This window comes from Lygodium microphyllum, chromosome 16, assembly GCF_053477565.2.
Source record: "Lygodium microphyllum isolate KBCC chromosome 16, Lygodium_microphyllum_v1.1.10, whole genome shotgun sequence".
NCBI lineage: Eukaryota > Viridiplantae > Streptophyta > Polypodiopsida > Schizaeales > Lygodiaceae > Lygodium > Lygodium microphyllum.
In genome coordinates, this window is record NC_141150.1 from 108,709,156 (window position 1) to 108,781,244 (window position 72,089).

The 72,089-nt window shown below is 40.1% G+C and overlaps 1 protein-coding gene across 2 annotated transcripts; it reads left to right on the plus strand.

The window, feature by feature from the left end:
* The first annotated feature begins 10,106 nt into the window (after positions 1-10,106).
* On the plus strand, positions 10,107-45,208 carry LOC148023222 (ABC transporter C family member 14-like). 2 transcript variants are annotated; one of them, XM_087696237.1, is made up of 12 exons: positions 10,131-10,511; positions 10,603-12,299; positions 12,629-12,949; positions 13,228-13,314; positions 40,129-40,818; positions 40,908-41,072; positions 41,160-41,454; positions 42,552-42,766; positions 42,884-43,189; positions 43,372-43,435; positions 43,558-43,797; positions 43,933-45,207. In XM_087696237.1, the coding sequence occupies exons 1-12, from the start codon at positions 10,292-10,294 to the stop codon at positions 44,031-44,033; spliced, it is 4,401 nt and encodes a 1,466-aa protein (XP_087552363.1). In that variant the 5' UTR covers positions 10,131-10,291; the 3' UTR covers positions 44,034-45,207. The 2 variants fall into 2 exon arrangements, with proteins under 2 accessions (XP_087552362.1, XP_087552363.1); XM_087696236.1 differs by having other exon boundaries at positions 10,107-12,299; positions 43,933-45,208.
* Positions 45,209-72,089: the final 26,881 nt, after the last annotated feature.

Genomic DNA, 72,089 nt, shown 5'->3' on the forward strand with positions numbered 1-72,089 from the left:
AATTTTTTCCTAAAGAAGAACTAGAGGGAATAACAATCCTACCATTGAGCTAAATAAGCCATTCTTAAGCTAAAGATGTGAGGCTTTGGCCATTAGTACACTTACTATAACTTTTGAAATGTATGGTTGAGTTATTGATCCAAAAGATAGGCTTCTTGTAGCTCTTCAACCCAACCACTATGTAGCTTAGCATGGCTAAAACTATACTTACCCATATCCTTGAAAGAGAATCAACCACTATTTTATCCTTGCCATGTATATGTGTAATGTCAAAATCATAATTTTGTAGGGTAGCCACCAACCTATGCTGCTTAGGAGTGAGGTTTGACTGGGTAAGGAAGTACTTTAGAACCCTAAGATCACTCTTAACTCTAAACTAGCTATTGTATAAACAATGGTGCCACTTCTTAATCACATGAAGAATAGCCAACATCTCTTGGCCATACACATTCATAGCCATCTCTTTATCCATGAGCTTGTGACTCTCAAAGGCGATGACATCATACTCCTCTAACAATACAACCCTTATCCTTTTGCCACCACTGGTATCACACTTTATGGTAAACTCCCTAGAGGAGTCAAGACATACTAAAATAGGAGCAAAAGTGAGGAGTTTCTTTAATGGATTGAAGCTTCTATTTGCCAAAGTATCCCAAAAGAAAACTTCTTTCTTTAACCTATTAGTCAAATTATCTACCATAGTTGCCTAGTGCTTTATGAACTCGTAGTAGAATGATGATAAACCAAGAAATCCTCTAAGAGAAGTAGTAGTGGTAGGTGTTGGCCAATCTTTAATACACTACACCTTCTTGGGGTCAACCTAAATCCTTTTCTCATTGACAATGTGACCTAAGTATTCCATCACTATTTGCATGAGTGAGCACTTTGTCTCATTAGCAAAGAGTTTGTAATGTCTTAACACATTAAAAGCCTTCCTCATATGCGACAAACGGTTCTCCAATGTCTTGTTGTAAATTAGTATGCCATTGAAGAACGCTAAAACAAACCTGAAGAGAAAAGACTGCAATATCTTGTTCATCAGACTTTGGAAGGTAGCTGGTTGATTAGCCCAAATGGCATCACCAAGAAATTGTATAACCCATAATCAATCCTAAAGGTAGTTTTAACCTCATTGTCCTCTTGCACATGGTTTTGATAATATCCTAATCTCAAGTCAATATTGGTAAAGAACTTAGCCCCCTTGAACTCATCAAGAAAATTATCCACTCTAGGAATCGAGTACTTGTTCTTCACTGTGGTATTGTTAAAATCCCTATAGTCTATACACATCCTAAAGAATCAATCTTTCTTCTTCATTAGCAAGACCAGTGTGGCATACGGTGAAGAAATAGACTTAATAAAACCCATCTCTAAAATCTCTTTGATTGGCTTGAAGTGAGGTTCCAAATCTATAGAGTGATCCACTGCTCTCTTGGGAGTCAAAAGTTAATGTTGGATTATTAACAGAATCCTTGGACTAAGCTTTGACCTCTTTATTCAAGTGTAAAACAAAAATCTTAGGGTGCTTCTCATTCTCCTTCTTGAGCTACTTAATAGTGATAATCTAAAAAAATTGACTTACTATGGATCCCCTATAGATGGATAGGTTGCCCATCAATGGCAAAATCCATGTATAACTATGAAAAATCCATAGCAATCCTCCCTAAAGTTATCAACCAATCACACCTAAGTACTACATCTATGGTTCCCATTTCCAAGATAATTAAGTTCACCTTTGCTTCATAGTTTCCAACCAACTGTATATGAACCTATGGATATATTTGTGTGTTGATCTCCTCCTCATCATTGGCTATTTGGACTCTTATGGATTGCAATAAATCCATGGAAAGACAATTTAGCCTATCAATAAGTAGCTTATTTACAAAACTATGTCTATTGCCATTGTCTATCAAGAAAAATACATCATTCCCATGAATGGTACCCTTCATATCAAGGATATTAGGGCTTCTAGAACCATTCTAGCTATCTATGGAGATAGAACAAAGAGTAGTGGCAATAATATGCAAATCTATCCCACCTAGATCAAATGGAACATGTCTACTGGGATCAAATGAAAATCCATCTGCTAGGCCATAAGATTGATCATGCTCAAGATCCTCATCCATGACCTTCAAATCTAGCTTGTGCATCCACAATTGGTTTCTCAATTACTTTCTTATCAATATCCTCAAGTATAATCATGTTATCGCTCTTAGCTTTGGCATTCTTATAAGTGCACTTGAATGCATTCTTATAAGTGCACTCTTATAAGTGCATTCTTATAAGTGCACTCTTATAAATGCATTCTTATGATTGCACTTGAATGCATGGTTAGCCATGCATTTTTTGCCATATTTGAAACATGGACCCTTCTCTTTGCATTCTTTAAAAAGATCCACATGTATAAATTATCCACCATTTGTTGAATTATTATTGGATCTAGTATCAACCTATTTAGGCTCAATTTTATGGCTAATCGTTTGCCTTGAAGAACTTTGCTACCTCGAAGCATTAAATGTGGAATACATAGTGACTTTGGGGCAGCCAAATAAAGTACTAGATTTGCCATAATACCATCAAAGTTACCTTGTCTATTAATAGCCTTTACTGTCCAAAACAAGCTTGCATAGAGATATCATTCCTGTACTTATGATTATACCTCTCAGCTAACTCAATAACTTGGAATAGTATGGCAAGTTTCTAGGCCATAATATAAGTTGACAATTTAGGCTCCAAACCATATATGTATTTATGCAAATTTGCATCATTCATCACACTCTCAACATATATGGTAAGGTTTAAGAATTCATTGGTATACTCTCTAACATGTACGCTTCTTTGGTCCAACATATACTATCTCCGAGCTAAATTCTCTTTCTCTATGGGAGATATAAATACTCAAGTCATCTTTGCTTTGAAATCCTTCCAACTGTCAACTTATTAGTTCTCTTCTTTTATGTACCTCCACTCCACCATGTATGAGCAAAGCCCTCAAGGTGAAGCATAGCAAAGTGGATCTTTTGATCATCAGACCTATGTTAGATGTCAGAGAAAGACTCTAATTTTGAAGTCCACTCCTCCAAATCTGCTAGTGGAGATGAATGGCCACTATGTTTAGTCATCACTATCTTATCATGGAGTCCCCTCTTTCTAAAAAGCCTTGTTGCCCATTTGATGCTTGGGGATTCATGTCCGTAAAGCGACCAATGGGAACTAAAAGATTAGAAGCACTCACGTATTAATTAATTTGAAGTCTTCCAAGAGGAATAGGTGGTTGCTGACTTATAGATCATGGAGGAGAGTTAGATACATGAATGCTCAAAATTGGCTCAACAAACCCAAAAGATATCTCCCTAATATCATAAGTGGTATGTGGTATAGCCTTCTTTCCAATGATACTGGGTGATGGATTAGGATTCAAAGGCTGAAATGGTTGCTTATCTCTACTTTCTTCATTTGCCATTTATGCTACCATGTGCATGGATATCTGAGCACTAAGCTTATCCAAAGATTATTTAGTTGAAGAAGCAAATTTCTCCAAGGAGTCCTCAGTAGAGTGGGCCATCTACTCCATGACTTTCTTGGTTTTGGCATTCGACTAGACCATCTACTCAACCACTTGATCTAAATTTACAACAAGATCATTATGTTTGATGGAATGCCTAGTCTTGTGTTGATAAAATGTGGTATTTAACATACTATATGTAACCATATTCAGGTGATTTCTCCTCATCATAATGTGGCATAGGTATCATTTCATATCCTTCTTTGATTTGTTGTTAGACCTCCTCATCGGCTTTGTTCTTTCCCTTATTTTTGGCAATTTCACCTCACTATCAAAGTGTAGTCCAAGTAGACCTCGTGTCACAAAAATGGCTATAACTTTTCACCATGATATCAAAGCGATAATTTTTTTATTTCAAAATGAAGCTAACAAATACCTCTTCAAGATGATCTATCATGCTTCACTTTAAGATTAAATCTAAATATTTTGAGAATATTATATTTGTGGTATACAAAATAGTCTACCACCCTGTAAGCTCATTGTTTTAGCCTCTCAAGTACTTGTAGGTCCAAAATAAGGTCTCTAAACTCTATAGCAACCTAGATAAGACCCATAGGCATCGAGTATAACCTACAATAACTGGTATAAGCCCTGTTTAAGCTCTGAAATATCCTATAGCACATGTAGTTAAGTGAACAATGCCCCCAAAATGGCTCATAGTATCCTATTTCTCTATAATACCACACGTAGCAACTTGTATGTGACCCAGAATAACCTGCAACATCTATAAATGGTTGAAAATATAGCCTAATAAATACTCAAGTCTTATTACTCATGCAAGTACCTATACCTTGCAAATAAAAGCCAAAAGGACCTACGATCAGTCTGTAATCCCTATAATCTGATTGATAAAGGCCTTGTTTGAGTGCTCTTTAGTTCAGATATTCAAGTCTTCAATTACTTTACTTACAATATCTCTATGAGGGATAAAATGGTAGGAGGGACCTATACACAGGTTCTGAATCATTGAGAGGTGGGCAAAGTTTCCCCCGAGTTGGTTGGTTGCACCCCTTTGGGATCTCGATAGTGAGGAAGGCAACCTCTCTTTTGTCCCACTATCTCCCTTAGTATCCACCTTTTTCCTTGGTGGATATATCCATGGTAGGAGCATTATACTCTATAAAAACATGGATGAAATGCATTAATGAAATAATTCTTTCAACCTTTGATGATATGCATGGATTAGTCGATCAAAAGGGAATTAAAAATGAGGACTAGCTAAGGGTCTTACCATTGAAAATTAGTGACTTTACTAATTGCAATATTTACCCTTTACAATTTATTTATTGGATACAAGAGAATCAAAATAACAAATTAGGGTTATGCATTAAAGCATGCAAATTTGGGATCATGATTGAAAATGAAATGTAATCAATGTTGAAAATTTATTTAGAATCTTTGATTATCTCTCATCAACAAGTGGATAAGCTTGAGTGAGTGGATTGAGAGATATTTCAGAGATTAAAAGAAGATGAATTACCTCTTTAAAGCTTGAAGAAGATACAATATTCAAAGGGAATCAAGTTTCAACCCCATTAATTGAAGAAGAATGCCCCATTCAATCCATAATGCTCCATGCTCTACAATCCTCATGAATTAACACATACTTTGCTTGAAGGCCATAAAGCCTTTAAAATATAAGTGCATTGAGCATCCTTGAATGGTTTGTTGAGAAATGTGCAATAAGATCCACCATAGCCTCTTTGTATGGGACAAACAAGGCAAAGAAACAAACTGCAAATAAAGCCTTAGACTAGGTCATGTATGCATGGTTTATTAAAACCACGGTTGTTGAATACCATGGTCCCTTTTCACCTACCTTCACCTACCAATACCACCCACTGTAAGCTTATAAAAGGCACTCATCCCCACACTCATCCTATCAGTCATTATCAATCAGTTGTACTTGCATTATGCTTGGATAATATTAGTTGTTCTTCCTTGTCAATGCTTCTACCTCATTATGATCGTCTATTTTCTCATCAGTGATCCTCCGTAGCATGCATTCTCAGTATTTTAACATGGTTGAAGACAAGAAACTCAAGATATTGGATCAAAATACCAAAAATATGGCCCCATTATACTTGATATGCTGAAATCTTCTTCAATATCTTCAGTGTTGATGGTATTCCTCCTCAATATCCTCTTGAATTGTATTTTAGACATGTGGGAACTAATAGAAATAAGTCTTACTAATAACTAAATATTCTAGCCAAACCTAAATTGAATGCATCAAGTTTCCTCAAACACATCTCACAAAAAGTTATCCTTTCTACACAAGAACTCATTCTAAATCTTCTAAAAACTTTGTGAGCTTTAGGAGGTGAAAATTCCTCCACCTTTGCAATTAGTTGATGTCTCCTTTATATACGTGGAAACACCCCTTTGAGGAGAAACCATGGGCAAACACCTCCTTGAATGTTCAAATAAACAATCCTTTTGAAGGCCCAGGAAACCATCATACAAGCCACGTGGTAAAGCCCTTGAAGGGTAAATGCCAATCTTTATTTTTAAAACCATACCAAGGAATAAAGGTATTCTAAGACCAAACAAGGCTCGATTTAAGGATCAAACAACTTTTCCAACGAGACCCAAAAAATTGTCATTCTTGGAGGGGCCATCATGTATGTAAACCTAAACTTTAGGAGTAATCCGACCTTTGAAATGTTAGGTCCTGAAACAAGGCAAGCAAACCCTATAACAACTAAGTATCTCCCAATTCATGCTTATGACCAAAATGACAACAAAGAAACAAGTAGAATTAATGCTAGCAATACTTGCCAATAAGTAATGCCATATAATGAATAAGAGGATTGCATGTTCATTAGATTATGGGATTGCACTATCTTGAAAGTTGAATAAATGCCTTGAAAGCACTAGTTTCTACATTTTGAACCCATTGTTACTTGAATCCTACTAGGTCCAAAAATTATGGACATGCTGAATGAGGGTGGGTTGTATGTTAGTGGATCCATCCCAAATTTGCTAACCATGCCATCAGTAAGGCAATGATAAACCTCAAAAGGGCACTACTCCAGACAATGACTAATGACTAAGTGGTGATGAACCTAAGCATGAGCAATATATTCATCCTTATCGTGCATGGGAATCCAATGGGGAGCTAGCTAGTAATTCCCATGGTCCTACCAAAGAATAGGAAGTGAAGAGTACAAGCCTACTCTATGTAGGGTTAAAGAACCTAATTAAGGGTTATTTGCTCCAAGATAATGCTATATTGGAAAATGATTTTATGACTTACAAAGGACTACTTAAATGATTTTTGTGTTACATACTTAAAGAACATGCCAAGGAATCCTAACATGTTTTTTGAATGTGTCAAATAGTGTGCTAGCATGCTATGTGCTAAGAAAATTAAAGATTGACTCATAATCATCCAGTGAAGAGTGGGTGGCTGCATCTTTGACAAGCATACCCTATGGACAAATAGACCCAATGAGTTGGGTAGCTTTTTAAGTTCTCAAGAATGCTACTCAATAAGTCAGGTTATGATAAAACCTTGATCAACTCATTTTAGGGGAATCATGTGGTAGAGTACTGGCCTTAGTAATCATGGAAGCAACTACCACTCTCTATGAACCAAGTGTAGGTTGATCATTTTGTGTGACTACTCTTTGACCTGAGGATATAACATTCTCAAAACTAGCCAACCTTGGAATCAACCTAAATTGAACATCAGGTTCGATTTAAGACAACCATCGCTATAAGATAATTTTGATGTCCCCTTGATGATCAAACTAATTAAGACCAACAAACCTCCCTTTCCAAGCCTACTCGCAATTGGTCCCATTATATATGGTATCAAAGGAGAGTAAATTACTAAATAAAAAATATAGGGATCTCAATTTAAAGTATATTTGTAAGTAAAGATTAATAAAAACTTTGAAGTAATCCTATGGTCAAATATCCCAACTTATTTAAAGTCTCTTAAAAAATATGTATTGCAAGTCTAAGTTGAAATTATGGCCCCAACTATTAGGTATCCCCTACAATAACATCAATGCTAACCTTTGAGAAAATAAATTCCTCCTAATGCAAATCGAGCCACCATATTTTAATGGTGAATGTACTAATGTTGGAGGAATGTTGAAATTTGGATTAAAATGATGGAAGTTTACTTTTTCAATGGAAGAAGGAGTGCTACAAATCAAACAATGAGAGCTCACCTACACCTTAGGGGTGAAGCTTGTCTTTGGTGGAAGCATTGGTGTTGTGACAATGTAGTAATTGAAGGTTCGTAGATGAAGAAACAAATAAATGAAGTGGTGTACAAAAAATATATCCCACCATCTTTTGGATAAATAAAGATGAATGATTTCTTTGGTCTAATGTAGTTGGACTTAACCTTAGAAGCGTACTATTCTCAATTTCTAATGCGTAAAAAAAATGCACCTGATATTTTTAAAATTTTTAAATATTGCTCAACAAGTTGCTAGGTATCATCACCCTTGGATACACATCTTGAATCCATGAGACTGACAACCTTGGAAGATACCCTTATATGGCTAAGCCTTAAATAAGAGAGATTGATAGGACTAGCAAAAGAAATGGAGTCTAATTCAATTTTGATGAGGATGGGTATACCCCATTGAGGACCATGATAAACTACCATGGTGTTAAAGCCAAAGTGGTCAAGATAACCATCAATGCTTTGAATGCAATGAGTTGGAAGTGTAATGTCCTACGCTTGCTTAAGAAGAAAGAAATTGAACTAACAAAAGAAGTTGTAGAAATCGTATGCATATTGTAGGCCATACAATAGGAGCATGAGTCTATGCATGGAGAATGGAAGGCAAACGCAACTTTTGAAGATGAAATACAAATTATCACAAGACATTACAAATTCTTGAAGTTTAAAAATCACATGTATCCACAGCCCTAGTCATGCATTGTATGATGAGCAAATTGTAATAGCCACTAAAGATACATCGTATAGAAGTTTCATGACTATAATGTGGATGTGCAGTTTTTGAAAGTGGGCATGGACATGGCTGCAAAACCTTTATACACCAAAATAACACACATTGCAAAAAGTGAAAAAATAACAAACATATGATTATTTATTTATTTATTTGGTTTGGTTGCACATGCAAATACTTACTGAATAAAAGACTTGGGTCACTCATAAACATATATATGTACCATGTGGGTTCACTATAAGGGATTGTTTGAATACCATTTTTTATACATTTTCTACATATAAAAGGGTGTTGTAAAAATGGTTTATTTATAGATAGAATAGAAAAAATGTGTATTTCATTCAAGGAAAATTCACAGAAAGTATTTATAAATATACCTTAAATGCATATGCTATACAATATTATACATATAATGAACTTCATGAGATAAAGTGCACCCTTGTACACTGCTTTGTAAAGTGGGCATAGGAAACTCCTCTTCCAAAAATGGGAGGGGAGTTTAGCAAGTCATGTTCTCTCTAATGTGCAAAGGAGAGTGGATGTTCAACCCCTGAATAAACACTTTGATGGTCATGCTCATGCTTTAGGGGAAGTGGGGTTATCTAACCACCCACTCACCTTATAAACACACTGCCAAAAGGGTGTGCTGGGAGCACATGAAAGCACCCTCACGGTGTGATCGGTCACGTTTCAAATATGAGCATGAAGAATTTCTATATGGTCGAATTGGTTTGTTTGCTTTCTTGCATTAAAAGCACAATTGTAGACTCCCTTTCTTGCATTATCAGCGTGAGACAATGGAATACACAAACTATTGAGAGATGCTTACCCTTGCAAGTGTGGGTGCGACTTGGCTCTAATGACTTGCAAAGTGGGTGTCTATCACTTGGTGTTAGCCAACCTAAGTAGTCACCCAGAAGATGGGTATCGGCAAATCTTGGTAGAGGGCCCATTTAATGTGTTGGTTGCAGGTCATTCTAAGCGGTGAAAAGAACAAAAATTCGAAAGGTCCCCTTATTAAGATTGTTGGTCCCACCTTGCCCACCTCATGCTAGAATTGAACTTGAGACTTGCTAATTCTAAGCTCTGGTCTCATTGTCATGTTGCAAATGAGGGAATTACAAATTTTTGTTTTATCATTAAAACACTTTAAAACAGGCTTGGGATAGATTGTAGGAACTACAGTGCTTCTATTGATTTGTTTCATGGATATTAAGGGGCCATGTTGGGCCAGGCTCCACATAGATCCATCCTCAGCCCACATGGTTGGCGCGTGCAACCCACAGATTGTTGTGAGCGACTGAGGCTAAGGCAAGAGCAGATGTATGGAATGTTTCTCAGAACAATCCATAGGGCTATCGTCCACCCGGTTGCGTGTGAACAAGGGGGCAAGCAGATGTGATATTTTCCCTCCAAAACAAGTGGATCGGTAGGCCTTGGGAATCTAGATCTAGTGTGAGGAGGCCGTGGGGCCCGGCGGCCTGATGGGGGGACCGACACGCGCCGGGGGTGAGAAGCATGCCGGTAAAAGGTAGCCGCGGAGTGAAGGCACCGGCGGCCTTTTTGTAAGCCGTGACCGGCCGATTGGCGCGCTCAAAAGGAAGGATTCTCTCTCTCTCTGTGTTTCTCTCTCTCTCTGGCATGCTGTCATGAGTCTGGGATGAATCCTGAGACGGGGTCGAAGCCAATGAGCTAACGCCGACGCCCCTCCCTCCGCCATGGCCTGGCTCCTCTCCCTCTCCTGCTCGGGCCCCGGCCCGCTCTCCTCTCAGCAGATCCCCACCCTGGAATGGATCATCTACCTCCTCTTCTCCCCCTGCTCCCACCACATCCTCCAGGCCGGCCTCCACGTCTTCTTCCTCTCCACCATCGCCATCTCCTCCCTCTCCGATCGCTCCAGCTGGCTCCGTGGCCCGCGGCATCCTCACGATCGCCACAGTTGCCTTCTCAGCCTGAAGCTCGCCGCATTCGGACCTCGTTTCGCTGCCGCCTTTGCTCTCTCCTCTCTGGTAAGCTTGTTGACCCTAGCCTCTTGCGCCTGGCATGTCTGGTACGCCATTGCTGAGTCTGATGGTTCGGTGCATCCGAGTGCGGAGGCAGTCTTCTCCGCCATCCAGGCCCTCGCTTGGATCTCCTTCATCTTGCTTCTCGCGGACGAGCTACGCCGTAATTCGATCAAGTATCGGCAATCCCTTCGAGCTTGGTGGTTCTTAACCTCCATCCTGTCTACATTGCAGCTTTTGTCCGCAATTTTCCGCCTTTCAAGCTATGGATTTAGCTATTCTCTCTTGCTCAAAGTAGAAGACATTGTTAATGTGATCGTTTTCCCAGCCTCCATTTTTCTCCTCGTGATATCTGTTCACGGCACAACAGGCTTCAGCAGAAGCCATGAGAACGGCTGTGCAGAGCCTTTGCTTAATGGAGGTAGATCACATGAGAAGAAGCAGGTTAACACCACTGGTTATCACACAGCAGGATTGTTCAGTAAGACATTCTGGCTGTGGCTCAATCCCTTACTTAAGAAAGGCGCCAAAACAACCCTACAGATTGATGATGTTCCAGAGCTATCCCCTGATGACAAGGCGGAGACCTTATTCACCCTATTTCAATCAAATTGGCCAAAGAACAGGATTGATCACCCAGTTAGAGCAGCACTCTTCAAATCCTTTCGGGGACAATTGGCATTCACCGCCTGCCTTGCATTTAGCAAGGCGATTTCCATGTTTGTTGGACCTCTGCTTATTCAGAGTTTTGTCACATTCCTGAACAGCAGTCCACGATACAACAGTGAGGGTTATGTGCTTGTGTTCATTCTCCTACTTGGAAAGTTTGTTGAAGTGCTTTCAACTCACCAGTACCAGTTTTTATCTCAGAAACTTGGTATGATGATCCGCTCTTGTCTGATCACCACTATTTATAGGAAAGGCCTCAGTTTATCAAGCTCTTCAAGACAGGCTCACGGTACTGGTCAGATCGTTAACTACATGACAGTTGATGTGCAACAGATCAATGATTCTATTGTTCAACTGCACAATATTTGGATGCTACCTTTTCAGATTGTACTTGCCGTTCTCATAATATACCGCGAGATTGGGATTGCATTATTGGCAGGCATGCTAGCCATGCTCATTTTGGGACTAGTCGTTCTGAATAACAGCAGGCTTCTCCGCAAATACTCATTCCAGGTTATGACCAAGAAGGACCTGAGGATGAAAGCAACTACAGAGGTTCTGAACTACATGAGAAACATCAAGCTGCAAGCGTGGGAAGAGTACTTTCGTAAGCGCGTTGAAGATTGTCGGAAAGCAGAGTACAACTGTTTAACGAAGTTTCAGTATGCTCTTGCGTCCAATATAACAGTCTTGACAACAGCTACTTCTGTGGTATCTTTGGTAGTTTTCAGTACTTGTTTGTTACTTAATACTACATTGACATCAGCTAAGGTTTTCACAGTAATTTCAACATTCAATATTCTTTCCGAACCCATTCGCACATTTCCTCAAGCAATTATTTGTGTATCCCAAGCCTTGATATCACTTGAACGAATTGATAAATATATGCTTAGCAAGGAGCTGGAAGGATATGTTACAAGAGAGATCCCCAGTCAGTTTGATTATGCTATCATTGTTGAGGATGGCCAGTTTACTTGGGATGAGGTTGGAAACAGACCTGTCCTCTGTAACATCAATTTCAAGATTCCCCATGGACACTTGGTTGCTATTGTTGGAACAGTTGGAGCAGGCAAATCTTCAATTTTAGAAGCATTACTTGGAGAAATGCCAAAACTTGCTGGCACTGTAAGGTCTTTTCCATCCATAAACTTGTAGCAGGATGGCTTGAAGGCACAAGTTTGTTCTTTGCGACAGGCACTTTGCACTAAAAGTCTTTTTAATCTTTTTGTTTCTTGAAGTCATATGTACATAAGTGTTGACAAGATATTAACTTTCAGATCCCCTTGGGAGTTAATGATTGCACTGGGTTTGCTGTGTGAAAGCATGTGCACAATTCTGGATGGGCTTGCAGAATATTAGTGCTTTAAGTTTTTGAATGAAAATCTTAAACTGCACAATTGCCTTGTTGATTGGACTACCTTTTCATTCATTGCATGCTTTCTGCCTATTTACAGGTTCAAGTTTATGGTAGCACTGCTTATGTCCCACAAACAGCATGGATTCAGAGTGGCACTGTTGAAGAGAATATTTTGTTTGGTCGGCCCATGGACAGATCCAGATATATAAGAACTATAAGAGCATGCTCTCTTGAGCAAGATATGGCCCTTTTTGAGTTTGGGGATCAGACAGAGATAGGAGAGCGGGGCATCAATCTTAGTGGTGGACAAAAGCAAAGGGTTCAGCTAGCAAGAGCTGTGTACCAGGACTCGGATATATATTTTCTGGATGACATATTCAGTGCAGTTGACGCCCACACTGGCTCTGCTATTTTTAAGGTACTTTTCTTGCTCCACATATGATACTTCAGATACTCTTTTAAACATACTTTCTTTACTACACATTGTTTCCCTTGGGAAAGTGTACACATTGTTTTGTGGATGCTTGTACCTTACCACAGCCTATTTGTTTGTTATTTGTGCACCAATGGTGTGGGGATCATGGCTTGATTTGACTGGAATTTTGAAGTTATGGATGCTATACAAGAAGAAGTTGTGATGGCACTTGCATACAGTTAGTTTCCACATGTCTCATTGCTTAGTTCTCATGCTTTCAGGATTGTCTGCTTGGAGTTCTGAAAAAGAAGACAAGGATTCTTGTAACACATCAAGTTGAATTCCTACACAAAGCTGACCTTATTTTGGTACACAAACTCACTCACTCACTCACTCTCTCTCTCTCTCTCTCTCTCTCTCTCTCTCTCTCTCTGTCCTCTTCTGTCTGTATGTATGTCTGTCTTCCCCTTTCTCTTTCATTTTCTCACTGACATCATGTATGTTGTTTAGCATAATGATGGATGTTTCAGAAGTAGGATCCTTGTTATATTGTGATGTTGCCTCACCCAGCACCATTGTCAGTATAACTGTGGAACCACAATGGACTAGGGCATTCGATAGCTGGGTTACGAGTTGTGCAGTTTAACAAGGCATGCAAGCAGCAAGACAATCATTGGCCAATTTAGAGGTAGTTGGCCACTTGAATGTGTCTGACCAGCTGAAAAGACCAGGCTGGATCTACCTTATACGTCATCATCACCTGACGATTGAAAAATTCAACCTACATGAGGCACTTGAGTTGCAGCATTTCTGTAACCTTCAGTAACGCAATATGTTAGTGACGACTGCCAGGCAGTGGTTCACACATGCATTGCAGTTGGTCTGTTTATTCAGTTTTGACAAGATCAAACCAGGTTGGTCTCATTATCAGCTTTGACATTTTGCAATTTTTATTTGTGAACTGATTTTCATTAAACCAGGTTCACTTTATGCCTTTTGCCTTACTCTATTCCAGTCCTGTGTCTCTATCTCTACTCCTATCAGATATCATCAAGGCTGAGAGTCAAATGGTGAGAATATGTATGAGCTCATATCTTAGGCAGGGTAAGCCCTTCAAGTCACATGTTCTTCCATGAAGGTGATCCCATAGTGAGCCAGGGCTGTTGCCAAGGTCTGATGTGTCAAGCATATAACCACAATGAAAAGACATTGAGCTTGGGAATCTACATACATGAAATTTTCTGAAAAAAATAATCGAACATTTTAGGTTGGGTTGAACCCCTTCTTAGGTTTATGAGTATGGATCAATGCAAAATGTGAAAACATGTTTGTGGGACCACAGATAGAGTGGGTCAGTGCGATAGCTGGCAGACCTCCCAGCAGGCAGGCAAGTTGATCAGACATGCAGGTGACAAGACATCAGTTAGCTAACTTCGTGGTACTTTGGCTGCCTGCACCTTGTTGACAGCTACATCGTCTTCCTTTTTATGTTTTGCACTTTTGTCTGAGATCACTGCATTTAGTCACGTTTGTACATTTCTGTGTTTTCTTTGTGCAAACCCTAATATATGTTCACATGATATTAGAGCTGATACTTTTCTAAAGAGTATGTTGCACAACTATCATGAAAAGCTTGGTTTGTATGAGTTACATGAGCAACATGCAAGCAAATCACAATGTCTCAGCCATATCTTTCTTGAGACCTTATGGTGTCTTCTTAGGCCTCTCCTTCATTGGAGGCCCTGAGGTGGCACCATGCTCTCAATGAGGAGGACAATGTATCCTCTCATCTTCCTTCAGTTTGCCAAATGCTGATTGCATGTCGGAGGTGGAGTTTACAAAATACTTGCATAGAGGGTGGCCTGATCATATTCCTCAATCTCCCCTCTTCACCCGTGAAGAGCTATGCATCAATTAGAGCATCCAGCTGGTGAGGCTGACCTCCTATCCACTTATGAAGGAGACCACTTTTGGGACAATTGGCAATTTGTTGTCTTCATCTCAACTAGGCATGATGTCTGGCTCGTAATCCATTTGATTGGAATGAGTCAAAACCCCTCTTGTATTATGCATGATTTGGTTGTAAGTCATATGAAGACCATGATGGGTATCAATATGTTAATGTTGATAGAGGAGGCTCTAAAGGTAGAAACATGTCTCTATACACTCATGTTCTATTACCTTTTGTTTCATAGGAGCATGTTGTTGGTGCTAATCATTCTCAATTCCCTCCTATCCCTTATTCTTCACATGATTATTTAGGGCCGCTCATGTATGCTTTCAATAGCTTAGGCCTAGACTTCACAGTCGTATCATCTTAGGGTCTACTCCTTCTATGTCTAACACATTAGGGTTAGGGTCCTTTTTACCTTTTCAAAGTTTATTTTCATTTTCCCAAGTTAGCTTAGATCATTAACATCCAAGTGTTAGGTTTCCATTATGACTTCCATGATCCGTCTCACCCATAGGTGTATGCCACTTGCACCCTGGTACTCCATTGAGAATGCCACCCATGCACATAGTATCTCCCATCAATGGGCAAGTGAACACGCCTGCCTATCTTGCTATGGCTATGTTGGGTATCCCCCTTACACTCCTTAGATCTCTAATCATGACCATTCAAATGCAAGGATATCCATCCTTTGCTTATGGTGTGTGAAGATGCACTTCATTGGCCAATTAGATATAAGGATATCTATCCCATGCTTATAGTGTTAGAAGTGGTGCAGCAATGGAAGCATAAACATGTGCTGAAATAAACTGCTGAACACAAGATAAAAGAAAAGAAAGAGATAACACAATACAGATGAGAACTCAGATGTATACTCGGGAAATGGAATCCATATACCAAGACATGAGATAGTACAGATACAATGTGAGTCACTTGCTGAGGAGGCATTGGCACCTGCTCCCTCTCTCCAAGGACTATCCAGTGATGAATGAATAAGTGGAGGAGGGAGCCCGACAATATATAGGTCAAAATAAATGTCTACAATATGATAGGTTGGCCAGCATTAAATGTTGGCCGATTGGTTGCAAATAATGTCCAAACCTCAATAAATAATGACAAATAAAATGCCTAAATATTCAGTGTGTCTAGCCTGCTGAACCACAAGTCCAGACTCAACCATGAGTTGACTAATCTGCTAACACCCTCTCTCAGATCATGGGTGATCTGATACAATATAATATACAATGATAATGTCGCATCATAGTACATACAACAAAGTCCACCAGAGTAGAACCATGGATACCCAAGTAGTGGGTGCGCAAGCCACCACCAAGGTGCCTTGGAGAGAACCTGATGTCGATGTCGATCGTACCAGCTCCTAAAGATAGAGAAGATCATAGCAACTCTCAATATCTGTCAACAATGCCCCTGATGTAGCATACGTGACCATCCTGTCACCAATGCCGCAGTGCATAAATGACCATGGATTCCCTGCCTTTGGCCAGATTGCCAAAGTGTCCCCTCATGTGAGCTCCAGACGAAAGCCACCCGCTCTCTATCAAGTACCAGCCCATCATGAACTTGGATGTCAATCCCAGCTCTAGGATTTGTATCTACCAGACTTTGGTTTCAGGGATGTCCCTCTCTGGATCCTGTGCATTTGTATAGAAATATAGATGAGGCGTGGCTGCCCCATCTCACCACCCTCTCACACTCCCTCTCTGGCACTGGAGAGTCGTGAGGAATGACCTCATCACCACCACTAGAAAGTAGCTGAGGAAGGGGCCACTAAGCCTTTCTCACGATTCGAAGAAGAGGATCCCGTCCGTGCCTTGGACTTCGCCTTGGCTAGAGGATCCGAATCGAAATCTGAGGCAGATGATGACTGGTTGGAGGAGTCCACTTCCCGCTTCGCCTTTTGCTCCTTTTTCTTCCTGGAAGCTGCTAACTCTTTGCAGTCCTTCCTTAAATGACCTTCCTTGCCATAGTGGTAACATTGGGCCTTCAACTTCATTGTCTTCAAACCCATCTTTGAAGCTGCAAAAGCCTCACAGGAATCTCCATGTAGCGTGTCATCAGTGGATGTGCAAGGAGCAGCCATCTGTAGAGGATTTAGAAGAGAAGTAGCGAAGAGAAGGTATTTGGAGAGGGAACACAGCCAAACCACGAGCACAGACTGCAAAAAGCAAGAGTTTACATACAATATAACCCAAAATCTGTTGCACAAAGTCAAAAAATCAGTTTAAATTTGCCAGAAACAGCAAAAACGGCCTATTTTGCCAGTCGCCCAGCCCAAAATAGTGCTGAAAACAAAACGCAGGCTGCACACTGCATAAACAGGTGTAGGGAATTGTCGCCAGTAGCCTGATGATGAAAACACAAGCAGCAGGAGGTGTTGGACAGCAGGTGATGACAAATCTGCAGAAAACGCAGGTCAAACAGGTCACCTGTATGGAGCAGCAGCCGCCTGATCAGCAAGGGTGAAAAAAGTCTTGAAATCAGCAAGAAAAACACAGCAGGAGCACAAATCCTGAAATTTGATACCATGTCAGAAGTGGTGCAGCAATGGAAGCATAAACATGTGCTGAAATAAACTGCTGAACACAAGACAAAAGAAAAGAAAGAGATAACACAATACAGATGAGAACTTAGATGTATACTTGGGAAATGGAATCCATATACCAAGACATGAGACATTACAGATACAATGTGAGTCACCGGCTGTGGAGGCACTGGTACGTGCTCCCTCTCTCCAAGGATTGTCCAGTGATGAATGAATAAGTGGAGGAGGGAGCCAGACAATATATAGGCCAAAATAAATGCCTACAATATGACAGGTCGGCCAGCATTAAATGTTGGCCGAGTGGCTGCAAATAATGCCCAAACCTCAATAAATAATGACAAATAAAATGCCTTAATAATCTATGTGCCCAGCCTGTTGAACCACAAGTCCAGACTCAACCATGAGCTGACTAATCTGCTAACATATAGTGTATCTATCCATCCTCGATCTATTTATATGGTGATCATGTTTATACCTTGTTAGCAAGTCACACATTTGTATCCATTGTGCATACATCGCCTACATATGTTGGGCACTTTGGTCAATATCCCCAAAAGTGTATTTGACTATCCATTCCTATCCTCCCTACTCCTTGCGCAAGACTCTTACACTTTGGTTGCTATGGGCAAGAATGCCTTTACTAACAAGACTCGTTGTAATGGGTTGAATTTTACAACTTGGTTGAACCTCATGCGACAAGTGTTTAAGTCTTAGGGCCCTTCGGACCTAGTAGTTGGTGTGGAGGCTATGTCGTCAGACCTTTGACTTGCCCACCCTAATTATATCCCTTAATGGAAGGCTCGTAGTGCCACGAGAAATATTGAGTTAATGCATGGGTTACTTCTCAAGTTTTGGTCATAGTGACAACATTTTTCCCTTGCATTTGATCATTGGGGCAACAATTGATGGGTCAATGGACCCGTCACCCGTCATCCATCTTTTTCTTCAAAACTTTTTTTGAAATTCCTCTTCCTCTACCGAGGGTTCACGTGTGGAGGCATGTCTTCAAATTTTCGTGAAATCTAAGCCCAAAAATTTGGGGCTTCTCGAGATCGAGTACTGTTCATGCAAAATTGAGGCATCTGTGTCAGAAATTGCAGACATTGTGTGCACTTCAATTGGGTAATTCGCCAAAATTATTGAAATTTTGCTCATTTGAGTGAAATTCTCAACATTGGACTCATAAAATTTGGGGATTTTATTGTATTGGTAAAATTCTGTTCAACTAAGTTAGATTGGCTGACATTCGTGCACATTTGGATCCGAGAAATTTGGGCTTTTGTGAAATTTTATGAAATTTTATTAATTTTGCCCGTTATATGCTTTCAGGAACATGTATTAATGCAATTGGGACAGATTGGTCAGTGAAATTTTTGAATGCCATCATTGTGGCAAGAAGGGTCACTTTAAATGTGACTGCTACAAATGGAAGAAAGAGAAAGGAAAGGGCAAGAAGACAAATGATAGTAAGGAAGAGAAGAAAGAGAGTCAAACTAAGAAGAGCAGTGTCAAAATTGAAGAGGTGAATATAGTCACTCATGATAGTGACAATGGGAATGACATACTCGTTGTCTCTTCACACTTTGGTGCACATGCTTTACTTGCAGATACAGATGATCACATGCATACTTGGATTCTCGATTTAGGTGCTTCCTTTCATGTCACCCCTCATTGTGAGTGGTTCTTTGCCTATACATGGTGTTGTCCATCTTGGGGACAACTATGCATGTGACATTGCAGGTATTGGCAGTGTGCAATTGCAGTTTCAGTATGGTTCTATCTTCACACTTCAGCATGTACGGCATGTACCTCAGCTCAAGAAGAGCTTGATTAGCACAGGGCAGCTAGATGATGATGGATTTCATACCACCTTCGGTAATGGGAAATGGAAGATCTGTAAGGGATCTAGAGTGATTGCCAGAGGTTGTAAAAGTGATACCTTGTATTCTCTCCATGTATCTAGTGTGAGTGATCATGTTGTTGCCGTGACCGAGCAGCTAAGTGTTTCTTTGTGGCATGGCCGGTTGGGACACATGAGTCAAACTTGAATGAAAGTGCTCTCTCGTTTGGGTTACTTGCATTGTTTTCGTTATGCTGATTTTGAGCATTGTGATCATTGTGTCTATGGTAAACATGCACAAACGTCTCATAAAAAGTCTCTTTCGCTGAAATCTTCTCCTCTAGAGTTAGTACATTTCGATGTATGTCAGATGCCAGGATTATCTTTAGGGAGAGAGAAATATATTGTCACCTTTGTCGACGATGCTACACGGAAGGTATGGGTTTACCCTATTCGTAGCAAGGATGAAGTGCTTGACAAGTTTAAAAATTCTTGGCATTGGTTGAAAATCAGACTGATAAGACACTCAAGTGTCTTCGCTCTGACAATGGTGGGGAATATGTGTCCAAAGGCTTTTAAGCATTTTGTGACAGCAAAGGGATCAAGAGGGAGCTCACTGCCCCTCATAATCCATCCCAAAATGGAGTTGCAGAGCGTACGAATCGGACCATACAGGATAAGGTCCGTACGATGTTGTCTCATGCTGCATTACTCCATGGTTTTTGGGCAGAGGCTGTTACGACAGTCGTATACTTGATTAATCGGTCACCAAATATGACTTTTTTGGGGGGGGGGGGGGGACGGGGAGTTTCCTAAGAAGCGTGGTCGGGCAAGCCACTTTTATATGCTCACCTGAAAGTGTTTGGTTGCGAGGCTTTTGTGCACATTCGTAAAGAAAAGTGCAACAAACTTGAGCCAAAGTCCTATAAATGCATTTTCCTAGGATATGGTGACGAGGGTGAAATGGGGTATAGATTATGGGATCTCGAGAAAAGGAAAGTAGTACGCAACAATGATGTTATCTTCCGGGAAAATCACATGTGTAAACAACTTGAAAAGACTGAAGAGGTCGGTAGGGTTGTATTCCGGGAAGATATATCTTTTGGACAGCAAAATGTGCCCGCTGTACAGCAGCAAATATCTGTTGTAAATGAACTTGTAAATGCAGAAAATAATGCTGGAAATGATTAGTCAGCTATTGCCCATGATAATGAGCCACTACATGTGCAGGAACAGCCAAGACAGAATCTCTTGAGAAAAATGGTACTTGGGACTTGGTGCAGTTTTCCAAAGGGCAGAAAACACTTCCACACAAATGGGTTTACAAGATGATTACTTCTGGTTCCTCACCAAAGTACAAAGCAAGATTGGTTGCGAAGGGGTACAAGCAGGAACATGAAACTGACTTTGATGAGATCTTCTCTCCTGTAGTCAAAATGACTACTTTGAGAACCATTTTGGGCTTGGTTGTAGCTGAAGATATGGAGCTCATACAGGTGGATGTAAAGACTGCATTTTTACATGGTGATCTGCATGAAGACATATATATATAGCAGCTTGGAGGGTTTGTGGAAAAAGAGAAAGAGAAGATGATATGTAAACTCAAAAGGAGTCTGTATGGGTTGAAACAAGCACCGAGAGAATGGTATCATAAGTTTGATACATTTATGTAGTCTGAAGGTTTCCATAGAAGTCAAGTGGATCACTGCTTGTACACCAAGAAGGTAGTAGATGACAGCCTGATTATCTTGGTTTTGTATGTAGATGACATGCTAATTGCTGGCAGGGATACTCATGCCTTCGACTCACTAAAGCAAAGTCTTCATGGCAGCTTTGATATGAAGGATCTTGGTGATGCAAATCACATTCTTGGCATGTGAATACTCAGAGATAGGTCGAAAGGATTACTCTATCTATCTCAGTAGGAGTATATCTCCAAGGTTTCACAGTGTTTCAATATGGAGGGGGGGAAAACAATTGGGGTTCCATTGCCTCCATATGTAAAACTCAGTGTAGAGAATAGCCGTACATCTGATGATGAGAAGGTTGAAATGGCCAAGATACCATATGTTTCAACTGTTGGCAGTTTGATGTATGCTATGGTTGCTACATGTCTTGACATTGCCTTTGTAGTGGGAGTGGTTAGCAGATACATAGCAAACATGGTAAAAAGCATTGGGAAGTAGTGAAAGATATTATGAGATACCTCAAAGGCATAAAGGAGTTGTGCATCTACTTTGGAAAGAAGAAGGCATCTGTTGTTGGCTTTACGGATGCAGACTATGCTGGTCATGCGGATTGCAGAAAGTCCACTTTTGGGTATGTGTTTATCTTCACAGGAGGAGCAGTCTCTTGGATCTCCAGGCTATATAAGTGTGTTGCATTGTCTACTACAGAGACAGAGTATGTGGCTGCCATTGAGACATGCAAGGAGGCTTTATGACTTTCACATTGCCTTTAGGTGGGAGGTTGTTGGGAATAAATGCTATCGTATCTTTTGATGTGTTCGGGTGTGAACACACCCTTGGCACTTGTACTTTCATATATATACCTATGTAAAAACCTAAAGTGGTATACTCGTCATTGTACCGAAAAAGATTGTGCTCACTCTCACTCTCTGTCTCTCTCTCTGTTGCTAACAATCACTGATTGTCTTAATCCTTGCGCTCCTAGCCACTACAATTACGTCGGTCTCTAATAGCTCTTTTTCCTCTCGCATGGAAGATTTTACCAAGTGGCTGCCTTCAAATTGCATTTTCCAGCAATATTGAAAATATTAATTTTAAAAATTAACTTAATTATCATTTCTTGCTTAAAAAAATAATTTTACTAGACGACATTTAAATTGACTGGGCCAATTTGTCATCCAAGTATTTTTGAGTAGTTATTAGCCCTTGAACTGTCATTAATTAATTAACTGATGCCTAGTTTCTTATGTTACCATTGAGATTAATGGCTAATAAAATCATCTAGGTCAAAATACCAGGTATCACCGAGTACCTATTAAGGATAACTTATTTGGTGCTCATTGACTTCTCAGGGTCCTTTGCCTATCATTGTGAAATAACTAACTTGCACATCATATGTGCACTTCACATTTATACTCTTGATTAACAACATAATCAAATGCTAAGCAAAGCATCAAAGTTTCATGTCCTTGTGACTGACCTTCACCTTCTTGCAATTGCCCCCAATTACATTGCAATGTGTCAAAAGCATTTGTTGCCACCATTGGAAATACATGTCGACATCATAGTCTAACATATGCACCTATTGCTTAATCATGCTTATGTCCTCTGCATGCATGAAATTCTAGCAACTTAAACCAATTACAAGCCATATACATGAATCATAACCATTACTAGGACCATAAGGGATGTATCCATATGCCAAAACCCAACATTGTTCTGATCACCAAGGCAAAGTAATGCATAAAGCAAGCATAACTAGTGTCTCATAGCAATCACATACCGGATGATACTCATGTAAAGCATACATTAGTTGCAGGGTTGTCTCCGTACGTAGTACGGACTGATTCGTACGATACGATCCGTACGGTACAATATATATCCGTACGATTTCGTACGAGAAAATGGGCACTTTTTGGCCACTCTACTTTAAGTCTACAACTTTCTTTTTTTCTTTCTCATTTCTTTTTTTTTTCTTCTTTCTTTCTTATTTCTCTCCCAAGCCTCTCTCTCTCTCTCTCTCTCTCAAGCTTCTCACACCCTCTCTCTCAAGCCTCTCCTCTCTCTCTCTCTCAACCTTCTCTCTCTCTCTCTCTCTCTATAGCCTCTTCCTCTCTCTAGTTGCACTAGTACCATGTAAGAAAGGTTTGATACTATACCATACTTTAGGTACCGTACCTTACGGATTAGTACCATAAGGTACCAACTTAATGGATGTAACTTTCCCCTTCTAACTGCACTTTGGGACGAGCTAAATGCTCCTTATATTAATATGATTCTCCCATGAGATTAGATTATTTGAGATTCAAACAATTTCTCTCAACCTTCTCTATCTCAAGCCCACCCTTCTCTTATTTGTATGATCATGCATGTATGATGTATCCACTCCCATCTAAGTAGTTATAAGTTGTGTTGGGTATTTTACTCACGCCTTACTTACGCCTACGCTCATATGGGAGTGTCGGTGATCAGTAGGACACTGGGGCACTTTTTACTCTTGGTAGGAGAGGTTTTTTCCCCCAGACTTATGGTCTTATTATCGTATGTACTTATGTGCTTATGTTACACACATTTAGGCACTTAGTGTGTGTTGGGTGTGAACACCCCCCTACAACCCTAAGGTTTAAGGGTTGTACTTTGTACTTTCAGATTACACTCATTCAGTCAATTCTCTTGGGTGTCGTGCTTCAACTCTGTCTCTCACTCTCACACTGTCTACTGAATCCCAGCTGTACCTTGATCCTCTGTTCTCACATTTGGTATCAGAGCTCAGCTCTGAACTCAGCTTCTGCAGCACACACCAGTCCTGCTCCAGCGTCAGACGTCACGTGAGCACAGGTATAGCCTGTCGTCAGTCCTGTCAGCAGTCAGGCGCTGTTCCTCAGCGCTGCCTCAGCACAGTACAGCTCGTCGTCAGCCTCCTGCAGTACCCTGCCCGTCAGCAGTCGTCCACGTCAGCAGTCGTCCGTCAGCAGTCACTCGTCAGCTCGCGAGCAGCACCAGCAATCCGCCAGGGCCCATTTCCTGCAAATGAGTTTGCCCTGCGCTCGTGACCACGAACTGCTCTCCGACCTGCGTCAGAGTCACAGCCCGCCTACACGCGTCAGATTCGCGACCTGCCCTGTCCACGCGCAGCCCGTCTGCCCATTGCGACTGGTCAGCCCGTCTGACGGCCTGCTCCCGCCTGCCCGCCTGTCTACGTCACGTCAGCAGCTCGCGACGTGCTTCACGCCCAGGTAAAATTTTCAAAATTATTTTTATTCCAGCCCAGAATAAAATTCTGGAAGCGGCGGTTCACACGCGGTTGGCACAGATCTACTGGAAAATAAATTTCATACAAATTTCTGGACTGAATGGTCAGAAATTTTGGGTCTTTTGTGTATTTGGAGGACAGATGCATTTAAACTGTTGATACAGTCACAGAACGACTGTTTTTGACAGAGATTTTGGCAAAAATTTTGGGGATTTATTCATAACAGTGTTGCACTGCACTGTTTGCACCTTGGGAAACGTGCAGTAAAGGACAGTTTTCTGACAGAGTACGCCCTTGCACATCAATTGCAGAAAAGTATTTGCTGCAATTTCTGGAAATTTGCAGATTTCCAGTTCAAACTGCTTTGACATTGCTCATATTGTCTTTGGAAATTTGTCATCATGGCAAATTAGGCAGGTGATGTTTTTACGTATGTATCCAAAGAGGACAGACTGGACGGAAACAACTATTCCCTTTGGTCATTTATGATGAAAAATGTATTAGTGGCCAAGAATTTATGGGATTATGTCAGTGGAGAGGAAACTCGGCCGGGAGTTGTAGCTCCCGCTACTCCTCCTCCCCATGGCGCACGTGGACAACGGGGACCTCAGCCCGCTCCACCTCAGCCACTTCCTCCAAGAACTGCAGCTCAAAAAGCTTGGGATACCTGTGATGCACAGGCCTTGTCGCTGATTGCTTTGGCAGTTCAGCGGTCCATCATACCTCATATCCGTTTTGGCATCTTCTTCACGAGATGCATGGTTGACTTTGGAGCATATGTTTGCAGGAAAAAATGAGACACGGATCTCTTTCTTGAAGAAAGAGTTGGAAACTCTGAAGATGCATGAAGGTGATTCTATGCAGGATCACTTAAACAAGATTCAGGACTTGAGGGAGCAGCTCATGAATGTAGATGAGTATTTTTCGGATGCACAGTTGATATCCACCACCTTGAATTCCCTACCTCCTTCGTACTTGTCTTTTCATACTGCATTGAACCTCACAATGAGGATTGCTGAGCATCCACTCACTTTTATTCAGCTGGTTAGCTTGCTTCTAGAGGAGGAGCAAACACGGAAAAATAGTGGTGTGGATGCTATAGTCTCTGAGCAGGCTTTTGTGGCACGACAGAAAGGCAAGAACAGCAAGGTGAAAAATGCTCCACAAAGTTCTGGCACTTCGGGCACATCGCAGAATCAGTCACAAGGGGGGATGCAAGCAAAAAAAGGAAAATGTCATTATTGTAAGGAGCCCGGCCACTATATCACTGAGTGCAGAAAGCGCATTGCCAAAGAGAAGAAAAAGGAGTCAGGAATGTCTGTTTCTTCTACTCCTTCCACTGCTAGTGAGTCCGCGTCCTTTGTTGTGGACCGGGACTATTGTTTTTACACTTGCAGTTATGATATCTCTTGGGCCGATAGAGCACTTAGCTCTACAGAGGATGCTGACACTTGGTTCTTTGACAGTGGTGCTTCTAGACATATCACATCTCGCAGAGATATGTTTGCTTCAGTTAGTGCACCTCCCGTTGGGAAAACGGTACAATGTGCCAATAATGCATCATACCCTGTTCGTGGTATTGGGGAGATTCAGCTCACAGCCATTGATGACTCTATTCTCTGCCTGCAGGATGCTTTGTTTGTGCCTGGAATAAAGAAGAATTTGCTTTCTATTTCTTCTTTGGCACGTTGTGGTATGCAGGTCACTTTTGATGATGACCGTTGCATGGTTCGAGAAAAAGAATGCATGACATTGGTCTTGACAGGATCTTTGTGTCATGGTTTATATGAGTTGGATGCTCTTTCAGTAGATCAGTCAGCATACTTGACATCCACTCTTACTCTTGCTATGATACAGGCGGAGTTATGGCATGCTCGTTTAGGGCATGTAAACTTTGGCAGCTTGATGCTTTTACAGCGTACTCAGATGCTGGATGGCTTACCTCTCTTGGAGAGACCTCCTGAGCACTTATGCGAGGGATGCATTTTGGGGAAAATGCATCGTTTCTCATTTCCTCGTGATGTTGCTTTCAGGGGAACAACCAGATTGGAGTTGGTGCATTCAGATGTTTGTGGGCCTATGCAGACCATGTCATTGGGTGGTTGTTATTATTTTGTGACATTCATTGATGACTTCACACGTTTTTGCTGGGTCTATTGTTTGAAAAAGAAGTCAGAAGTGTATGATGCATTTTTGGCTTTCAGTGCACTTGTTGAAAACCAATCTGGATGCCACATTAAGACTCTCCGTTCGGACCGAGGGGGGGAATACATGTCCTCTATGCTTAATTCTTTTTTGCAGCAGAAGGGCATAGTACATCAGTATACTACAGCTTATACTCCACAGCAGAATGGGGTAGCAGAGAGGAAAAATCGGTCACTCATGGAGATGGCCAGATGTATGCTGAAGGCAAAGAGCTTGCCTCATAGTTTTTGGATGGAAGCAGTCATGTGTGCTTGCCATATTTTGAACAGATGCCCTACCAAAGCCTTGAAGACCATCACACCATTTGAGGCTTGGAACAGTCGTAAACCTTCTGTTGGTCACTTTTGTACCTTTGGGTGTCTTGCCTATGCCCATATTCCACAGGTACTTAGAAGAAAATTGGACAACAAGGCTGTTAAGTGCATTTTTATGGGATATAGCAATGAGAGCAAGGCTACAGACTCTATGATCCCGTTACTAAGAAGGTTTTTGTCAGCAGGGATGTTGTTTTTGATGAAAAATCAGAATTATCCTTGGCTGGTTTGGACACATATCAGGCTGCCCGTGATGTTTTTGAAGGGCTGCTGCCCATTACTTTTGGTGACTCAGCTGGAGGTTCACAAAATGAACCTAATGTTCAGCCAGTTGCTCCTATGGAAAGTGCAGAAATTCAGCCATTGGCTGATCGAAATACTCAGCATAATGCTGAAACAGAAATTCAGCAAGAGCTTGCACACAGTCAGGATGCTAGACAGCTACCTAGATGGTATTTGCAGACTATGCAAGATAGTCCTTTGGATGCACCCATGGCTGGTCGTACTAGAAGGCAAACTCGTTTGCATGATTCAGCACATACTATGGAGTTTATTATGGCAGCAAGTACTTTTGATAATGAAGAGCCTGAATGTTATGAGGATGCACAACATAGTGTGCATTGGAAGGCAGCCATGCAAGCTGAATTAGATTCTATTACTAAGAATCACACTTGGGATTTGGTATCCTTGCCATTTGGGAAGAAAGCCATTGGAACAAAATGGGTCTACAAATTGAAAAGAAAAGCAGATGGATCCATAGATAAATACAAGGCATGGCTGGTAGCTAAAGGCTACGCACAGAAAAAGGGCATTGATTATGAGGAGACATTTGCTCCTACTTCCCGTATGACGACCATCAGGTCTATGATTGCTTTGGCTGCACATTATGGTTGGACAGTTCATTAGCTAGATATCAAGACTGCATTTTTGCATGGGGAACTTCAGGAGGAAGTTTATGTACAGCAGCCCATTGGTTTTGCAGTTGAAGGCTCAGAACATTTGGTATGCAAGCTAAAAAAGGCACTATATGGTTTAAAACAAGCTCCTAGAGCTTGGTATGAAAAGATAGATGCTTTCTTGCTTGGTCAGGGGTTTCTAAACAGTTCATCTGAGTCTACCCTTTACGTATATAAAGAAGGGGGATCTATGCTGATTTTATGTCTTTATGTTGATGACCTTTTGCTCACTGGAACACATGGTGATCAGATTTCAGCATTCAAACAAAATTTGCAGCAAACTTTTGACATGTCTGACTTGGGAGTTTTGCATTACTACTTGGGCATCCAGTTCATACATATTGCTCGAGGTATTGGGTTATCACAGTCAAGGTATATTGGGCAGCTTCTTGAGAAATTTGGCTTACAGGATTGCAAGCCAGTTTGTACTCCCATGGAACCTGGACTGAAACTGTCATTACATGATGACAGTGATTTGTTTGATATACATACATATGCTCCTGCAGTTGGATGCCTTATCTATTTATGCAATACTAGGCCGGATATACAGTTTGCAGTTTCAGCATTGAGCAGGTATATGCATCAGCCACGTATGTCACATTGGCAAGCTGTCAAGCGTGTTTTCTGCTACTTGCAGGGTACTCGTTCTCTTGGGTTGCTTTATGCCAAGGGGGGACCACTGCATTTACATGCTTACAGTGATTCTGATTGGGCTGGTGATTATGATACACGTCACTCTACTAGTGGCAATTGTTTCTTTCTTGGCACTTCTTGCATTTCTTGGCTTAGCAAGAAACAATCCACTGTTGCCACATCGTCATGTGAAGCTGAATACAAGGCAGCTTTCACCACCACAGTTGAATGCGTATGGCTTAGACGCTTGCTAGCTGATTTGGATGTATCTGTTACTGAGCCTACTCCTTTGTTCACTGACAATCAGAGTGCCATTGCAGTGGTACGGAACCCAGTGTTTCATGCTCGCACGAAACACATTGAGATTCACTATCACTTTGTCAGAGAGAGGCTACATGCAGGTGATATCAGCCTTGTCTATTGTCCTACCACCAGTAATGTGGCAGACATCTTCACCAAAGCTCTTCCTCATGACAAATTTGAAGCATTTCGCGATGCTTTAAATTTGATATCCTTTGGTGGCGGATGATCCTTGTACTCTTGATCACTCTTCACTCCAGGGGGGTTTGTTGGGTATTTTACTCACGCCTTACTTACGCCTACGCTCATATGGGAGTGTCGGCGATCAGTAGGACACTGGGGCACTTTTTACTCTCGGTAGGAGAGGTTTTTTCCCCCAGACTTATGGTCTTATTATCGTATGTACTTATGTGCTTATGTTACACACATTTAGGCACTTAGTGTGTGTCGGGTGTGAACACCCCCCTACAACCCTAAGGTTTAAGGGTTGTACTTTGTACTTTCAGATTACACTCATTCAGTCAATTCTCTTGGGTGTCGTGCTTCAACTCTGTCTCTCACTCTCACACTGTCTACTGAATCCCAGCTGTACCTTGATCCTTTGTTCTCACAAGTTGTATGTAGCAGTAGCGCATGTTGCGCATTCCGCATTAGGTTTTGGCATGTTACCGTCAAGTACTCATACTATATACTCTAATAGCATTGCTATTTAGACTTGAAATATCTATTCTATTACCTGTTGTCCAAAATAATCAAGATATTTTTTTTGTCGTACGAATATCGTACCGTACCTTATAAAATCTTAAGGTACCATTTAGTACCGTATTTTATCGTACCGTACCGTACCGTACATTTCGTACCTGACAACGATGATTAGTTGCAAACCACATGTATCTTAGGTAAATGTACTTCTCTTGCATGATCTGCAAACATAAATTGTGTATTATTTGTGTATGATGTACATGCCTTGTAAATGTATATCACATCCAAATGTACCATTAGTGGGGGAGTAGAGCTGCTACCTTCCCCTTTGGTATCATGCAATACTTTGGGTCTTTTATGCTTTGCTTAACTTAAATGAGCTTGATAAAAAATCGGTTGGTTCTAAGTGAAACACATCAAGGTAAAGTGCATCATTGAGGATGATTTGCCAAGTCACCCTCCTCCATCCATTTGCATCTATCATATGTGAAACAATACTAAAACTTCACCAAGAAGCACACGGAAAATTTACCTCTAATTCTTTATGCTCAAAACTTGCACTAGCTTCTATGTATTTTTTTCTTTGAAGTGTGAAGATACTTTACACTTTCACATTGTTGCAGTTTCAATTGAAGTAGCATGCAACATCGCATCTAGTTGACTAGCTTCTATGCTTGGGAGTTTGCATACTATCAACCATACCAAGATACATTTTTTCATACATTCCATGCATTAGTAGCTGCATTTTTCTCATAACCAATAGTACTATATAGAGCATTTGCATGACCAATATTGATACCATGAACTCCAAACACGCCGAGGTTTGCAAATGCATTACCGAACATTGCCATTTTGTGCCCTAGGCATCATGCCAAGATCACTGAACATGGGATTTTGCATTCCACTTGCTATATCCAAGTACATTCGGCCTTGCATAACTTGCATAGGTGGCTGTTGAGAATGTTGAGAAATAGACAAATGATGTATGCTCCAAGAAGAGATGTCTTGAATCCCATATGCACAGTGAAGAGAATGGAACAACCCAATTACTATAAAGCATTGTACTTTCACAATGATGAATGCAATATCATGATGCTTTCCTCTTTGAGTTAGTGTCATTGTGATTGTCAGTCCAATACACAAGATTATCTTTATGAGTCCAAGCTTTCATCTTGGAACCTAATTCACTTGTGTAACAGTTGTCTACTCATTATCCATGTCAACATGAATTTAGTCTTCATCTTTCAACCTCTATAGCTCCTACCATGCTCTAGAATCGACATTTTTACATGGTATTAGAGCTTAGCTAAGCATGGCATGATTCCCTTCTCTGCTCTCTTAGTCCATCTTAACCTCAGGTCAGCTCAAGTCCAGCTCACGGTTCCATTTCTCACTTCCATCTCCACGTGACCTTGTGTTTGCCATAGCCAAAACAACACCTATCTAACTTGAGCTTTTGGATCTCCCAAACTAGAGCATATCTTAACTTGCTTCCTTCTAGGGATTTGTTGCTTGGCTCAGGGCGCTACTCTGTATCACATAAAAGCTTGACATTGGCCACTCTAGAGCTCAACATTGTCAGAATTTAAACTCGCTGTCCAGAATTGCGCCACTTATTGTCTGTATGACAATTTGCCCTGTGCACTGCGCGATCTGCCCTGCAACCATAGGGCTTAAAAGAGCCATACCTAAGCTCTCTCCAACTCAAAGGGTTTTCTAAATGGCCATCTCTGTAAGCTGCAGTAAGTAAAAAACCAGGCCCCTGTCCTGAAACCCTAAAAGGGTAGCCATAGCCAAGTTTCCTCAAGGTCATAAAACCTTTCACTTTTTTACTTCTCTCAATCCATTGAAGACTCTATCATTCTGATCTTACTAAGCACTTAATTTCCAGCAAAGCATCACCACTAAATCAGGAAGCAAGAAGAAGATCGAGCATCAACATCCGACATTGAGCTCCAAGATAGTATTTTTTTAATACTTATGCAGTGTTGTTAAACACTAATCATCTTGTGTCTCTTGACACATTGAAGTACAACTCCTTTGCTGGCTGATTTGCTGCTGATAAAAAATGGTAGAGCTCAAACAAATAGCAAAGTTCAATGGAGAAGGCTTCCATGCCTGGAAGGAAAAGACCATGTATTACCTCATGAGGAAAGACCTCTGGGATCTCTTTGAAGATGATGAAGGTGATGCAGATAGCGGGAAAGAAGATTCAGAAAGCGGGATTCTTGCAGTAGCTCCACCAAAAACCAAAGAATGGAAGAAGATGAATAACAAGGCACTAGGCATCATTGCCTGGGGACTAAGTGATGATGTGCTACATCATATCTCTGGCATCAGAGATGCTAGAACTGCTTGGGAGGAACTTGATAGGATCTTTGGTACCCGAGCAAAGAATTCAAAGGTGAAATTACTCATGCAGTTTTATAAACTGGATATAAAAGACAATGCTTCCATGACCATACACGTTAACAAGTTTAAGAGCCTAAAATTCCAGCTTGCAACTCTTAAGAAGATTATTGATGAAGATGAAGCAATAGCGGTAGTGCTTGTAAGTGTAAATAAGGATCCATATGAGAATCTTGTGTCCACTCTAAGAAATGTTCCAAGTCTCTCACTTAAAGATATTGAACACTCACTACTTGATGGAGATAGCAAAGTTAAAAGCAGGGATACAAAGAAACACACCACCAAAGAAAGTCTCTTGTATACCAAGGGCACTTATGGAGGAAAAGGCTGCGGTCAAGGACTCAGCACCAATAACAACAAGGATCGGATTATATGTCATTACTGTGGCAAGACTGGCCATACAGCCGGTGATGTTTCCACAAGAAAAGAGCATTGCAGATGCAGAATGATCACCACTAGAACCAACTCATGAATGAAGAAGAAGAATATGCTGCTGCTACCATCAACAACTTTAACAGATTGTTCTAAAGAATTTTCATTGTATCTTTTATATGTTTTTTCCATAGTGGATCTTTATTTTTCCCTTAGTGGATTTGCTTTGTAAAACCCTTGCCAAAGATGTAAAGTTTCAAGCTTTAATTTGACTAGGTTGCTTATAAGCTAGTCTCCCGGGCCATGTCACCATGTAAGGGGGGCAAAAGCAAGCAAGTGTAGGAACTCATCATTTGAGGGGGGGTGTTGAGAAATAGGCAAATGATGTATACTCCAGGAAGAGATGTCTTGAATTCCATATGCATACTGAGAAGAATGGAACAACCCAACTACTATGAAACATTGTACTTTCACAATGATGAATGCAATATCATGATACTTTCCTCTTTTAGTTAGTGTCATTGTCATTGTCAGTCCCATAGTTACCAGGAACGGGGAATGGGAATGGGACCCCCTGGAACGGGGGGAACGCCATAAGTTAGGGAATGAAAACGGAGGGAACTGCACATACATACATATATATATATATATATGTGTGTGTGTGTGTGTGTGTGTATCATGTATGTATGTATGTATGTGTGTGTGTGTGTGTGTATACATATATACATGTATATGTACACATACATACATACATACATACATACATACTGTCACAACTCTATAGAAACAGAATTTGTATCCTTTTTCATTAATTTGTCTATATAATGATTTATTAAATTTATTTCTTTTGCACTAATTAGATATAAAGAAAAGTGCATTGGAGCTAGCTCACTGATGAGTGGTCACAGGTTATGGTGGACCCACACGGTGGGTTAGAGAAAAGATAGTTCACACTTCCACCTATATGGCCCGATTGGGCGCCTGTGACCAGAACTCACGCATATCAGGGTTAGACTCGCACACAGAAAGGATTGATGCCTTGAAGTGTGGGCTAGATCCACCAGAACAGACAGTTACAATCAACAAGATGGCATGATCATGAAATGCTTGTATAATGTGCATGTGTGGGCTGAAAGCTTAAAATGCACATTTCTTTGCATAGGAAAGTCACATGAAGATTCTGATACCGTTTTTGCGATGTACACGGAAAAAGCTTTCATATGACACTTATATTGGGGGGGTCCCTAAATTTTAGGAGCCTCGAATTAGCCTAAAAATGCTAGTCCTAAAAAATAGGGATGTCATTCTAAAAATAGTAAGTTCTGTACTCTGATTGTGCTTACTAAATTTGGTTGTTTCTATTCTTGACAGTACAGTTTGCAGCCCAAAAAGGAAGGCCATAGAGAAGAGACAAGTGTCAAGACACTTGTCACACAAGTTTCCAAGTGTCCCACCACTTGTCACATCTCATGACATGTGGCTGGACACTTGTCTTGTGCTACTCCACTTTCCCCTTTTGTACTAGCTCTTCCTTCTTCTATAAATAAGAGCTCGTTTTTCTTCATTCAGCATCATTTTTCTTTGCTGTAAACTCATGTACAGCACCCACAGATAGCCAGAAACTGGCCCCATCCATCCCCATCATCATCCCCCACTTCTCCATTATCAAATTCCTCCATATTCCCTCTTCTATCACTGCTGTTTTACAGGACAGCAAGCCTGTAAATTCATTACAGCACCTCCTTCTCGAGCTCTTTCTTCCATTTTAGCAACAAGAAGCAAGCCCTATCCATGTACTGCTGATCAACGATGGAGAAAGGCGATTCTGCTCACTCTCAGGTTGATTGTAACTGAGCTCTTCCCTAAGGGACTTGGGTTGAGCAGAAATACATTCCTTCGGGAGGGGGTTGCCCATCTTCAACCCTCAATCTTGTCTCCATTACTTTTACATTTTCATGGCTGTAATTTTGTGAGTAATTTTCATTTTCAGCTTTAAGTGTTCATTCTCTTTTATATTAAATCTCGAAAACAAGCGAATATCATAATTGTTAAGCATACTACGTTGTTCGGGGCGTTTACACATACATACATATGTATGTATGTATCTATGTATGTATGCATGTATGTATACATATACACATGTACATACATACATACATACATACATACATACATATATATATATATATATATATATATATATATATATATATATAGAGAGAGAGAGAGAGAGAGAGAGAGAGAGAGAGAGAGAGAGAGAGAATCAACACATAAGTCTTAGAAGTTAGAATCTAGAGAGATATCATATTAACCATAATTCGTGAAATTAGAGACATAATAATCAAGTTTCAACAATAATAAAGATTCAAAACATTGTAATCAGCAATGGATTGTTGCATTCATGATTCAACATTGTAATCAACAATGTTGCATAAGTTCAACAAGTGTGTATTGCAAAGACACAAAATATGCACTAAACTTTAAAATCTAAACGTGCCACTTGTGCATCTGCTTCCTCTTTTTTCTTTGGTTCCCATGAAGTGTGCAATGAACTTTGTCTAACACCACGACTTGTTGCCACTGATGGCCCACGAAAAGGTTGCGTAGCCACTAATCCTGGTGGTCTTCTGCATGAAGCACCATGCCCTGTTGGCCTTGGAGTCTAGGTTGTTGGATCCATTGCTATATTTGGCGTCCTCCTGGCATGTGAATTTCCCATAGAAGTGGCTATGCGGTCGAGTAACTCCTGCATTTTCTCAATTGATACATTAGTGCAAAAACGTACCTCTTTCCCCTCATGTAGAAGATGGGCTCTCACTTTATCAGCCCCACTAGTGCGAGCATAAGTGCAAAGTTTGCATTTCCAAGGGCGAGCCCCTCCACCTCTCAATGGCACACCTGCATCTACCTCATCCCACCATGACCAAATAGTGCTTCGACTTCGTCCAGTTGTTGACGAAGTACCTGCTGAGGATGATGAAGATCCCATAGATGTCAATGCTGCCATCTATATAAAAGTGACAAATAATTAGTGAAGTTCAATGAAATTGCAGAAATTTGCACCAAAATTTCAACATGCATGTGTTAAATGTTTGCGAAGAATTGCCCAAAATTTGGTGTTACTTCAGCATGCATTCCTTTTACTGAAAATGGCACAAATTTGGGGCATTCCAACCTGCATTCCCTTGCTGAAAATGCCCCAAAATTTGGCGTATTTTCAGCTCCCAAATTTGGGGCATTCTAACCTGCATTCCCTTGCTGAAAATGCCCCAAAATTTGGCGCATTTTCAACTCCCAAATTTGGGGCAATGATTGATTTAAAATGCCCCAAATTTGGGGGCTCTTTTAGATCTTGGGATGATGGATCCCAATGCCTCAAATTTGGGGACATTGCAGCCAAATTTGGGCCCCAATCCTTGAGAAAGCCCCAAATTTTGGAGCAATTGCCGACAACTGATTCAAAATGCCCCAAATTTGGGGGAGATAATGGTCCTATTGAACAAAAATCAATACTGAGTAGAGAAAGTTGAAACACTTTGGTTAGTGCTTGATGTGAGAATCCTCACTTGATCGCGGGCGGGAGTCGGGGGCTAGGCAGGTGGGAGAGGCAAGCAGGAGCAAGCAGACGGGGCACGCGGGGCACGTAGGAGCAGCAGGCGAGGCTGGTGGGGCAGATGGGAGCAGCATGCGAAGTAGGGAGGATAGGCGGGAGCAGCAGCCGGGGTAGGCGGGACAGGCGGGAGCAGCAAGCGGGATAGGCGGGGCAGGCAGGAGCAGCAGCCGGTGCATGCGCGACAGGCGGGAGCAGCAGGCGGGGCAGGTGGGACAGGTGGGAGCAGCAGGCGGGGCAGGTGGGAGCAGCAGGCGGGATACGCAGGCGAGCCAGGGGGGCCACGCAAAGTAGGCGAAGCAGGTAGGCGACGGGCGCAACAGGCGGGAGAGGAGAGGCGAAGTCAGGCAGCAAATAATTTTTTAAAAAATTAATTTCCATTGCTCGAACGGCCGTTCCAAACAAGGAACGGCCTTGGAACGGATAAGAAACGGCCTGGAACAGGATGGAACGGGACTTGGAATGGGCTGGAATGTTCCGCCGGCGTTTCCTGGCCTCGGACCTATCGGAACGCGTTAATCCGTTCCTATGCGCCGGAACGGCCCTTGTTTCTATGGTCAGTCCTATACACAAGATTGTCTTTATGAGTCCAAGCTTCCATCTTGGAACCTAATTCACTTGTGTAATAGTTGTCTACTCATTATCCATGTCAACATGAATTTAGTCTTCATCTTCCAACCTCCATAGCTCTTGCCATGCTCTAGATCCGACATTTTTACAGAGAAACCCTTCATCCGTGTTTTGCGTTTAGGGTTTCGCGTTTTGCATTTAGGGTTTGCAGTCCCAAAAAGGGGTGTCACGCTAGACTGACTGTGCCTATTTATAGGCCACTCTCTCATTCATTCCTAACGGCTGATCCTTTAGTCCGTCACTCCCACTCTCTCTTTGTTAGTCTTCTGACACTCTCTCTCTTCCATCATCTCTCTCTCTCTCCTCTCCTACCACCATCTCCACACTCTCTTGGCTGCAGCCTTTATCTCTAGTTGGCTGCGTTTATGGTAGTAGTGTGCTCCTCTTCAACTGGCGTCCATCCTCCATTGTTGGCGACAATATTTTCTGTGCTCCTACACCTTGCGTTTGGAGTCCACACTCTCTTGGCGTCAGCATCCATCCTATGTGGTGTCATCCTCTATCCTTCTGGTAGCTCCACCTTCTTGCGTTTGGCTGCCAGGGAGGTTTCTCACCATTTGGCGTCTCTCTCGAGCAAGCATCACCTTCATCAAAGGTAGTTGCACCTTGCATTTGGTTCCTGGCTGCTTCCCACCCTTCTGATGTCACTCCACAACTGGCGTTTCACTCCGAGAGGTTCTCTTCATGTGTGTTTTCAGCATTTGGCTCATCCTCACCACCTGGCATCAATCCCAGCAGCTGGCATCACCTTATCAGACTTGTGTTTGTAGACGGAGGCTTCATCGGCTGTCTCCTTGCTCGTAGGTACCACTCTTCATCCTTGCGTTTGTAGATTTAGAGGCTCCTCACCCTTCAATGGCAATCTCCCTGCTCCAGGCGACACCTCCTCATCCTGTGATTGCAGACTCAAAGGCTTCTTTGGCAGTCTTCCTGCACTCCAAGGCTTCCTTTGTGCTATAGCACCCTTGTATTAGATTCACTTCATCGGCATGATTCATCTTTCATCATCTTGTGTGTTTCTTTTCTCTCTCAATGTTTGCCGTACACACTGTGTTTTCCATCGCAAACCCTACTGTCTCTGTGGTCACTTAGTCATTTTGATAGTGGCTACATAGCAAATACCTTTAGTCCTTGCATTCCCATGGCTGAAGCATTACCAGCCATTGCTTGGAAAACTAAACCACCACCAAAGTATCCAAGTGACCCATAATAGCATGCATGCCCTACTGTCCAAAAAGCATTGGATTGGTACTTTTAAGTTGGCCTTGCATATGCCTTGATTGCCTCATTGGCAACATTTGCTTATGCTCATTATCCATATCTAGAACGTCATGTTGTTGCATTAGCTCTTCTTTCAGTGCATCTTGCTGTCCCAAAGCTCTTGAAGGCAATTTCCTCTTCTTGCCTTTGCTGCTCTCCTTTGGGGAGTTTAAAAAGCGCATAAATGGAGGATCATCGCCACTTGCATAAAAATTCCAATTGTTCTTCTTAGCTACATTTGGTCATTGCATCCCCATGACTGAAGCATTACCAGCCATTGCATGGAAAACTAAACCACCACCAAAGTACCTTGAGTGACCCATACTAGTATGCATGCCTTGCTGTCCAAAAAGCATTGGATTGGTCCTTTTAAGTTGGCTTTGCATATGCATTGATTGCCCCACTGGCATCCTTGCTTATGCTCATTATCCACATTTGGAACATCATGCTATTGCATTGGCTCTTCCTTCAGTGCATCTTGCTGTCCCAAAGCTCTTGAAGGAGATTTCCTCTTCTTACCTTTGCTGCCCTCCTTTGGGAAGTTGAAAAAGTTCAGTTGTTCTTCTTAGTTGATGCTTAAATTGGTAATCAAATTCCTCTTTCTTTAGTCGATCATTTGCATCAAGGGCCCTAGAAGGACATGCATTTTGGTCTAAACCAACATTTAATGCTTGGTATCGATATTGAGTGCTTTGTCCAAGATCAGGTAATGCATTTCTCTCTACATTTTGTGAATTTTCGAACTGAGATGCATTGTCATTACATGATTCCATTTCATTGTATGAAGACAATCTTGCTGTAGCGCTCAGCTGATTACAATTTGAGCACTAAAGCAATGGTTTTGACTTCTAAGTAGGTGCTAGGGGCCCACCAAATCAAGGGAATTGATGGTATCTTGGCAATGGAACCATGAAACCAACATTTCTTCTTTGAAAGGGTGGTAAACATCCTGGTTAAGCATTAATTACAGCAACTATTAAATAGACAAATCTAGAAACAATTCTTTACCACTTAACCTTAGACAATGGACACCTTGTTGGCCCCAAATTGGCGCCACTTGTGGTATTTCTTTGACTTGTATTGCAATTTGGAAAAAGTACACTACGATTTCCTTAATCTCCTTATGAGTCCAAATGCCACTTCCTGTTAGAAATGACCAGCAAGCAGTCAAACCAATTTGCCCTTTGGTTTGCTTGGGGATTTGGTATTCAATCACTCCTTGGATGACAAATTTAGTCCCAAATTTAATGTTGGTTAGTTAGCCTTTTGAAATTCTCTGAAGTCCCCAAATTCCAATTGTTGAATTTCAAGTACTAAGATAACTTATTACCTATCAAGGATAACTTATTACAACTTTTGCCTTTGGCACTCATGGATTTCTTAGGGTCCTTGGCTTGTCATTGTGAAATGACTAATTTGCACGATGTGCACCTCATATTTGCACATTTGATTAGCAACTTAATCAAATGCTAAGCAAAGCATCAAAATCTCATGTCCTTTGACAATGAAATTGAGCCATTGGCACGTTAAAAAGATAACAATGGAAAGTGGACCAAGTCATATCACTACTATACATCTCCACTACATTTTAAACCCTTTCAAGGCCAAAAACTACAAACTAGAGCTTAGCTTTTTATTTTGAAGAAGCTATTCTGCTGAAAATTAGCGTCTACCATGCTGTTGAGAAACCCTTCACCCGCAGTTTGCGTTTTTGCGTTTTGCATTTAGGGTGTGCAACCCCAAAAAGGGGCATTACCCTAGACTGACTGTGTTTTGTTTCACTCCCAGAAGCTGTCTTTATCTGCATTTTCAGCATCTGACTCATCCTCACCACCTGGTGTCACTCCCAGCAGTTGGCATCACCTCATCAGGCCTGCGTTTGCAGACGGAGACTTCATCGGCTGTTTCCTTGCTCGTAGGTACCACTCTTCATTCCTGCGTTTGCAGATTCAGAGGCTCCTTACCCTTCGACGACAGTCTCCCTGCTCTAGGTGACACCTCGTCATCTTGCGTTTGCAAACTGAAAGGCTTCTTCGACAGTCTTCCTGCACTCCAGGGCTTCCTTTGTGCTAGGGCACCCTTGTATTAGATTCACTTCATCAACATAATTCATCTTTCATAATCTTCTATATTACTTGTCTCTCTTGGGGCTTGCCGTACACACTGTGTTTTCCCTCGCAAACCCTATTGTCTCTCTGGTCACTTAGTCATTTTGACATGGTATCAGAGCCGGAGGTGCTCAGAGAGTCACAAAGATCCTCCTCATCAGAGAAGACAAAGACCGGTGGAAGGTTCGGCATCAACATTTGATTTCTCTATCATTTCTGCTGCGCATTGGGAGATATCCTGCATTGATGTGTCTTAAAAGTACAAATAGCTAAAGTCGAATTGATGAGCACCTGTGCTTGTTAACAATCTTTTTCCTATGATCATGTCATTTTTGAGTGATTTGGTTATTATTGCCCTTGTTTTGTAACCTTCATTGTTAATTGACAGGTTGTGCAAGATGGAGTAATCCTACAGGCCGGAAGCTATTCAGAGCTTTTAAAAGCAGGGGCCGAGTTTGGAGCATTAGTGGCAGCACATAACAAGGCCATTGGGGCAGCAGAAGTTAATACTTCAGAAGATACTGTTGAGGGGGATGAATTTAAAGTGGGAACACCCACTGCCAATCAATGGAATGAGGCATTTGATGGAAGTGTTAAAATGTTCACGCACTCAAGTTCAGGTTCATTTTCGAGTTCTCAAGAGAACCTGATGAAGCTAAGAAGCTCTAGCTCACCATTTGTTGAATTAGAAGGACCAACAAAACTTGTGGAAGATGAGAAAAGAGAATCTGGACGAGTTGGATGGAATATATACTGGCTGTATTTAACAAAAGCTTTTGGTCCATTTTTCCTTGTACTGGTGTTGGTGGTGCAGATAATTCTGAAAACAATTGCAGTAAGCAGTGACTTTTGGCTATCTTATGGGACATCTGGAAGCTCCATAGACCCAGGGCAGTTTATTTGTGTATATGCTCTCCTTTCTGCAGGCAATTGGGTGTTTGTCTTGGTACGTGCTGTTCTAATGGTGGATTTCAGCTTGAAAACTACCCAAAAGTTTTACCTTGACATGCTAAGAAGCATTTTTCAAGCCCCAATGAGCTTCTTTGATACTACACCAACTGGAAGGATTCTAACTCGGGTAAGGTATTCCCTGAACCGTCTATTTTTTGTGAAGTTAATGTTTGGTTATGCTGCTGCTCATTTCCCCGCTTATTTTTCTCTTTACAGTCATCCACAGACCAAGCAACCGTGGACATCTTTTTACCCCTCTCTGTGATGCTGGCTTTGATGCTCTACTCTGCAACAATAGGTGTGATTGTTGTGACGTGTGTGGTCACATGGCCAGTGATCTTTGTAATAGTGCCACTTGGTTGGGTATATGTTAAATATCAGGTCAGTTTATTGCCTGCCTAAAATAATCATATTTGTCATTATTTTCTTTTGTGTTCTGATCTTGAAATAAGGACCTTGAAACCTCAGATCTTTTACATCAACTCATCAAGGGAGATCACACGGCTGGATTCAATCACAAAAGCCCCTGTAATTCATCACTTCACGGAGACCATTGCAGGCTTCATGGTAATTAGAGGATTTGGGAAAGAGGAGGAGTTCATTGCTACAAACTTAAAACGTGTCAACACCAACTTGAAGATGGACTTTCACTTCAATGCATCCAACGAGTGGCTTGGGTTTCGTTTGGAATTTATTGGAGCAATTGTACTTTGTGTAGCAGCATTTTTAATTGTGGCACTTCCTGGAGATATTATCCAACCAGGTATGTGGCTTAGTATTATGTGAGTGAGAAGCTTTGTATCTATGTAACATGCAGATAATGTGTGCAAAGTTGGATGTTGGTTTGGACTAGTGTGTGTAAGGATTCCATCAAATATCGTATATTCTTCCTAGAATGAACACAGTCAAGTCTGGCTTGCTATTATGAGGTTATGTGTTATGCAAAAACTCTGCATATTTTGTAGGTGCCTCAGTCACAAAGTTGAAGTCTGACCAACACGTTTTTGGTCTAGTTATCCTTCTTTCCCCAAGAGGATAGCCTAAACGAATCTTAATTATACTTCTCCTTTTCCGAGGGGGGACAGCCTAAGTAAATCTATGGTGGGCCGCTCTTGTTTTAGATGCCTTTCTTTACAGCATTTTAAGAGTCTGTTTCCATCTGGGCATTGGTTTGCAACCAATGAATTTCTGAGTTGCTGGTTGGGACTCCCCACTTCTGGCCACATGGCTTGGTTTTCGAAATTCATTCATGTGAGGAAAAAAACAAGAACATGTTGAAGTACAAATATTTTCTATCTCCTCAGTGAAGATGTTCAAAGGAGGGAGAGTTGATTGTAACGTCTGTTTTGAGGCTGGCTTTCTTTTGAACAGCTGCGTCCTTATTCAACTCCCAAAAAAAAGTTTCCAGCCATGTGAACTTGACTACCATTTCTTTGGATGGTGTGAAACTAGTTGGAAGTTGAATGCATCCACCACCTGATGGGTACAGAACCCCAAGTCTAAGTGGTTGCAGATATGAAATGGTCTCTAGTCCATCACATAATAAGGCCATCTTTGTCTCCTCTTTTACTGGGCTCTAGCCAAGAGCATCACATTCGCCTACTACTGTGAAGACCATAACCTCCTCTGATATCTTGCATTTAAGCATGCATCTTAGGCTGTGCATGTACATTGTGCACATTGCAGAGGTCCTTGGCTGCAAGGTGGGACCGACGTTTTTAAGGAATCTGATTATATTTCTTCTTGCTCAAGCAGGACATTGGGACATTTTTAGCTATGCATCCTTGGGCTTTTATTTATTACTATTTTTTGTGGTATCCTGCCTTGAAACTTGCTCTTGACCAAGACCATTTGTTGCAGGATTGGCAGCAATGTCACTTTCATATGGGTTATCTTTGAACACCATACTTGCTGCCACTGTCTTTTTCAGCTGCATGATTGAAAACAAGATGGTTTCTGTGGAACGGATTACACAATTTACAAAACTGCCAATGGAGGCTCCTTTGACAATTAGAGGCAGTGTACCCTATGCAGATTGGCCAGGCTTGGGGCATATCAGCATTAAAAACTTGACTGTAAGTTCTGTTGTCTGTTGTATTCTCCTCTTGCATTCTAGTTTTCATGTGATGCATTGAATGCAAAATTTTACTTTGTTAATGTTTATCGTGTGAACTGCTTTTGCTTCATTGCAGGTCCGTTATCAGCCAACAATGCCCCTTGTCATCAAAGGTATCAGTCTAGACATTGAGGGTGGACAGAAGATTGGTGTTGTTGGAAGGACGGGAAGTGGAAAATCAACGCTTATCCAGGTCCTTTTCAGGATTGTTGAACCAGCTGGTGGTATTATCACATTTGATGAGATCGACATCACATCTGTGGGGCTTCATGATTTAAGATCGAGGCTAGGGATCATTCCACAGGATCCAGTTTTGTTTGAAGGAACCATAAGGACAAACATGGATCCTCTTGGTGTGCATACAGATGCAGAGATATGGCAGGTAATGGATTGTGCTTCTATTTTCTTTCTGTGATTGGTCTTGTGTCATGGATAATGATGAGCTATGGCTGCTTGCAAGCTATCTCTTAGTTAGTTTGGTATAGGTTTTTTGCCATGTCTTATTATGGTTGAAACATTCCATCAATATTTTAACAATCACTTGATCTGATTGTTTTTTGACAGGGGCTAAGGAAATGCCAGTTGGCTGACATTGTTGAGGCAAGGAATGACAAGTTGGATGCTGAAGGTGATTTTGCTAATATGTACAGTTTTTAAAAGCAGTTGTGATAAAAGTCTGCTGTAGATCAAGTGATTCTTCTGCTGATGGTGCATTATAATGCTTATGCTTTAGAATTGTACTCTATGCAGTGGCAGACAATGGGGAAAATTGGAGTGTAGGACAAAGACAGTTATTGTGTCTGGGACGAGCTCTTTTGAAGAAGAGTCACCTTTTGTTTCTAGATGAAGCTACTGCATCTGTGGATGCACAGACAGATGTAGTGCTACAGGAGATAATACGAGAGGAGTTTAAGAACAGTACGGTGATCAGTATTGCCCATAGAATACCAACTGTGATGGATTGTGATAACGTCATGGTTTTGGAAGCTGGTAAGAGGATTAGTTATGCCTTTCAAGTCCCTCAAAGCAATTGATTAGAAGCTTACAGAGGACATGCTCCCCTGTCTTGCATGTCTGTTTATACAATCTAATGTGTGATTGGGCCTCAAATGTGTCATTTTGCAGGCTTGCTGAAAGAATATGATACTCCTGCAAAGCTAATGGAACAACCCTCCACCCTATTTGCAGCTTTAGTTCGTGAATACACTACACGATCAAAAGGCTGACTATGGGTGGCATCGTACTATGACCATGACCTTTGATGGTTCTCTTTTGGAGCTTGCATGGAAGAGAGAGATGTTCAAGATTATGAGGGCAGCAAGCGATCTTAAGTGTTGTGCCAATTCAATTCTGCCTTGTGATGGTTGGTTTCATGTCTGTTCTCTTAGGAAGATGGCAGGCTTTGTGAATTGGACATCGAAATGGCATAGATGCTTCAAAGGCAGCATTGGGAAAAGGCAGGAGTGGCTTGAATCAGTGCCGTTGTGAGATCGCTTACACATTGACAGGGACAAAATTTCAGGGTGGTCTTGTGGCACTCCTGATAGACCTCATCAGTTTTTTGGTGCCCACTTCTCTGGAAGCTTGTATTTGAACTTCAGAATTTGGTTCCTTCCGGTGCCTTGTGGCTCAGATCCATGCGTCAAATTTTGGTTCATTGCTGCACCCACATTTTTTAATCAATTCTTTTGTCTTTCATGGAATCATGGTATTCCATGGATGACCCACAGGAAGTTGCCTTTTGTTCTTACTGTGGACCTGTACCCTAACATTACCTTCTTAGAGATGCCAGAGGTTTCAAGCCTTGTTTGTAGTATGTTCCAAGCCATTGCATGAATCGATGTACTTCGTACAGAACAAAGACACACTGTAGAACAATCCATTCATCTTATTTTTTTGCAGATGGATACTTCATTCTTTGTATACAACTGGAATGCAACGAGCACTCTGAAATTAGGCCAGGGTCTCCATATGTACAGTTATCCATGACGTTCGAGCAGTTTCAACCAAGCCTGTACCATGGTCATGTAAAAAGTTATCTCTACACTAATGTCCAAGTCTTTTGAGGAAATTGTAGTGGATTAATTCCGCAAAGTGCTGCTAATGGAGGACATAGGATGGACTTGGTGAAGGATGGAGGGTTTCGAATCTCAGTTAAACTCTTTTTCAAACGTCAGCTATGTTGTTTTCATAATAATGCAGTGGACTAAATAGTTGCAAATCATATGATATGTCCTTTACATAGTATAGACTAGGAGAGGAGATGGGTGAGTTTTTTAACGTCAGTCAATTTCTTTTCAAAAACAGCGATGTTATATGTAGTATTTTTGCCATTTTTATGTTCTTTGTGGTGTTAAGTTGGTTTAGTGGTGGTATTCTTTAATGAAAGAGTGTACATAAATTAAAATGGCAGGGCCAAAATGTGCAGCCTGTTTATGTAATAGGCAATAAGTATTTGGGGAGCAAGTGCCTCTCTGCATATGCGACCTTGGCAGAGCTCTGGACATCTCCAATAATACATATAAAATGATAACTGATAAATAGAATCAAAATTAGTCAAGCCCCTCTTTTCATAAAGGAGTGAGAAACAAGAGCGCATCAAAATTAGTGAAGCCCCTCTTTTCATAAAGGAGTGAGAAATAAGAGCGCATCGTTCAGGTGGGCTGAATATTTGATCTCCGGATACATGTAGCAAAGTGTCTTATGCAATGCATAGTTTTGTCGCCTGTAATTTTCTATTTGATCTAGCAACTTCAATACCTTTAGCTTGAATACCAATATTTGCTAATTTGTTACAAGATTAAAGAAACAGAAAATGGAATTATTATGGTGAAAAGGATGAAATGCAAGCGCTATGGGGATGATTATGCTCGGTAATATAGAAGAGCATTGATGATCTTTGTGTAGAAAAGAGAGTGATGAAGTTATTGGCAATATCTATTATGTTACACAATTTAATAAAGGCTAAAAGTAGTAAGAGAGTAATCTTTCAACATCTTGCCTACTCGAGAGTGATTGAGGTTGCGAGTACAGGTCTTGTTGGGGTATTATTTGGCTGGAAACCTATGTTCATATGATGTGTGCATGTAAGTTCGAAGTCTTGCCCACTCGAGCACTAGGCACTTAGTCCTCCTCAGTAGGGTCATCAAGGAGGAGATCATGATTAAGCTTTGTTGTTCGTTTCACTTGTGAGCTATGGGCACTCAAGTGTGTCTTGTTAAAACAAAAGAATGAGGACATGCTTGCCAAAACAAAATAGAATCTCACTCTCTAGTATGGGTTCATGAAGACTCCATCTGACTTGGCTTCATTGTTGTTAACTGCCATTGTCAATTCAAGTAGTTTTCAATATTAGTAAGAAAGGTACTAGACTTTCGGAGTGAAGTGTAAAACCCCATGGTGAGGCTACAAGCTATCCTATGAAACTCCTTGGATCACATGTCAACTTAATAACTAGGATCTCTAGCTCTTCAACAAAAAGAGAATACGTGGAACCACAAATCCTATGTTCATTAAGCTTGCTATGCCTAGCACTGACCGCACTCTTTTGGGGAAAGAAACATGACATCTTCTATACACCCCACCTTCCTTACCACCCAAAATACCTCCTTAACAAATAAGATATGAAGGGGACTTGCTTGCCAACAAACGACCATGATTCTCTATTAGGGGTTCATGAAGACTCCATTTAATTCACTTCATTGTCCCTACCCATCATTGCAAGTTCATTAGTGTTTCAAGATCAATAAGAAAGCTACTAGACTTTGGAGAGAGGTCTAAAACCCCATGTTGAGGCTACAAGCTATCTTATAAAATCCCCCATTTTGAGGCTACAAGCTATCTTATGAAATCCCTTGGATTAGGTGCAAACTTAAGCCAACTATGCCATGCAGCAACTCTTTTCTCATTTGGGAAAATAAAAATGATCTCTTGTATGCACCCAACCTTCCCTTCTGTCCAACATACCTCCTTAACAAGATTAAGATAGACGGCAGTTGAAATAGATGAGAGATCAATCTAGCAACATATTTAGGTAAATTTTAGTCCCCTGCTACCTTTTCAAAGTCTCTTGCCTTTTGTGGTGGATGTATCTAGGTGACAGACAAGTGTCGGTGGGATTTGGTATCTTGGTGAGTAGATTTTGATTGCCTTTCCTTTCCTCTCTCTATATTTTTCAATTTTCCAAAGAATTCTTATTTCCCTCTATATTTTTCACTTTTCCAAAGAATGCCTATTTCCCTCTATTTTCTACCATCTCTTAATGTGATTTTTAGGTATCACCATTTGCTATGAAATTTTTTGAATATCACCTTAGTACCATCCCCTCCTACAAACATTTATATCCAAAAATTCTCCTATCAAGAACACATCATCCCTTGCCCATTCCTTCAACAAAAGAAAATAAAAATTGTTCATTATTACAATTATACCTACTTCAAACATACAGTTCTACCCTAGTCTCCCTCATAAAGATGCAAATTGACATCTAAGCATATAGACTATTTACCAACAATATATGACTCAAGTAAACAAAAAATCCCATCCCTGTTTCTCTACCACTCAAAAGAAATAATTGATAGTGAAAACATGCTATCCCTAGTTGTGGTGTTTTGACTTTGTAGTGGGTACTTTGTACATAGATATAGAAATTGTAGTAGGTACAAACATGAATATGCATAAGTGCACACTTCCATTATCATCAAGCCTCATTGACATTGCCATGCACAATCATACCATCATTTGTCACATAAACCCTCTCCCCCTCCTTTGCACTTACACTATTGTAGATAAATATACATTTGCATCTATTTTATATGCACTCACCAACAATTATGTGCATAAACATTAAAAGACATTTTCTTTATATAAAAATTCACTAAAGGATATCCAAGTTTAGTAGATTCATGCACGTGTTTGCACGATCGTGAAGTTCTTTATGAAGTTTTCCAAGAAAGTATGATGTGTCATAATATGTATAATGGATCTACATATTTGATGGTTTGTGTTGTGTGCATGGATTCGTAAGGCGTCCAAAAAGTGTTTATGTAAGTCGGACTTTCCCTTACCTTATGTGCCAAACATGTTTACTTGTACATGCTACACAACCATAATGTTACACTATTTAAGGTATGCAAATTTGGGACTATATATGGTTTATATGTGTGTGGGTGTTTTGAGCATTTGAGATATGGTTATGTAGTCATATTGTTTGAAAATGCAAATATTGAGAGTATTCATATTTTACATGCATATAGCTTTTAGAGTATGTAAGCATTTAGAATTGTGCATGTGAGTTTTGACTAAATATATATGTGGATAGTGTACCATAAAAATCCCCAAGTGGCACTGCAATTGTAAAGACACGAGCACTCGATGCATGTTTACAAGCACACCTACGTATTCACAAATTCTCGTTTTTAAGTTTGTGGCCATTGGTCACCTCCTAGATTCTAATAGAATGTGAATATAACCTTGATAGAGTGCATGCACATTTAAATCAATGTTAAGTAATTGGCACACATAAAAATATAATTTTATTTTAAAAATGAAGTGCCTCAAATATGATAATAAATCTCAATTGGTGTGTGTAGTTTAACACCACTTTTTCCTCATGTTCTCACATGCCACAAAACATGTATAGAAATGTTATATGAACACTTAACAAAACATCTTAATATGCCATCACTTCATTTTAAATTTAAATATTCTTTTGAGATAGATGTGGCAAGAGAAGGGATGAGAGAAGAATGTGTGATGGACAGTATACAAGAGGAGACCATGAGCTTCCATGTGAGAGATGCCATGGTTGAGAGCTTCTATGGAGAGACAACATTTTATTATTTCTCACCCATTGTTAGTCTACACACACATGAAGTTGAGTTCATTCTCCTCTTCTTTTCCTTCTCCTCTTTATCTCTCATCATCATCTTCTTCGCATTTTTATTTTTATTCTTCTTGTTTTCCTTATTTGTCAAAGAATGTGAGCTCTATATTTGTCAAAGGAGGCAAGGAAAGCTCCACATTTGTGAAAGCATGTGAGCTCATATAGAGATATATTTCTCTTCTCCTTTTTCTTTAGTTTCACACTGTTTACATTTTTTTCTTCTTTGTGTTATGTGCATCGTGTCACCTAGAACTTCTTTCAGGGCACAATGTTTTTGCCCATCATCAAGAGGGGATTCTAACTTGCACTGCCCAACACTCCTGGGAACATCATGGGGTTGGTCACTTAGATTTGCCCGAGTCTACATCACAACAAAAGTATTCTAGTCGAATCCACTAGGATTGACTTGAATCCGGGTCAAGGTCACCTAAAATTTGCTAGCATTAGTTTTCAAGTGTCCCACTTTGCATAGGAGCACTCAAACTGAAGCAGACTTATATTGCACTTGGTTCAAATAGAGTGAAAAATGAGGGGGAGTGCAATAAGTCGATCCCTTTTTCCATTAGGGACAGTGTCACCCTGGTCCCCTAAAATGACATGGAGTCAAAGGTTCTATCAAATCCTAAACTTGCTCAATACACTTTCCTAGCTAAGTGTATTTCTTAGAAAATAAGCGCCCAACTAATCAAGACCACCCTACTGTAGAATGGATCCATCGAGGATCATGCCCACTTTCTTCCCTTGGTTAAGTGGGTCATCTTTAGTTAACTTATTATCTACCATGGTTATGTGCAACACTCACAAACAACTTCCTTAATTAGGCCTTCTATACACAAGGTTCGTTCACATAATTTAATCCAAAACACAAAGATAGAATCAAACAAGTCTTTGTTAAACAATGCCTTTAATATTATCTTGAAAGGTTATTATTACAAGTTTTCTCTTCTTTCCATATACAAAAGTAATCATCTAGTGCTACCTTAGTTGGTGTTTTTCACACATCAAGATTTCACCCTTGCACTAGTATTAGGGCCTCAAGATCTCATCTTGAGTCATGTAGGGGTTAGTTAGATCATAGGAGCATAGATGGATTTGCTATCAGAGCCCCCTTGGCACCCACACCTCCTCCTACCTACATGTCTCCGTATTGAGCGACCTCTCACAATGGAGCCAGTCATGAACTCTTTGAATTGGTGAATATGATCCCCTTGGAGTAGGGTCCCTGTAACTAGCTTGGGGGAAGCCTAGTGCATCCTTCCTTTTTATCCTGATTCCAATTAGATTCAATCAAATTCCTACTTAAGCAATCACAAATATTCCTTTGATGCATAGGCAAACCCTATTGCATGCACAAGAAACCTTACAAATTAGCATTTAGTCTAAGGTGGAATTCCCTTAGAAAGCAATCTTTGGCCCAGTTAGGGCTACTCTTCCTCTTGGGATTTCTCATTAGGATTTCAACCATGAAATGAACCATTGTGTTTACATTCTTGCACTCCAGATATTAGACTCTGTGGATAGTTAATTCGATTGCAATCCTTTGATCAAGATCGATTCTTCCTGATCGATCATGGTCACCTTTGATGACACAATTTATGAATCAACTTTAGTATAATTGCCTAGTGTTTACATACACTAGTAACTGGTTCATTCAATTTAAGTTTGCCCAAGAGGTTTGACGTCATCTTAGGGCATAGGATTCTAGGAAGTCAAGGTTTTTGATCTTGCTATCTTGAAGGATTAGGTTTCATACCTTCAAGAGATAGGTTTTTCTACCAAGGGAAATGTTTTTTTTCCCCTAATTGATTTGTTGCAAATTGGGGTTTAGATAGTATGGAATTGACCTAGGAATGAATCTTAATTTACCTATCTTACCATTACTTCATATGTTGAGGAATCTAATCTAACTATGTCAATTAAATATATTGACTTAGACCAAAGACAAGTTTTTGGTTTAATGTATCTAACACAAGCAATGCATGATACCCTGACATTATATCATTTCCTAATCTAAGTTCATACCAACTTATCTAATTGCACTTTGAAGTCATACTACCTTTTCATGTATGCAATCTTGATATGATTCTTGCAATCTTTTATGCAGTTCCTCTTCCATGCATGCAATGGGCCTTCTTTGCAAAATAATCAATGTATGCAATAATATTTATGCCTCCTCTAAATGACGTTTGTCTTTTACCCTTTCTCGAGCGCGATACTATGCAAAATTTTAACTTGACTTTATCTTCCTTTCGCCTAAGGCAATGAATGCAATACAAGTTGTAATAATTCTAATATCCTATACAATGCAAGTTTATCTTTCAATGTGAGATAATTTTTGAATTATTGTGCAATGAATGTAAGATGTAGTCAATTCATGTTTCCATGGAGAGCAACTCTTAACCATTATTTAATACGAAACCTTCATGAGATAGATGCAAGACTTTTAATGCAAGGTAATGCGCCCTTGATGAATGATTCATATAATCTTTCCCATGCATCCTTGAATCCAATTTTCTATTGTTACTCATGTGTACAGACTATGTATACAATGAAAGAGAATTTAAAAGCGTAACCGTCAATGCAACCTTACGAAAATAAAAAAAATCCTTTGCAAAGTAAAGACTTATGAGAGCGAGGAACCTGGGATTGAGCGGCCGAAACTTCTCGACGGATTATCCCTCCCTCTCCCTCTCCTTCCCACCTCTCTCTCTCTCTCTCTCTGTGTGTGTGGTGCAGCGCAGCAGTGTTTTCTCTGCAGATGTAACGGGATGGGGGATAGTGTAAAGGCATGTAGCCTGTATATATGCTAGGAGGGAAAGGTACCCCCTCTTTCTCCCTCCACATCGCCTCTGATGTTGCCATCCAGTCAGCCTCCTGCACCTCTCTCTTTGCATGGCATCGTGACGGCCAGGTGGCTGGCATGATGGTGATGAGTAGCGTAATGATGATGATGATGATGATGATGAGGATCAAGTTGCAAATCGTGCTGGCGGGGAGGGAGCTGATACGTGGCTGGCGGTCAGGCAACGGTGATTACAGGCTTGGAGGGAAGGTACTCCCTCTTTCTCACTCCACATCGCCTCCGACGTTGCTGTCGAGTTAGCCTCCACCTCTCTCTTTGCATGGCGTCGCGATGGTTAGGTGCCTGACATGATGGTCATGATCATCGTAAAGATCATGATGGTTATGTGCCTGGCATGATGGTCATGATCATCGTAAAGATCATGACGATGATGAGGATCGTATTGTAGTTCATGATGGCGAGGAGGGAGATACGAGGATGGCGGTTAGGCGATGACAATTACAATTATAGGAAACTATAGTCTTTGTTTTAATTAAAACATTATTATTATTATTATTATTAAATACTTAGTTTACTACTTATCCTTTTTATGTTATGTAGGGGGCTCATATGGGGGGGGGGGGGGGGGTCGGGGGCGGAGAAACCGAAGAAGGTGGGGGAGGTGGGGAAAGATTTATATGTGAGGGGTGGGGAGATTTTTTAAAATGGTGCGTGTGATCCCCTTGACGGATTCGTCTTGTGGTAGGGTGGTCCCTATTAGTTGGGAGCTTCTTTCTTAAAAGAACTACGTTCAATTAGAAAAGTGCGTAGACCGAGTTTAAGAAGTGATAGAGTCCTTAACTTTGTGTCGTTTTAGGGGACTAAGGTGACACTATGCCTAATAGGGAAAGGGGTCGATGTGCTGCCCCCTCATTTCTTACTCTCTTTGAACCAAGTTTGTTGCTTCGGTTTGGGTACTCCTGCGCAAAGTGGGACACTCAAAAATCGACACTAGCAAATTTTAGGTGACCCCAAATGTGCCTTAAGGACCTAGGATCCTAGTGTGTTTGGCCATATTACTTTCGTTGTGATGTGGATTCAAGTAAATTTGAGTGACAAATCCTATGACATTCCAAGGAGTGTTGAGTGGCACCACTTAGAATCCCCCTCTTGATGGGCTACAACATCCTACCTTGGAAAGAAGTTCCAAGTAGATCTTTTAAAGAATGCAAGTTCCATGTTTGTCAAAGGAGGTAAGGAAAGCACCATATTTGTGAACGGAGGTGAGCTCATATAGAGAGACATTTATCTAAATCTTCTCTTTTTTTAGTTTAAAAAATTTTACATTTATTTTCTCTCTATACTAGTGTGTAATGTGTCACTTGGAACTTCTTTCCAGGGCATGATCTTGTGGCCCATTAGGAGGGGATTCTAAATGGTGCTGCATAGTACTCCTTGGATGTCATGGGGTTTGTCAATCCGATTCGCTTGAGTCCACATCATAATGGAAGTAATCTGGCCGAACCCACTAAGATCGACCTGAATCTAGGTCCCTAAAGAACATCTTGTATCACCTAAAGTTTGCTAGTGCCAGTTTTCAAGTGTCCTACTTTGTGTAGGAGCAGCCGAACCGAAGTGGACTCGTGTCACACTTGGTTCAAAGAGAGTGAGAAACGAGGGAGAGTGTAGCATGTCAATCACTCTATTCATTAGGCATAGTGTCAACCCGGCCCCCTAAAATGACACGGAGTCAAGGGTTCTATCAATTCCTAAACTTAGTCAACACACTTTCCTAACTAATCATAGTTCTTAAAAAAGAAGCTCCCTAGCTAACTGGGACCACCTTGCCATCGGATGGATCCCCAATGGATCATGCCCACTCACTTCACTTGGTTAAATGAGTCATCATTAGTTAACTAATTACCTACCACGATTATGTATAACACTTACAAATAGCTTCCTTAATTAGATTTTTATACACAAGGTTTATTCACATAATTCAATTCATAACACAAAGATAGATTAAACAAGCATTTGTCAAACAATTCTTTTATTATCTTAAAAGGTTACTATTACAAGTTTTCCCTTCTTTCCATATACAAAAATAATCATCCGGTGATGCCTCACTTAGCAATCTGCACATAGAAATATTTCGCCCTTGAACTAGTATCAGGGCCTCATGATCCTATCTTGAGTCACGTAGGGGTTAGGTAGATCCTAATAGTGTAAAGGGATTTGTTGCTAGAGCCCCCCTGGCACCCACACCTCCTCCTACCCTGACTGACTTCTTATTGAGTGACCTTCATTAAACAGGATTGGCCTTGAGCTTTCTAAAGCGCTATATATGACCCCCTTGGAGTAGGTTTCGTGCAATTAGCTTAGGGGAAGCCTAGCACATCCTTTCTTTTTATCTTGATTCCAATTAGATTCAATTAAAGTCATACTTAAGCAATCACACCTTTGGTGCATAGGAAAACCTTATTGTGTGCAACAAGCAACCTTACAAATTAGCGTTTAGTCTAAGGTGGAATTCCCTTAGGGAGCAATCTTTCGCTCAATTAGGACTACTCTTCCCCTTGGGATTTCTCATTAGGGTTTCAACCATGAAATGAACCAATGTGTTTACCTTCTTGCACTCAAGTTATTAGACTCCCGAGATAGTTATTCCAATTGCGACCCTCTAATTGAGATTGATTCATCTTGAACGATCATTGTGGTCACTTATGATGACATGATTCATGAATCAACTTAAGTCTCATTCCCTAGTGTTTACATACACTAGTAAGTGACTCATTCAACTTAAGTTTGCCTAAGAGCTTTGACTTCATCTTAGGGCATAGGATTCTAGGAAGTCAAGGTTTTTGAACTTGCTACCTTGACGGATTAGGTTTTGTACCTTCAAGAGATAGGCTTTACTACTAAGGGAAACATCCTCCCCTCCTTCCCCCCCAATCTGTATGTTGCGAATTGGGGATAGATAGTATGTAATGGACTTAGGAACAAATATAAATATATCTATCTAATTATTATTTTGTACTTAGAGGAATCTAATATAACTATGTTGATTAAATATATTGACTTGGACTAAAGACAAGTTTTTGGTTTAATTTATCTAACACAAGTAATGCATGATACCCTAAGATAATATCATTTCCTAATCTAAGTTGATACCAACTTATCTAATTGCACTTTGAAGTCATATGACCTTTCCATGTATGCAATCTTGTTATGATTCTTGCGATCTTTTATGCAATTCCTCTTCCATGCATGCAATGGTCATTCTAGACTTTCATATGAGTCTAATATGGATGTGACTTATTAACATTTTCACTTATCTTAGGAGACTAATCAATCTATGCAAGAACATTTATGCCTCCTCTAAATGACATTTGTCTTTCACCTCTTCCCTCTACTAGTGCAATATTATGCAAAATTATAACTAGAATTGATCTTCCTTTCACCTAAGGCAATGAATGCAAGAAAAATTGTAATAGTTCTAAGCTTTTATGCAATACAAGACTATCTTTCAATGTGAGATAATTTTTGAATGATTGTGCAATGAATGCAAGATGTAATCAATTCATGGTTCCACACAGGGCAACTTTTAACCATTATGTAATGTGAAACTTGCATAAGATGGATGCAAGACTTCTAATGCAAGATCATTTCATGTACCCTTGAAGTATATTTCCTTGTGAAAAAAAAATCATTTTCAAAGTAAAGACTTATTCATGCCTAATACTTTATCATAGAGAGAGAAGAACTTGGGTCTAAGGGGTTAAAGGTGGAGTGTTGCATGTAGTTCCATTAACTCCTATTGCACATGTGATTAGGATTGCCTGAGCCCCCACAACTCTAGAGCTATGCCTTTTTGGGGCTATGGCAATACATGATTATTTGATGGACTTCAAATAGCTTGATAGGCTTTTTCTTGGATGATGGGCTGAGTCATTGTAGACAAGGGAGGTCTCTCACGTAGATAGAAGGATGATTAGGAGAGAGTAGGCTCGCAAATGGTAAAGGCCTTGAAGGTGGTATGAAATGAAGAGGAGGATGGCCTTGCAAAACTAGGGGAATGGCCTTTGGGTTCTCCTTTAGCTCCTCCTAAGCTTCTTCTCTACCTATTATTCCTCACTCTCCCTCTCTTCCTCCCTCCCTCCCTCCCTCCCCCCCCCCCTCTCTCTCTCTCTCTCTCTCTCTCTCTCTCTCTCTCTCTCTCTCTCTCTCTCTCTCTCTCTCTCTCTCTCTCTCTCTGTCTCTCTCTCTCTCTCTCTCTCTATGTTGTGTTGCAAAGTAGCGTTTTCTTTGTTGTAATGGGGTGGGGGATCGTGTAGAGGCATGTAGCCTTAATATAGGCTAGGGGAAGGTACCCCCTATTTCTCCCTCCTCCATATAACCTTTGATGATGTTGCTATTGAGTCAACCTTCACCTCTTTCTTTGCATGGCATCGTGATACCTGGCGCATGATGGTGATGATCATTGTAATGATCATGATGATGATGATGATCGTGTTGTAGTTTGTGTTGGCATGGAGGAAGATACGTGATTGGTGGTTAGATGACGAGGATTACAAGTAAGTATAGTATTCCTTTTAATTAAAATATTTTAATTATTATTATTATTATAATATTTAGTTAACTACTTACCCTTTTTATGTTATAGGGGTTTCATACGCGGGGTAAAAGAAAATCGGGGGGAGGGGGGGGAGAGATTGTTCATACGCAAGGGTGGGGAGGAAAATTTTTCTTTCAGCCTATCACCTAATACATTAGATCCTCTTTCCCTTAGAGAAATTGAGATGTCCTCATATTGAAAGAAATGGGGGATCTGTTTAAATAATGCATCTTCATCAATCTAGGTAGCATCATCTTCAAGATAGTCCTTCTATTGGATGTGATATTCTCTAAGGGTTCCACTTCTCAAAATCCTCTCTCTTACATCAAGTGCCCTATTAGGTTGGAGCCCAAGGTCTCCTTGGCTTGGCATTATAACTTGTTGATCATTAAGGATCTGATTAGGGTTTGCTACATAAGCCTTCAGGAAGCTAACATGAAATACATTGTGGACCTTCAAGTGTTTAGGAACTTCTAGCTTGCAAGCATTTGGCCCTAGACAATTGAGAATTTTATAGGGTCTACAATATCTTAGACTTAGCTTCTTGAATTCTCCCAAAGACAAGGAACTCTTATTTGGGTGGACGTGAACAAAAACCATGTCTTCTTCCTTGAAGATTCATTTTTGCCTTCCCAGATCATCATATGCCTTTTGTCAATCCTTGGTAGCTCGAATGTATTTTCTGATAGCCTTGACCTATTTATCCATCTAACACTGTCTTGGAAGCTTCTACCCTCCTTAAGGTAGGATGAGAGTGGTTGAGTGTCGTAAGATAATATTGCCCATACAATGCTTGGAATGCAGTCATTTGGATACTTTGATGATAGGACACATTGTAGGCAAATGCTACCAAGGGTAGATATTGTATCCATCTCTTGGGTTCTCTGGAATAATAAGCTCTAAGTATGTCCTTAATGACTTGGTTAACCCACTCTATTTGACCATTAGTTTGGGGATGGTAAGATGTGCTAAAACAAAGCTAGGTTTAAATTGTTAAAGATCACGAATCTAGAACATGGCACCTATGGAGGTTGGAAGATGAAGACCAAATTCATAGTGACATGGACAATGTATAGACCAACTATTACGCAAGTGAAATAGGTTCCAAGATGGAAGCTTAGACTCATAAAAACAATCTTGTGTAAGAGACGGACAATAATAATGACACTAATTAACTGAAAGTACAAAGCATCATGATATTGCATTACTCACCTTGAAAGTAATAGTTAAGTACAATGCTTTATAGTAGTTGGGTTGTTCCATTCTCCTCAATGTGCATATGGGATTCAAGAGATCTCTTCCTAGAGCATATATCATTTGTCATTTCTTAACACCTCCCCTCAAATGATGAGTTTCTACACTTGCTGGCTTTTGCTTCCCTACATGATAACATGGCCTGATAGACTAGCTCATAGGCAGCGTAGTCAAGTTAAAGCTTGAAACTTTACATATTTGGTAAGGGTTTTGTTTTACAAAGTAAATCCACTAAAGGAAACAAAAAATCCACTTTGGGAAAGATAATTTCTTCAAAATAATATGTCAGAGTTGTTATTGATGGCGGAAGCATCTTCTTCTTCTTCTTCCCTTTCATTCATGAACTGATTCTGGTGGTTACCATTCTGTATTTGTTGTGCTTTTTTATAGTGGAAACATTCATAGGCTATATGGCCAGTCTTACCACAATAATGACATGTCATCTGATCTTTGTCGGAGTTGAATCCTTGGTCTCTTCCTTTGGATCCAACAACTCCTTTGGTGTATAAGAGATTTTCCCTAGATGATGGGATACCATCTTTTGCATTCTTGTTCTTCTGTTTATTCTCTTCATCAAGAAGAGAGTGCTCAATATCTTTAAGTGAGAGACTTGGAACATTACTTAGGGTGGACACAAGATTCTCATATGGATCCTTATTTACACTTGCAAGCAGTATGACTATTGCTTCATCTTCATCAATATTCTTCTTAAGAGTTGCAAGCTCGGTCTTTAGGCTCTTGAACTTGTTAATGTGTATGGTCATGGAAGCACTATCTTTTATATACAATTTATAAAACTGCACGAGTAATTTTACCTTTGAATTCTTTGCTTGAATACCAAACATCTTGTCAAGTTCCTCCCAAGCAGTTCTAGCATCTCTAATGCTAGATATATGATGTAGTACATCATCACTTAGTCCCCAGGCAATGATGCCTAAAGCCTTGTTGTTCATCTTTTTCCACTCCTTTGTCTCAAGCTAGTCTTCTTCAATGAACCTGTCTTCATCATCTTCCTTCTTGCTATTTGCATCATTTTCAAACATGTCCCACAAGTCCTTTCACATAAGGTGGTACATGGCCTTCTCCTTCTAGGCATGAAAGCCTTCTCCATTGAACTTGGTTATTTGTTCAAGTTCAAACATTTTGAAGGAGGTCTTACCACGAGTGTACTCAGGCAATGTCTATCATTTTACAATGAGATTGACGCTCACAAGAGATTTAATCAGTTGGGCATTCCACATTAAAAACCTTCATGTTTGTCATTGTAAGAACTAAAGTAAAACCAACAAATGAATTGCTCTTGGATGTGTTAAGAAACACAGGTGCCAAGAAACACTAGGTTAGTATCAAGAGATACTAGCTTGATTTCAGGTGGTCTTCTTGATCTTCAAGTGGATTGCTTGAATTTAGGTGAGTTGCTCCAGATCTTCTTCTTGAAGTTGCACCTGCTGGAATTGATTAGATTTGAATGACAGGAATTCCAGTTGACTGAGAAGGATAAGATGGTTTTTCAAACTTGCTCAAAATATTTAAAGTATCCCAAAATGTAAGAAAAGTATCTCTTATGGTCTTCAAGGTACCATCTTTGCCACCTCTTTGCACTATATGTATTTGATATGGCAACACCTATTGTGGAGTGAACCCTTTGTGAAGCATGCCACAAATCCATGGTCATAGCCTCATTAAAATCTAGGGGTGCAAAAGCCATCTTTGCATTAAATTTCTAGTGTATAGTGCACCATGACACATGTTTCCTTTTGCATTGTTGACATGATAGCAAATGGTGGTCCAAAATTATAGTTATGCTATGTTGAATGTTAGCTTCACTATGTTGCTTCAAAAATTGGTAGAAAATATATCTTTGATACCCTTGCACCCTTGCCACCACCATATACTAGCTACCAACTACCCACATCAAGTGCAATGGAGGAGAGATAGTGAGTTTAATCGAGTGGCCACAAGCTCCTAAAAGTTAAGATAGAGCAAAAACTTGGAGATGGTAATCCTCTCACAATGTTTTGGCAACAATTTTGATATCTGGAAGGACTGAAGGGTACATATGGACTGTGGTGATGCCATCTGTATTACAATAAAACATGGGTATCCTTTCCTTCAATGTAATCCACAAGAGAGAGAGAGAGAGAGAGAGAGAGAGAGAGAGAGAGAGAGAGAGAGAGAGAGAGAGAGAGAGAGAGAGAGAGAGAGAGAGAGAGAGAGAGAGAGAGAGAGAGAGAGAGAGAGAGAGAGAGAGAGAGAGAGAGAGAGAGAGAGAGAGAGAGAGAGAGAGAGAGAGAGAGAGAGAGAGAGAGAGAGAGAGAGAGCCCTCCTTTTCTTCTTCTATATATAGAAGGTTGAAGCCACCATTAATATTGAATGCACTTCACTATGGGTGATGCATGAATTTTACAATATGATTCTATTTTTGAAGGTTGAAGACACCCTTAATAGTGAATGCTCTCCATTATGGGTGATATGTGAATTTCAAAATACTAGTTGCCTTAGTGTTAACCCCAATGCAAGACAGAGAAAAACGAAGCAAAAGGAAATTCAAAAATGTGGAGCAAAGCGGAAAAAGGTGGCCTGACAGAAGGATAAGAGGAGAAAAGGCCAAAAGCGCAAGGGAAACCTTAAAAGTCGAGGAAAAGGCGAAAGCACATTTTAAAATGTAAAGGCATCCCCAAATTTTTGTAAAAGAGCACTAGGCTCCCTCCTGTGCAAGTTGTAATAGAAGGGCATAGGTGAAGGCATAATGTAAATAAAAGGGAATAGGAAAAGAGGGCCTTGGCAAGATGGCGGGTCATGTAAAAAAGGGGATGGGTGCCCAAAGGGATAAGGGTGTGTATAAAAGCCAAAAAGTAAATAGAGAAGCTCATTCTTGGTGTGTGGCAAAAGTGGCTCTTGTCTTCTTCTTCTCCTCTTCTCTTCTTCTTCTTGCTTGCTTGCTTGTACTCGTGCTTGACAGTGGGAGTGTGAGAGTGTGAGGGAGTGAGTGTGTGAGGGTGAGGGACCACGGTGGAGAAGCTCTCCATCTTCTCCTCTCTTCTTCTCTTCTATTCTCTTCTCTTCTCTTATCTCATGCACGGTTATGGAGCACGGAGCATGGAGCTTGAAGGTGGAGGTTTGAGGTTGCTTGACCTCACATCTCAGATTGTGGAGCTACTTGTGTGCATGAGAGAGAAGGGTACTTGATCAGGCATTGAGGTAAGCTCGCTACACTCATAGGATCGAGAGTGTGTACAGTTATGTGAGGGGTAGCCATTGGCATTCGACTTGAAACACTTGAGAAATAAGCGGTCCATGAGTCTTGGTTGTTGAGCAAAAGCTCTCACACTTGGTGAAGCCTACTAACCATGCATCTCATGGTTTGCAAGTAGTACAAACAACTTTGACATTTACTTTATAAGCGCTCCAATCTAACACTCAATGCTATATGCTTATCTTGTAGAGCCTATGGCATAGGGCAAAATATGTGTTAGCAAATGCTTCATGTTATACCTATTTCAATATTTGGTATGACATGATATGGATAATGCATCTCTCTCTCTCTCTCTCTCTCTCTCTCTCTCTATATATATATATATATATATATATATATATATATATATATGTGCGTGTGTGTGAGATCAAATGTTTCCTTGTCAGAGAGAAGACAGATCTAGGGAATGTTGATGTTCAACAATACCTATCGAGATACATTCCAATGATAAATCAAGCTAATAAATGTCACCTTACTTTTTTAGCACATAGTACAAACAAATGTGACATTTACTTTACAATTGCTTTGATCTAATACTCAATGGTACATACTTGCCTTGTAGAGTGTATGACATAGGGACAAAGATGTGTTAGAGAATGTAATATCTTCCGGGGTTTTCAAACAAGTTTCTTCGACCTCACATTATGCAAAAGCACTAGATCTCAATGTAAATTCTGGACTCCAAAGTGCATGAGAACTTTACTTCTCTCTCATCACCTCACAGGTGAATTAGGACACCAAATTTTTATCTTTCAATTGCTTGCATAGGAAGAAGGGGCTAAAAATTAAAACCTTAATAACCAAACCTTAGAGAAGAAAGTATTTATTGACATTTAAAACTAAAAATAAAACTTACTTGCTATTGTCGAGCTACCATCTCCATGTTGTCCTCTTCCTCCACATCATCATCATCATCATCATCATCATCATCATGATAGAAGGCTACATGGGTCTCTTCCTTCTACATGGTGCCCTAGAGGGTTCCTTGGGTTGTTCATGATTTATGAAGCTTATGTGGTTGCACAAGGCCTCTATACAACATAGTGTTTTCCAAAATTAGGGTTATCTTCGAGTTCTCCTCTTAGTGTTTTTGGGCAATCGTCCCATCATAGGGTATTGCACTCATATAGTGAGTGCATACATCACTCCCCATTGACTAGTTGGTGATGCCCTAGGAGATGATATGGAGTGAGATAGAGAGGGGGTATATCCCCCCTTAGCCTATAAAAGGCTACGACCTCCTACACTATGGAAACAATGTGGGGGGGGGGGGGGGCAATACTAAGACATTGCTTTGATAAGAGAAGAGAGAGGGAGAGCTAGAGTAGAAAAGAGAGAGATAGGTAGAGAGTTAGAGAAAAAAAGAGGTAGAGAAAAAAAGAGGTAGAGAGAGAAAGATTGAGAAGAGGAAAATTTGAAGATTATTTACTACCTAAGAAAAATCCATCAAGCCATCAAGCCACTAAGCCCTTTAAAGCCATGCCTTTGCTATGGCTCCAAAGAGGAAGAGCATGAGAGTCATAGGAGTCACACGAGTAGTCCGAGCCATAGTAGCTAGCACAAGTGGAGATAATCTTCCAAATGCCACCATGAAAACTCATGTTCCCCTAATCCCTATAAGTTGCAGAAGTTAATTGTTCTATGGCTCAAAAGAATATTTAGCTTACGACTCAAATTGGGCTAGTGATGGTATCTGATATTATTTAAAAAATGCATGTCTGTTTAGAATTAGTAGACAACGTTTAGTCTCAGCTCTGCAAAGAAAAGTAAGCGTGCATCAATTTGATTCGTTGTAAGTCATACTATATGGATAGTCCAATAATTATGCATCTTTTTGGATTTGTCCTTCATATGAAATGCAAATCCTTCAAGATGGTTCACTATTAGAGTTTTGTATGGCTCAACCTAAAACTCTAACTTTGTTTCCTAAAAATCCGATTTTGTTTGCTACTATTTCTTCATTCAGGAATCATGTGACCTGTGATATTCAGGATAGTGTGTTCATGGTTGAAACCCTAAACAAAACCCAAGGGAAGAGTAACCCAAGGTTGTTTAAAGATTACCTTCTAGGGTAAATCAACTTTTGAATAAATGCTAAATGAGATTTTGATTATGCATGCTATGATCTGCCAATGCATCAAGAAAGAATTGCTTATGATTGTAAACTAGGATTCTGATTGAATCTAATTAGAATTACACTAAATAAAAGGAAGGATCACTAGGCCTTTCTCAAGGATAGTTGTAGGGACCCTATTCCAAGGGGATCAAAAACACTAGTTCAGAAAGCTCAAAATGGCCCCATTATGAGAGGTTGTTCCACGAGGAGCCATTTAGGTAAGAGGAGCTAAGGGTGCTAGGGGGGATCTGGGTAGTAAAGTCCTTACTTCCTAGGAATTGCCTAACTAATATGTGACCCATAATGGTCTTTTTGGGGTCTTGATACTACTAGCTCACAAGGTGAAATCTTGGAGGATGCCAAACATTCAAGTTGATGATACTTCCATACGGGTAGAAGGGAACCTTTGGGTTGATGTTACTTCCATATGGGTTAAAGGAATAAGAAACCTTCAAAGTAATAAAGGAGTTATTTGTCAATAGGTTTTTTAATCTTGTTTTCTTATTGTGCCCTAAGTTACGTGAACAAACCATGTGTGATAAAAGGCTAATTAAGGAAGCTGATTTTAAGCGTTCAAAGATAATCATTGTAGGTAATTAGGTAACTAAAAATGCCATCGAGGGAAGTGGGAGGACACAACCCTTGATGGGTCCTTATGGTAGGGTGGTCTCAGTTATAGCTGGGAGCTTCTTTCAAGAGTTGCACTTGCTAGGAAATTATGTTGACCCAAGAAAAAATTGAATAGGAACCCTAAATTCATGACCTTTTAGGGGACTAGAGTGAGATTCTGCCTTATGGGAAGATGGGTCAATATGTTGAACTTCCTCTTGTTTCTCATTCTCTTCTAACCAAGTGCGACATGAGTTCACTTTGGTTCGGGTGATCTTGTGCAAAGTGGACACTCAAAGACTGATGCTAGCAAATCTCTAAGTGATCCCAATTGATTCAAGAACCCAGATTTAGGCCAATCCTAGTACGTTTGGCCAAAGCACTTCTACTACGACGTGGACTCAATAGAACCTAAGTGACTAACTCCATGTCATTCTAAGGAGTGCTAGGCGGCATTTCTTAGAATCACATTTTGATGAGCCACATCATCGTACCATGAAAGCTAGTTTCAGGTGGCATGCCATAGAGAATGCATCATGCTATGCCCTATTTCAATATTTGGATTGCCATGATATGCAAACACACCATTATGTACATCATTACTATAAAAGAGGACACATGATCATGCCACACAACATGATGCCTTCAATCACTACACCCTTTAGAATAGTAGCCTTCTATATAATATAGCTCGTTGAAAATAAGTGCGATTGAATGTCAAGGCTTTTAAAATGAATGTGTAACTTCTACCATTTACAATATGAAACTTGCATATGCATTTTCATCATGCTCACATATTTACACATTTTCAGAAAGATGTATATATACAATGATCATACACACATATGATTTTCTTCAAAAGAATAGTAGGTGTCTTTGTGTGTTTATATCAAGTACCATGCATGTGTCATTACATGATGTTTAGATTTTTTTGGGAGTTGATGCTATGATGGAAAAGGGAAATGCATCACGTCATTTTCTTAGAGTAATGATTCTAGAAGTGTAGTAGCACAAGAGCCATTAGACTATACACATGCTTTTTAATGTTTCATAGATCAATAATGCACCTATATTATGTAGAATGTAGAACAACATGCTCCATATGGCTCTTTATCCATAGTTATCAAAACAATTATGCGGTGTGATTTCAACATGCTTCTACATATAGATTATCCAACACATGCCATATGTGCATCCAAATGGCTTATACATTTCCCAAATAAATAATTCAGTGATAGCTTTGCAAACGTGTTTTGCAATCATGTTACTATTGTTCTTGGTTGCCTAACTTTTATGGTAGTAAGGTTAGGTTCCCTATTGTTTCAACTTACTTGTAGGAGTTTATTACTGCACATCTACCTTGTGGACACCCTAACAATTTGGGAGCTACATCCTCATGTTTGGTGGTGGTATTTGTATGTTTTTGAATGCCACAGACCTTGCCCTCTTGCATTTTGGGTGGATAGCCATTTGTAGATGTTGCCGGTATACTTATATTTGGGTGGAAAACATCATGCAAAGAGTTGGATTTGGTGGACATCCACCACACGATCCTTCATGATGGGCAACAACCCAAAACATTATTGAGTATAAAATGCTGAATTTACATTGAAACATGCAAGATAGATATACATTTACATGTGCCTAATAAAATTCACCTCTATTTTCACTTTGGGAGCAATCATGGACCCATATATGACCTTCTAACACAATTGCAAGGTGGTGTCTCAATGCATGTGCCTAATAAGGTACACATCTATTTTCACTTTTGGAGCAATCATGTACCCCTAGAGGACCTTGCAAGACAACAATGTGGTGTTTTAATGCTACTATGGATGGATGTATCTACAATTTTTACTTGAAGCATTGCACTGCAATGCATTTTCCAATCTTGATTGAGTGTCTTAATGGAGTGGACATCTAACATTTTGCCTTAATAACTTACCCTTGACATCTTTTTCCATGATGGCCATGGTACTTTTGCATCAAGCATCATGAACTCATAAGTTGTACAATATACCTAGAATCCCAAGAGGGAGATGATACTTGAAGGACATCAAAGCTAATACATCTACCCAGAGTAGCCCGACGATCTTTCACTACCTTAGAGGTAAGCAAGTCACGCTTGACTTCCATTTCAACCATAGCCAAGTATTCCAAAAATCCATAGTTATCTTGTTTGACACCATCCCAAACTCCTCAAAACGCTTGAACTTACTCCCACATCTTTCCAAAATCTTATATGGTTACATAACATAAGCCATTCTACTCATGATTACCATAGTCTCCATGTTGGAACTTTTCCATGGATGTGGTGTACAAAGATCAGTGAGTTTGACATATTTAGCATAATGTAACATTGCAAGCCAATAAAATCATAATGAGAAATGACCTCATTGCACAATCAATCTAATGATAACAAAACTATATTTCTCATATTTCCATAGAGAGAGAGAGAGAGAGAGAGAGAGAGAGAGAGAGAGAGAGAGAGAGAGAGAGAGAGAGAGAGAGAGAGAGAGAGAGAGAGAGAGAGAGAGAGAGAGAGAGAGAGAGAGAGAGAGAGAGAGCGTGTGCGTGTGCGTGTGTGTGTGACACCCATAGCCTAACAAGCAACAATGTGGCATCCATAGTCAACCATCAAAATGAGCATCCATAGGCTGACAAGGAATGTTCATTCTCACGCATATGCAACTTAAAGAGGTGGTGGAGGGAAACCCTCATCAATGTCATCATGTGTATGGAAAACACTTGTTATGTTCAATCATGGAAAATTTTCAAGTAGTAACATGTAAGGTGTGCTGTGACCTCGCCATTATTACAGGTCTTGATGGCATGCAAGTCTATGCTCCTTGAAGTCAAATCCCTCCACCAACACCTTGAAGATATTTTGTGGGGTTTTTTTTTGAAATGTAGAGCATCTCAAGAATGAATGGAGGTCGTATATATGCTATCCTCCCTATCAAATATCATGATTTTGCACAATAGATGCATGCAATATCATGATCTTGTCCTCTCTATCCAACATCATGATCGCACAATCGGTGGATCTTGTTCTCTCTAATTAGTATCATAATAGTGTCCTCTCTATCCAACATTATGATCCTACATAATAGGTGGATCCTAGGCCACTACATTATTACTGGCTCTAGGCTGTTTAACTAGGGATGGTTATATGGTAACATGAGGGTCCTCTTGAAAGATCACCCTAGGTACCTCAATCACTAGCTCCGGTGGCTATTTATACATCTTACCCTCATGAAAGACACTATCATGGTTGTAGATAACCTTTCAAGGTTGCGGGTCCTAAAGATGATAGCCCATCTCACCTGCATCACCATACCCAAGAAAGATGCATTTGATGGACTTTGGATCTAGCTTGTTGCATTTTTCTTTGGGAATATGGAAATATTCGTCACATCCACCAAAGACTTGCATAATACGGTCATATGAGGGAGATTTTGTAGACCATACCTCCTTTGCAATCCTACCACCAATAATAGTGCATGGGGATTTGATAATAAAGTGAATGGCATTAGTAACTACCTTAGCCCAAAATGTAAGTGGTAAGCCTTCCTAACTAAGCATATTGCAGACTCTTTCTTGAATAGTCATATTTGTGCACTCTAAAACACCATTTTGGGGTTGGGTGTAAGGGGAGGTCAATTGATACTTAATAAATCTCTTATCACAAAACTTCTCAAAAGCACATGGGACATATTCACACCCATTGTTAGATCTTAAGCATTTCAGCATATGCCTAGATTGGTTCTCAACCATAGCAAGAAAGCACTAAAAAGTAGGCAAAACTTCTAACTTTGCACCACCATCCAAGGACTAACAAGGAATAGAACCACAAATATTCAAATGAACAAGAGGCAAAGGCTCACCCATGTGATAGTGCCCAACTCTTTACATGTGTTATGAGTCTACCTGCCATATCAACAATGATTACATGAATCAAAACATGAGAAGTCTAAGGGGGGCAAGAGATAGTACAAATGAGTCAAGACTTTCATTTCTTTGAGGGGCATATGTCCAAGATGGTGGTGCCAAAGAGATACATGCAGAATATGAGTCATCACATCCCAAAACATGATTATAGTGCCAAATACAAGAGATAAAGTCTACTGATCTTGGCACCTCTACCCAAAATGAAGTTGCCAAGAGCGATTTTCCATGTAGAATCACCAAAAGAAACATGATATCCAACGTCATCCAAATATCCTATAGAGATAAGGCTTTTAGTCAAGTCAAACACATGACATACATCACCCAAAACAAATGAAATACTAGTAGCAATTTGTAATCAAACATCCTTGATGCCAACAATATCACAAGCATGATCATCTTCTAGTCTCACAAAACCTGTCATAGAATGATAAGTATAGAATCAAGCATGATGCAGGGTCATATGAAAGGAAGTCCCACAAATCAAGAAATCAACACTAAGAGAAAGATGACTAAGTCTAAGTCAACTGGACATCAAGTAAAGAAGCAACCAAAATGTACTTATCAAAACTATACTCCAATGTATTTATCTCCTTAATCTTGATAGTATATTTTTTGATGGCATGATCACTTGAAGTCTTAGCATTATCATGAACTTTTCCCTTGCCTTTATCTCACCTATCTTGATGTATTTCATGGCACTATGGTTGACTATGACTCTATTGGGCGCAATAATGAACAGATGACTTGGGACCATGAAATTTATTTTGACCCTATCCATGATCTAGACTTTGACTTGCCCTATTGTGCATCTTTGCCATGGAATTCATTACCATATTTGCCATCATTATAGATTCTAATAGTGAGTGCATGAGATACATGGGCTATATTAATATTCTTTCTATTTACCTCCTCAATAAGCAAGGCACCCTCTACATCTTTCAGCTTAAAACCATATCCTAAGAGTCGAGGAGAGTGACAAGCAACAATATAGCCCTGACATTTTTGTCAAAGGTAATCCCATGAGAAGTATGCTGGCTAGAAATGGAATAAAACTCATTTAAATAAAAAAAAAATCAGACTCTTTCTTCATAATGAAGATCCATGAGCTTCTTAAGGCAATACAATTGTGAAGCACAAGTTTGCTTATCATAAGGATTATACATTTTCTCTCATAACTTCTAAGCACCACCCTTAGTCTCAATGACATTAAAGTAAAAGTACTTTGACAAAGGCAAGGTGATAGTGGACTTGTATAACTCATCAAGATCAACCCAAGCCTCTATATCCTACTCTTCAAGCTTTATCCCTTTAGTCTTCAATGGTTGAATTTACTTCTTTTGAACAAGAACTTGCCATATCTAGCCTTCCAATAGTTGAAGTTGTTGACATCCAACTTATCTATGTTGAAAATGGCACTATCCCCATAAGCACTTGAAGCAAATGCCATTCCAGGTAGCAACGTGGCAAAAAATGCAACTACGTGTACAAGAATGAGCATAAACCTCCAAATACCAAGTATTGTCAGAGAAACAAATTATGTCAGGTACATAGATGCATCCCAACTAATAGGGTAGCCATATACATAAGTTGATTATGCATAAGAGATCTCTCAAGCAACAAGGAGATCCAACAGATTGCAACCAAATTCACTACATATGAATAATGAAGCTCATGTACACAAACATGGTATGTATCCACCATAGATAACCTGTATCACAAGAGTAAGTACCGAGTATCAAATGAGTTCTAAATCATCCCACTATCATCAATGTCTGCAAAGATGGTATATATATAAACCAATGAGCATGTAAGAATCTCCCAATGATCCAAGAGTCCAAGCTCTACAAATAAAATGCCAAAGTGCTCCCATTGGAAAAACAAATTAGAGTAGCCAATGAGCAAACTGAGCTCAATACATAAAGCTCAAAGCATCTAGTACCCCAAGACTCTATCAAGTGTACAATCAGGAGCATATACATCCAATAGGTAACCAAGTCCATAAATGGGAAATCATTGAAGCATCCATTGAAGAAACTAGCCATTGCAAAGTGTATATAACCAATCTCAAGATCAAAGCTGAAAGAATCTCAAAGATCAATGAGAGCATAATCATGCATATACATCAATAGCAAGCATACATATAACCAATAGATAGGAATCAATTACATAAGCATTCATTGTGTATGCTTACTATCCACCACAAGGTATAACAAAAATAAATCTTCTAAAAGTTGAGCTAAACAAGTTCTAATCGATCCAAGAAGCTTTTTCGACCATCAATACATCATCCAAGCATCACAAACTTGTCCCACAAGTGTAAGTGAAACATTAAATAATCAAATGTATGCTACCCCAAATAGTGACCAACAGTTTGTCCCTTGAACTATAAATCAATGGCTGACTTCAATCTCTTCAAATGATGCTCAAGATCAAGCCAAACCATTCGAGAGAAAGTGCTAAGGTATGCCAATGCCTAAGCAAGAGCTAGGGATGAAGTTTAAGCTAGACAAACCGAAGCAAATCAACCTAGACAACATGCATAAAAAACATGAGCTATCCAGGAGGGGCTAATAGCTACTATAAAGCTTAGGGATAACTTGGCAATGCAAGGGAAGTCTTGGAAGACCCTAGAAAATGTAGAGATGAAGGGGAAGTTTGTTGTACCTTAAATGAATTGAAGCAAGGCTGCCATGAAAGCTGCAAGTGAAGCTTCCTTCTTGGGCTGAAATGAATGTTGATGAAGCTCCTCGAATACCCACTTTAATACCATTCACAAGGTGTGACATGCCTTCTCTTATTCTATTGTCATAGTAAGAATAAAGAATAAAGTGACAATGATGGGTAGCCACCGGTCAATGTATAGGTGTATGGGAGGTAAGCCCATACACGATAAATATAGGCGGTCAGATTCACACGACCTTTCACCACCAACACTTTATCACCCTCAGGGGAGTCACTCATGAATATATGTGTGTGTCACGTGGGTTCAAAACAAGGATGTTTAAATACTACTTTTATATATATTTTTACATACAGAAGGGTATTATATAAAGGGATTGTTTACAAATTGAATAGAAAAGGATTCTGTTTTATTCATGGAAAATTCATAGTTAATAATATTTATAAACAGGCCTTGAATGCACGTGATGTAGAGTATATATGTATAGTGAAGCCCCTGAGTTATTACCCAAGGTTTAGGATTTTGGGGTTAGATTTTTAGGATTTTTTTCCAAAGGGGTGGGCTTAGGGTTCTGCATAATAGGTAGGGCTTAAGCTTTTGAGGACCAAAGCCTAAGGTCTTTCTTAAACTACAATAATGAATTTCTAAATTTGATTATTATAATGTTTAAATATAGAGTATTTCTTTTTAAATATTAAAAGTCTCATGACTTATTCTATTATATTCTCAACTAAATATAAAATGATTCCAAACTAAAGGTGCTCTATAAAGTATTTCTAACATAAAACTATTTGGGCTAAAAATCTTAAAAGTTAAATCTCAAAAGAAAATATAAGATATCTTAAATATAAAATATAAGTCAATCACGTATTTTTAGTGATATCATAATAAATTACAATTAAAATAAAATATTTCTACCATAAAAATCAACATTTTCATGACTTATTGTATTGTAGTTTCAATAGTTTCAACTAAATATAAAATTATTTTCAAACTAAAAGTGCCCTATGAAGTTTAGGTTGGAAATCATCATCTTAAATTCCAAATAAAATATTAGGGAGGGAGAGAGAGAGAGAGAGAGAGAGAGAGAGAGAGAGAGAGAGAGAGAGAGAGAGAGAGAGAGAGAGAGAGAGAGAGAGAGAGAGAGAGAGAGAGAGAGAGAGAGAGAGAGAGAGAGAGAGAGAGAGAGAGAGAGAGAGAGAGAGAGAGAGAGAGAGAGAGAGAGAGAGAGAGAGAGAGAGAGAGAGAGAGAGAGAGAGAGAGAGAGAGAGTTCAGGTCTCTTCAAGAGTTTTTTTGCGCCACATTGTCTCTACACAAGGGATAGCAACAGACCCCATGAAGATTGAGAAGATTGCAGCTCTCACAATATCAACTAACCTCAAATAGGTGAGAGGATTCCTCAGCCATGTGGACTATTACAGAAGGTTCATTTGCACACTTTGCAGCAAAGGTAGCCCCTTTGCATAAGCTCTTGAGGAAAGATGTAGAATTTACGTGGACTACTGATTGTGAGGAAGTGTTCAACACCTTGAAGTAGTATTTGATTGAAGCACCCATCTTGCAACCTACTGATTGGACGAAGGAATTCCATGTGCACACACTAATGCATCTGTCAAAGGGTTAGGAATAGTCTTATGCCAAAAGGGATCCTCAAATTTAGATCAACCTATCTATTATACAAGCCAAAAAGTAATCAATTGCGAAAGAAACTACACAGTGATGGAGCTCGAATGCCCAGCAATGGTGTTTGTCTTGGAGAAGTTTTGACGCTACATGCTGCTATCGACACACTTCAAATTTTATGTGGACCATGAGGCACTGTCCTTCCTGATAAATAAGGCAGATGTGAAAGGCCGAATGATGAGATGGCTACTTCTGTTCCACGAGTTTGACTTTGAAGTGGTTATCTAGCCTGGTCGCACCCATGTCCTGGCTGATCATTTGTCGCAAATCCCTCAGAGTGACAAAGAGGAGTAGGATCATCCAGACCTCCCTGATACTTCCATTTTTCTGGTTGAAATTGTGACCCCATGGTATGTAGACATAGCCAACCTTTTGGAAACTCAACAGTAGCTCCTTGGTCTTACCAGTTGTGGAAGAAGAAGCTTCTATTGGAATCAGCCCCCTATAGCAT

Coding starts and splice junctions, on each gene's coding strand:
- LOC148023222 (XM_087696236.1), top strand. CDS start 10,221: ATGGCCTGGCTCCTCTCCCTCTCCTGCTCGGGCCCCGGCCCGCTCTCC. Junction 41,073..41,159: donor GGGTATATGTTAAATATCAG/GTCAGTTTATTG, acceptor TTGAAACCTCAG/ATCTTTTACATCAACTCATC. Junction 43,798..43,932: donor CGTCATGGTTTTGGAAGCTG/GTAAGAGGATTA, acceptor GTCATTTTGCAG/GCTTGCTGAAAGAATATGAT.